This window comes from Aotus nancymaae, unplaced genomic scaffold, assembly GCF_030222135.1.
Source record: "Aotus nancymaae isolate 86718 unplaced genomic scaffold, 86718_ANA_hifiasm-v0.15.2.pri h1tg000049l, whole genome shotgun sequence".
Classification (NCBI taxonomy): Eukaryota; Metazoa; Chordata; class Mammalia; order Primates; family Aotidae; genus Aotus; species Aotus nancymaae.
Genome location: NW_026988463.1, coordinates 28,828,352 through 28,900,440, shown reverse-complemented (window position 1 = coordinate 28,900,440; position 72,089 = coordinate 28,828,352). Strand labels below are relative to the sequence as shown.

General features: G+C 39.2%; 1 protein-coding gene and 2 pseudogenes across 1 annotated transcript; all 3 read left to right on the top strand.

The window, feature by feature from the left end:
* Window positions 1–17,601: 17,601 nt before the first annotated feature.
* On the top strand, window positions 17,602–23,320 carry LOC105729311 (protein arginine N-methyltransferase 1-like; annotated as a pseudogene).
* A 912-nt stretch (window positions 23,321–24,232) lies between these two features.
* Window positions 24,233–25,260, top strand: LOC105729312 (riboflavin kinase-like; annotated as a pseudogene).
* Window positions 25,261–30,455: 5,195 nt separating this feature from the next.
* LOC105729256 (zinc finger protein 724-like) lies at window positions 30,456–69,736 on the top strand. Its single transcript, XM_021676237.2, has 4 exons — window positions 30,456–30,619; window positions 47,538–47,664; window positions 48,812–48,907; window positions 66,841–69,736. Exons 1-4 carry the CDS (start codon window positions 30,617–30,619, stop codon window positions 68,394–68,396), a joined length of 1,782 nt encoding a protein of 593 aa, XP_021531912.2. The 5' UTR covers window positions 30,456–30,616; the 3' UTR covers window positions 68,397–69,736.
* The last annotated feature ends 2,353 nt before the right edge of the window (window positions 69,737–72,089 follow it).

Below are 72,089 nucleotides of genomic sequence, written 5' to 3'. Positions count from 1 at the left end.
AAATATTTTTATACTACACAAATGGACATCTCTCTGGGGAAAATGACATGAGATATACCTCAACTAATGCCCAAAACCCCTGCCACACACAGATCCTATCAGAAGATCATGGGTGTGTGCAGTGGACTCAGTGGGGAGAAAGCCTCTTTAGGGAGGGCCATATCTACAACTCAAGTGTTAATGTTTTCTACCAGAGCTATTCAGAAGCTGCTGCTAGACAGAATGGTATGGGGCACCCAGGTAAACAGGAAGGAAAGGATAAAAGCAAACATGAGTTTATTCAACATGGATCATACTCTCTTAGGAACTTAGGGCACAAAGGTATAGCACTACTTTTCTAGAAATGCTTTCTAGCATGATGGTGTTCATATTATAAATGACACATGCTTTTGATCTTTTTTCTCTCACTACGTCACTTATACACAATTTTTTTATCTCTGTGAGAGTAAAAAAAAATGCTTGTTGGTGGAGATAAATCTGCATTTGAAGCATTGATTATGTAATAGAGCATTATCACTCTACTAATCCCCAAAACAATGGGTAGATGCTCAAATGAGAGTACAATATGGGAGAGTGGGTTTCTTATGAAGTCCTTTCTTCTTCTTTCTTTCTTGCTGGTGCAGCTGTCTTTCTATTACAAAAGCTTTAAGCATCAGAGACTCACTTTGCAAGCCAACCAGTACTTTTTAGGACATGGGCATGTGACCCAATCATGGCCAATGAGACATACTGGAAAGTTTCTGCAAGGGCATTTTTGGGATTGACTTTTCTTCTGGATAAATCTTCACTCCCCTGCTGCTGCACTGGACATTGTCATTGAGAATCCTGTATCAAAGCTCTCAGACACTCAGTGCAAGTTAAGAAAATCCTTACAAAATTGACCCAGAAGCTTGACATAGTTGAGCCATTAAAACAACACTGGACTCTTTGATGTTGGAAAAAACAAACCTCTATTATCTTAGACACTGCAAGTCAAATATTCTGTTACTTGCAGCAGGAAAATTCTAATTTTACAACCAAAACTGAAGAGCACAAACACTTCCTAAAACTTAGATTTCTAGAAACCTCAGACTTTCAGAAAATATCTATACACCTAGCAATATACTGGCTAGGCCTATCTGTGGAAATACAGAAGCCATATAACACACCTCACACCATTTTCCCCAAGAAAATGTTTGGAGCAATTGAAATATGTAGAGTTGATTCTAAAACTGCAATTTATAAGGAAACATTAAAATGCAGTCTCACTCTTTCACCCAGGCTGCAGTGAAGGAGCATAATCTCAATCCACTGCATCCTCAAACTCCCTGGCTGAAGTGATCCTCCCAGCTCAGCCTCCTGATTAGGAGGGACTACAGGTATGGAACTCCACACCTGGTTAATTTTTCTATTTTTAGAAGAGGTGAGGTTTCACCATGTTTCCCAGGATGGTTTCAAACTCCTGGACTCAAGCAATCTGCCAGCCTTGGCCTTGTAAATTGCTGGAATTATAGGTGTGAGCCACTATAACTGGCCAAATCATTTTAAAATACTGTATTACTCTATGAAATCTAAATGTTCAAAAGGCCAGCCTTAACATTTATAAAAATGTTGCAACTGCACTTTAATGCCAATAATGTAAATCATATTCACTGCAGATTTGCTTAAAACCAAGCAGATGAGAGTTGTAATCCTGCAGGTGTCCCTCTGCTTTCCTGACTTTCCTTAGTGGCCTCTCTTTCATCAACTCTCAGAGCAACCAGTCTTAGCATTTCACAGAAAGTCACTCAATCTCTCTAAAATAGTTTCAAAATAGTCATTAAGAAATAAAAATTTTTGCCAGGCGTGGTGGCTCAGGCCTGTAATCCCAGCACTTTGGGAGGCTAAGGTGAGTGGATCACCTGAGGTCAGGAGTTCAAGACCAGCCTGACCAATATGGTGAAACCCCATCTTTAAAAAAAAAAAAAAAGAAAGAAAAATTTTCACAAGGTTATCCAACTAATCTTTTAAGGTTTTTCTTGAAGAAGACAAAAGTGCCACCATCAGCCATGGTGGTTTATGCCTATAATCCTAGCATTTTGGGAGGCCAAGGCTGAAGGATGACATGAGGCCAGGAGTTCAAGACCAGGCTGGGCAATGTAAAGAGACCATCTTTCTATTATAAAATCATTAAATTTTGTGAAATGCCACTATTTCACATATTTAGATTCCTTTGTCACTATTGCTCAATGGAAAGGTCTGTCTTGGTCTAGCAGAATTCCATAGAATTTTATTTTATTTGGTAAAGTGGGAAATACTGGGATCTGGTAGCCCATTCATCTAATTCCTAAAATAATATCACTCATGCTACACTTGAATTAATAACTTTTCAAATAAGTTGAAAGCCAACAACAACAACAAAAACACTTAACACTAAAATTGAAAGTGATTTCAACTTTGTTTCTCATTAAGAAAACAGGTCAAGGCCAGGCTCACACTTGTAATCCCAGCACTTTGGGAAACTGATGCAGGTAGATCACCAGAGGTCAGGAGTTTGAGACCAGCCTGGCTAACATGGTGAAACAACCCCGCTTCTACTAAAAATACAAAAAAAATTAGCTGTGCATGATGGTAGGTGCCTATAATCTCAGCTATTCGGGAGGCTGAGGCAGGAGAATCAATTTAACACAAGAGGTGGAGGTTGCAGTGAGCCAATTGCGCTACTGCAGTCCAGCCTGGGTGACAGTCAGATTCTGCCTCAAAAAAAAGAAAGAAAGAAAGAAAGAAAGCTCTAGTGGCCACAGAAGTGAGTTGCTTTGACGATGGGATATGATATCAGAATTTCAGGAGTAATAGAAACAGCAGGAATTAAAGCAGACAGATGGCAGAGATGTTTGCTGGAACCCTCAAGCCCTAAAAAAGAGTCTTGAATGTGTTATCATCAATTTTGAACACTTTAGTGACCATAGCTTTCAGTCTGTGAGGAAAAGCTCTGCTGGCCTTGGAGACTGATGTGACACACTGTCTGCTCTGGGAAATTCAGGAGCGCTAAATTGGAATAGCCTAGGTAAGGTTGGCCAATCTTTTGGCTTCCCTGGGCCACATTCAAAGATGAAGAATTGCCTTGGTCCATGCATAAAATACACTAACACTAATGATAGCTGATGAGCTAAAAAAGAAAATTTGCAAAAAAATCTCATAATATTTTAAGAAAGTTTACACATTTGTATTGGGCTGCACTTACAGCTGTTCTGGGACACATGTGGTCCATAGATTGAGGGTTGCACAAGCGTGGCCTAGGGTTTCTTGGTGAGATGAAAGCTGTGATGGGGTATTCAAGCCCAAACCATCATTTTTTCACAATAGTTTTGGAGAGTAACCCATTCACATTTTTGGCGTGGTTGTTCAGACATCACAAGAAAAGAGCCTCTAAGAAAGCACCAGACTCTGGGGCAACAGCACAGGTCACGCCTTCAACCTCCAGTCCCCTACAAGGTACAAGGAGAAAGTAATCTTGCTTCCTGTGGCCACCATGACACCTTTATTAGAGCTCATGGATCATGGAGTGACTCAGGCCCTGTCTGACTCCTTCTTATAATATGCATTTTCACAGCCAGTGACACTGGCTACTTCCCTAGGGAGCACTGATGCATTTCTAATAACAGGATGAAAATCAATGCCAGACCATGGAGAGAAGCAACTTCTCAAATGCTGGTGCCTTGCAGATGTGGTCTGAATCTAATTTTTTTAAGAGACAGGGTCCTGTTCTGTCACCCAGGCTGGAGTGCAGTGGTGCAATCTTGGCTCACTGCAGCCTTAACCTCCTGGGCTCAAGCAAGAATTCTACCACCTCAACCTCCTGAGTAGCTGGGACCAAAGGCATGTGTCAACACAGCTGGCTGATTTTTAAAACAAATTATGTGTAGAGATGGGGTCTTGCTAACATAACAAGGCTGTTGAACTCCCAGCCTCAAGCAATCCACACACCTTGGCCTGCCAAATTGTCAGAATTACAGTCATGAGTCATGTAAGTGAGTCATGCACACAGCCTTGGTCTGAATCCATAACTCACTGTCTTAGTTGTGACTTCAGGAAGCTTCATATTTGCCATGTTAGAGTTTTCATGGCCATCTGGTTTAATGATGATTAAACTGCTGATGAAGTTGCTTCATAGCAGTCCTTAAGTTACCACGATGAGACATTAGTAATTGAGGGCCTCAAAAATGTTGTCCCAAATAAGAATAAGACAACAGAGCCTCTGATCAAAAAGATTCTCCCAGATTCATTTAAATACAGAAGTTGGTCTTGTGTGATAGCTCATGCCTGCAATCCTAGCATTTTGGGAGGTGAAGGTGGGAAAATTGTTTGAGCCCAGGAGGTCAAGCCCAGCCTGGGCAAAGCAGTGAGACTCCATCTCTACAAAATATTTAAAAATTTGCCAGGCAAGATGGAGCATGCTTGTAGTCCCAGCTACTTAGGTGGCTGAGGTGGGAGGATACTTTAAGCCTGGAAGATGGAGGCTGCAGTGAGTTGTGACTGTACTCCTGTGCTCCAGCCTGGGTGACAGAGTGAGACCCTGTCTTCTGTTATTTTACAGAAGTACCAGCCTAATGGCAGTGCTTAAAGGACAGGGTCAACTCAGGCCTTTCTTTGTCACCATGAAAAGCTCATGGGGGTGGTGGGAAAAAGTAGATACTGAAGTCATCTTTTTCTGAAGTTATCACCTGTTTGTTCCAAAAAAGGTTAAAATGAGTCATCCCTCTCCTGGTGCTTTCTCCCCCAAACTCCTTCACAGCTTTTTCTAAGATTCCAGAGCAGAAAAAATAGCGGAGTTATCATGGTCACAAATGAACTGATGGTCACAAATGTATGATTATCAACATGAGATCATTTATATTTTAAAGTATGATTTATCAAAATGAGTAAAACATGCATACACAGGTCAACAGAGGTTGCCATAGAGATGGTTAGTCACATTGAGCCGTTTTATTGTTTGTAATTGCTTGAAAGCACATTCATTGTAATTCTCATCTTCCCAGAATACTAAAACATACATGCACATACACAGGCTAGGTAGAGTGAGTGTCACATTCCTATAAAATTTAAGTGATGCTCTTATTTTATTTGTGCTTTTGGAACCATGAAAACTCTCTGTTGTTGCAAAAGAGAGATGCAAAAACTATCTGTTTAGAGGATTATTCAACTTATTACTTTTATAACTGTAGAGAATGATGTTAAGGCCAGAATGGAAGTTAGGAGGTGTGGCCCTAACTTAACTTCTAATTCATAATCCTAATTAAGACTGAGACCTTTTCATAGTTAACTATGAGTATGCTCAATGTTAGAAATACGTTATGTTCTACTTCTTGCCACAATGTAAACTTTAATATTAATTTTTAAATTAGCATAATAAAGTTCACTCCTTTGAGAATAATCTCTATGTGCAAAGGCCACACATAATCCCACATTTGCCTTCTTTGTACTGGTTCTTTTATTTATTTATTTATTTATTTTAGAGAAAGAGTCTTGCTTTGTTGCCCAGGCTGGAGTGCAGTGGTGCAATCGGGGCTCACTGAAATCTCTGCCCCCAGGGTTCAAATAATTCTCTTGCCTCAGCCTCCTGAGTAGCTGTGTATGCCACCATGATGGCTAATATTTGTATTTTAGTAGAGATGAGATTTCACCATGTTGGCCAGACTGGTCTCAAACTCCTGACTTCAGGTGATCCACTTACTTAGGCCTCCCAAAGTGCTGGGATTACAGGCATGAACCACTATGCCCAGCCTTGGTTCTATTCTTTTTCACATAACCTTAGTTTGTTAAGAAACATCCCACATAAACAACTTTATCTTCATAAAGATATTCCATAGTTTATTCCCATAGTCAGATTTAAATTCACCAAATGTCTACTTGCTGTGTTCTGTTGCTGATTACACAAAGAAGGCAGGCACTCTTAAATTTCCAGCTCTAAAGCATTCACATTAATGCATTTTGCTACTGACAGGTCTAGTTTGAAATGGATTTTTAGGGTGAAGGAGTGATTATAAAAGACCAGATTTCTTTTTCTTTTTTTTTTTTTTCTTTGAGACAGAGTCTCCCTCTGTCACCCAGGCTGGAGTGCAGTGGCACAATCTTAGCTCACTGCAACCTCTGCCTCCTGGTTCAAGCAATTCTCCTGTCTCAGCCTCCTCAGTAGCTGGGACTACAGGTACAGGCCACCACACTCAGCTAATTTTTGTATTTTTAGTAGAGATGGAGTTTCACCATGTTGGCCAGGCTGGTCTTGAACTCCTGACCTCAGGTGATCCACCCACCTCAGCCTCCCAAAGTGCTGGTATTACAGGTGTGAACCACAGCGCTCAGTCTCAGATTTCTTATTATAGGTAATGAAAAAGGAAGCTGTTATTTGCTTAGCTAAATTATTATTTTTCATTATGAGTGCCTTATAAAATTAAACAGCGTGGGCTTAAAGTTGCTTTACACTGTGCAAAACTCATGTTTTTATTTTAATTGGTTAATAAAATTAATTAGAAAAAAATTTTAAGTGTTAAAATTCAGGCAAAATATATTTGTAACAATAATAATCATATATTTTGAAAAGTATGAATAGTCTGAACATTTTATTAAATTACACATGAACTCATAGTGAGACATGAACTGAAAGATACAGATCATCTGTCTTCATTAATAGTTTGTTCTTCTTAGAGATCCCTGGGATCACTCCTTAAAGCAGGGTATTAATATTCACATTTTCAATAATATCTTGGGCTGTTGCTAATAAGCCACATTTTAAATAAACATATCAGTTACTGAGAGTTCAACAAAAACAGATTCCTTTTTCTTTCTTATTCTATAATTGTTCATGCTTCTATCCATATTTACGGACTACCCACAGGCTCAATGTTGTCCATAAGCCTGTTTGTTCAGTCAACATAATGTCTACAATTTTAGAGTTATTTTTCTCTCCAACAAAGAACAGGCAGTCTCCAGTTTATCATGTCTCTCACCTCCCTCAAGATTAATCCAAATCTCATTTCACTAGTTTCTGCAACATGTAAAAAATAAGGAGAAGTGCTAGAGTAGCAAGTGAGAGGGGGTGAAATCATCATATGATGTGCCCAAAACTGAGAAAGTCATGTGCCTTTATTTTAATCATAGGAGAACAGCAAGTGAGCAACCCTACCTAAACAGGAATTGAACAGAATGAGAATCAGTCTAGTACCTAAAAATATAGATTGGTGTACTAGTGAGGTAGTCAGTGGTTGTTGGGTTTAGAAATAACTGAGGAAAGAATAGAAATCCTGAATGAAAAAAATAGCATGTGCAAAAGTCCTGGGGCAATAGAGAAATGCTGAGATTGGCATAACTGAAAAAATAGTAAGCAGAAAAAGAGTGTAGCCTGAACTCAGAGACTTCAGGGGACTCTGGTGAGAAAAAAGCTGGAGCAATGGACAGGAGAGTAAGATGGAATAACTACAGCATAGATAAAGCTCACCTCCTAATATTGTTAGTAAGATAAATATTTACATCAACGTGGTATTTATATTTGCATTTTAAAATCATTACAGAAAGTTTCCAAGGGTACAAAAGTAGACAGAATAGTACCTATAATGAACCTCTGTGTACCCTTCACCCAGCTGTAACATAATTTTGCTTCCTCCAGATTCATCTTCTTTACCCCTCATATTGTTTTGAAGAAAACCTTAGAAATCACATGATCTTATCTATAGAATATTTGTTTTTAAGGTAACTTCCTACTGTTTTGGGGAAAAAAAGTTTAAAATTAAATGTAAAGGTGGAGTGTGGTGGTTCTCACCAGAGAGATGGCAAAGCACAAGGATTTCCAAATGGGCTTTTCCTCTACAGCTCAGCACCTCTGGTTCTCTCATAGGGCCAGGCGAAAGGAGGAAAGGTTCCTCTCCCTCTAAACAACACTGGCAGCAGCTTCCACTGCTACTTACCTAAGGACCTCAGACCTTTATTTCAAACAGAATTTTACTTGTCATGAATGGAGATGCAGTTCACATAATGACAGGGGAATCCTTGGGTCTTCAGCTCTGTGCCCTCAGTTTCTTAGATTTAATTCCAAATTCTGTGCTTTTACATACTGGTAGTTTTGTTTACAGTTTTCTGCCTAAGGAGGTCTAATCCTTTTACAAAACAAAATTAATGCAAAATAGAAACAGAAATAGTAATGAGTCAGCTTGTGCTTTAAGAAATGTTTACTTTCCACTTAAAAAATATATATTAGTTTTACATAGTCCTGTTTGCCCATTTAGCGACCACTAACTTTAGACTGGAGCTTGGTAAATGTTTCAACTTAAAATCCAAATGCTGTTTTAACAATGAACAAACTGGCTGGGCATGGTGGTTCACACCTATAATCCCAGCACTTTGGGAGACCGAGGCAGGAGGATCACCTGAGGTCAGGAGTTCAAGACCAGCATGTCCAATATGGTGAAACCCTGTCTCTATTAAAATTACAAAAATTAGCCAGGCATGGGGTGGCATGCACCTGTAATCCCAGCTACTTTGGAGGGTGAGGCAGCAGAATCACTTGAACCTAGGAGGTAGAGGTTGCAGTGAGACAAGATCATGCCACTGCACTCCAGCCTGGGCAATGGATCGAGACTCTGTCTCAAAAAGAAAAAAAAAAGAACTAACAAACTAAACCATGTAAGTGATGAAGGCTGGGTGTCACAAAAGAGCATTCAAGGTTTATATAATATTCTGGGTCTTTCCAAAATAGGAATTGTACCTACAAAAAAAAAAAAAGGTAAGCTTAGGTATCATCATTCTTATCTAGAAAAACATTTTCTCTCTCTGAGACAAATAAAACTACATGGTATGATCAAGTAATGCAAATCACTTAAATAGGAACCAACAGTCCTGGCATTTTGGTTGATAAAATACCTTCCTAAAAAAGTCTTTTACTTTGGCAAGAAAGTTAATATTTTAATTTCATAAGTAGATTAATAGTTTCAACATACATCAAATTAGACAATACCTTTTTTTTTTTTTTTTTTTTTTTGAGACGGAGTTTCACTCGTTACCCAGGCTGGAGTGCAATGGCACGATCTCGGCTCACCGCAACCTCCGCCTCCTGGGTTCAGGCAATTCTCCTGCCTCAGCCTCCTGAGTAGCTGGGATTACAGGCACGCGCCACCATGCCCAGCTAATTTTTTGTATTAGTAGAGACGGGGTTTCACCATGTTGACCAGGATGGTCTCGATCTCTTGACCTCGTGATCCACCCGCCTCGGCCTCCCAAAGTGCTGGGATTACAGGCTTGAGCCACCGCGCCCGGCCTAGACAATACCTTTTTAAAAATTGCATATTAATTAGACACAGAGTAGAAGTTGTCCTAAGAATAATTTTAAATCACAAAAGAAATTTAAACTATAAAACTGAGTTTTCTAGTTATTATTTGAATACCAAAAGCAAAAAGACTATAAAATGCACTAATTAATTACTTGAAAAATATCATTTTTAAGCCATAAAATAATTCATTTTTTAGAAATTTCTCAAGAGAAGCTTCAGAGAAATTAACTTTCAAGGACTTTCTTTGAGATATGCCATCCAGTATGTTAGCCACTAGCCTTATGCAGCGATTTGAATTTAAATTTATTAAAATTAATAATATACGGCTGGGCGCAGTGGCTCAAGCCTGTAATCCCAGGACTTTGGGAGGCCGAGGCGGGTGGATCATGAGGTCAAGAGATCGAGACCATCCTGGTCAACATTGTGAAACCCCGTCTCTACTAATACAAAAAAATTAGCTGGACATGGTGGCGCATGCCTGTAATCCCAGCTACTCAGGAGGCTGAGGCAGAAGAATTGCCTGAACCCAGGAGGCAGAGGTTGCGGTGAGCCGAGATCGTGCCATTACACTCTAGCCTGGGTAATGAGAGCGAAACTCCGTCTCAAAAAAAAAAAAAAAATTAATAATATACAAAACTCAAGTCCTCAGTCTCAACAGACACATGTGGCTAGTGGTTATCATACTGGACAGTACATATACATATCCTTTTATCATCAAACAACATTTTAGTAAATAATGTTGCTTTAGAAGACAAAATTAACAAAAATTCATGCTGAAAACATTATAAAATTAGCCATGGTATTCTCAATGAGATTTTTAAAAATAACAACACATGCATATACTCCTGAGAAGTATAACTTAAAGGTCACTTTTTTGTTTGTTTAATAGTCAACAAAAATTACTATAGATAATCCAAAATTTTTTCTTTTAAACACCAAATCAGAGCCAATAAAAGAAAATATAAACTATTCTTTCCTGAAATATGATTAATTCACAGGAAATCTGAACCAAAAAAGGTTACAAAACTAATATTTTCCTCCATCTCCCTCCCCTTTGGTCTATTTCAAACTGTGATAGTTGCAAGGGATAAGTTAAAAAGAATTTCCTAAAACAAATATTTTATTAATAGTCCCCATAGAACTTCCAACTTTTTATAACTTTATTTTCACAAAGGCACATGCATGTTTCTTCTAAGTTTATAAGAATGCCCAATTTTTTATTGGAATAGATTCTATTAACTGCTGCAAAATTATGTCCAAAAAATTGCCTTCCATTAGGTCTTTCTTCTGAGGAAACTTACCTTTAAAAAATAAATGTATGTTTTTCCAAAGATGTACTTGCAAGATGAACTGATACCATTTAAACAATAAAATAGGGGCCGGGCACGGTGGCTCAAGCCTGTAATCCCAGCACTTTGGGAGGCCGAGGCGGGTGGATCACAAGGTCAAGAGATCGAGACCATCCTGGTCAACATGGTGAAACCCCGTCTCTGCTAATACAAAAAATTAGCTGGGCATGGTGGCGCGTGCCTGTAATCCCAGCTACTCAGGAGGCTGAGGCAGGAGAATTGCCTGAACCCAGGAGGCGGAGGTTGCGGTGAGCTGAGATCGCGCCATTGCACTCCAGCCTGGGTAACAAGAGCGAAACTCCGCCTCAAAAAAAAAAAAAAAAAAAAAAAAAAAAACAATAAAATAACAGCTTATGGGTTCAAAGTTTGGTTTATAAATCTGAGGCCTGAACTAATAATTTTATAAAATCACCAATTTGGATTGGCTGGGAAGGTGGGTAAGGAAATGTCCATTTTACCTCCAGTGGATTGGTGTGTGCAGGCAGTAGTCATATCAATGAGCAGCAACGTGGTGAGTTTATCACGAGATAATCATACCCCTAGAGGATGAGAAGCACTCAACTGAACCTTATGCCTCACAACACACTTGAGGTGTCACTGTCTCATGATAACCATACTCCCTGTCAAGTTTTATTAACTAGGGGTTATGAAGGTGATAAGACTAAAAGAAACTGAGTGAATGGCACATAAAATGAATGATAACCAGCTTAAATCTGGTGGCTGAAGGAAATGTGATGAACAAACACATACAGTGAGTTACATGTTATTTTAGAGAAATTTGTTAATAATAAATGAGGAAAAACCCCACATGCACTCCCAGATTATTTGAATTGCATTTTCCAGGAGACATGCGGAGTATGATCAACAATGTAAATTGTGTTTTTGTTGGGGTCCGTGAGATCGGCACGTTTGCCGGGGATCTCTTGACCAGCAAGAGGGTCCTAATACCTGGAAGAGAGAGTGCATGGAAGAAAAGAGAGATAGACAAAAATGGATCTGGAGGTCTGATAAGAGCTATGCTCAGATCAGCGATTTATTCTTTGTGCACAGTTGCTTATATACGTTTTTTCATACAGTGACTGACGTAGGTCCCATTACAAAAGTTTTATCAGGAGGGAACAGAAAATTACAAAGTAAGTATGGGAGGGGGTAGAATACAGGTTAAGCTAAAGATCACTAAACCCAAAACAAACAAAAGATTCTAATCCTATTAAGATTTTTATCCTCTTATCAATGACTACAGTTACAGTAAATAACATCAAGGCGAGCGATAATTTGAGGGGTAGCATTTTTCTAGTAACATGTGAGCGATTACAGGATTTAGTGAATGCAGGTAGACAGAGTCATAAAACTAGCCCAGAATGGGAACTTCAAGAGACAATAGTCTCATAGATAGTCACGCAGGCCTCACCCAGACATGCCATTAGCTCAGTGGATCAAGAATAGGCTTCTGCAAACTCAGGCCTCTATCACTTCCTTCTTTTTTCCTCAGCTCAACTGCCCTCAGCGTGGGGAGAATATGTCCAAGCTCTAACTCCGTCATGGCGGAGACACGGAGGGGTCTCTACGCTGGTGGAGCGATCTCCATATGTTTTCATACAGGATTTAAAATGTTCAAGAAATTAATGATAACATAAAATTGAACTTTGACCTAAGACAGCCAGCTTATGCATGAGAGTGATTCATTGAAATCCAGCCATAGGATTTAAGTATTAAATCTGCAAGGGAGCTGATCAATAACACCCATACCGTGTTCGATTTTAACAAAGTAACCTGAAACCAGAGATAAAAATAACGTGATAAGCTGGGCCCGGTGGCTCACGCCTATAATCCAAGCACTTTGGGAAGCCGAGGCAGGTGGATCACGAGGTCAAGAGATCGAGACCATCCTGGTCAACAAGGTGACACCCCGTCTCTACTAAAAATACCAGAATTAGCTGAGCATGGTGGCGCGTGCCTGTAATCCCAGCTACTCGGGAGGCTGAGGCAGGAGAATTGCTTGAATCCAGGAGGCGGAGGTTGCAGTGAGCTGAGATCGCGCCATTGCACTCCAGTCTTGGTAACAACAGCGAAACCCCATCTCAAGAAAACAAAACAAAACAAAACAAAACGGGTTATACCCTTTACTATTGTTACTCTATTACACTTTAAAATAATCGAGCATAAAAAGAAAAGAACAACAACAACAAAAACAAAAACATAGCATCAAAATGCTTTAAAAGGCCATGCCCTGTAAGGGTAACAGAGAGAAAGAATAGACCCAAAGTCAGGTAAGCAAGTTTTATTAACCTGCTGAACTGCTCCGTAACAATCAGAGGAGGCAGCCCTGAGCTTACAAAATGAGGGGTTTATAAGGGGTGGGGGGCATAAGGGGGTCTTGGGACTGAGGAAATTTATCTGCTGGTAACAGGCACAGAGATAGTTCATTAACTTGTAACAGACACACAATACATTATCCTGTGACTTTTGTGGCAGCAGTCTTTTTTTAAAAAAGAGAAACAAGGAGTTTTTTTTACAAGTATGTGTCAAACAGAAATTTACAAGTATGGATAACCAACATATGTTTTCCTTGTCCTCCCTCAAGCTGCCCGAATGGCTGCAATCAGGCTTTGCTTAATTGCAGCACGTCCGGCAGCCATGATATGGCTCCTAGGTAGGGATTTAGGAATGCAGCTGCAGAGCAATCAGAGTGGGGGAAGGGGTCAGCCTGTGCAGAGGGGGTTTTCTTGTCTCTAACATGAATATGTAACTTAAGTTATTTTGTTCTCATATTGTGAACAACTGCCATATTTGTGGAAAGAATATAGCTTCAGATATGGTGCACTTTGTGGGTAACCCGCCTTCTGGGAGCTGAGGAAGGAAAGCCAAGCAGACCAGCGGCACAATTATTGTCTGAATAATATCTTAGTTTATAGGATCACTACTCAGTTATATCCTTTTATGCAATTCTTTATATATAATCATATATTAGTTTATAGTCATAACAATTAGTGCCTGAAGAATAATTTACTACTCAGCTATATATATATATATATATATATATATCTTAGTTGTTAGAGAAATTTCTAGAACAGACATGGTACAGAGCATAAATTCATAAATTAAGGGAAAAACAGCTATGTATATATAATCATATCTTGTTTATAGTCAGAGGAATGTCTAGAGCAGACATGGTGCAGAGCCCGATTTAAGGGAAAAACACTTATACCAGGACAAGAATTTATGGCCCAGGTGGCAGCTTTCAGTATCATAAAGATACCCACTCTATGTCAGGCTTGGAGCAAGAGTCATTCCTCCTGAAGAGGAGTTTCAGTACCTTGCCTCCAGTTCGTGTGGAAGGCTGCCCTCAGACCGGCAATCCCATGAGCATCCGAGAGCTTGAAACCCCTCTGGTATAATCCCGCCCAGGTGGCTGGATATCTTTTCAGCCCTGCTGTTATGTACTGACTCAAAGCATCCTCCTATAGAAATCACTGGAAGCTGCCAGCAGGTGGCTGTAGACCTTGTCAGATCTGCTGCTGCTGTACTGACTCAAAGCATCCTCCTATAGAATTCCTTAAAAGTAGCCTGCCCCCAAATAAGAGATATTACACACTGCACCCTCTTCTCTGCGCACAGCCCACCTCCTTGCCTCGGTGACCTAATGGGGGTGGACCCTTTGCTTATCACACACATGATTGTCTTGACCCTATCACTGTTCTTAAGATGACCTCACTCACTACCCTGCCCCCTAACCTATACCCAATAAATACAGATGCTCCTGGACTTTCAGGGCCTCGCCTGTCTCTGCTTGTAAGTGGTGAGGTCTCCCGAGCCCAGCTGTCTTTTCCAGTTCTTCAATCTTATCTCTTTATTTCTTGGATCCTGTGCCTCAGCACAGCAATAGGGGACACCCCACGACCCTGTAGGGCTCGACCCTACAGCCCTTGAAGCTGCTTCCCAATTCACTGTGAAACATCAATTATCTTTATCAAATAACAGTATCCCATCTCACTCCATTAACAGATAGAGTGTTATTTCAGCTGGACTGCAGTCCTATCTGTCTATCAGGGCTGGCCCAGGTGGCAGAGCATCAGTGAAAGGCTGTGAAATAATCAGTAATCATCATCAAATTGTGGTCAAGATTGTGAAGATGGAAGTTTTTGATGAAACCTCACCTTTTATTTCCCCCAAGCGGTTCTGGATGTCCAAAGACCCACTAAAATACTTAGGCTAAAGTGGAAGGCAAACCTGATGCTATCAAATACCATCTGGTGGGAAGACTCAAAACGATTATGAACATTTTTACTGTAAACTTGATCCACAACTTAGACAAAGAGAATTCAAACCCTGACTTACTGTGGCTGTTAAATCCCTGTAAGTAAAGGTCGACTTTGAAAGAACAATGCTTGTGTAAGAATAGATTAAACCTACTGAAAAGGCGGCTTTGGGTCGGCGTTTTATGATTCCGTGCACAGGGGAAAGGGCTCCAAGCTGGAGACTTGGGGTTGAAGGTCCCCAGCCGCACGTGGGGCCTCCGTGCGCTCTGGATCCAGGAGTTGTTTGAGGTGTGCGCTCCCTAGCTTTCAAGGGCCTTCCACATCCAGCCTAGTGAAGGGTGTCATTCCCCTCCCATGTGAAGAAAGGCTGGGATCGCTTCCGGCCAAGCCCCCAGGTATCGACGAGGTGGTGGGTTGGGAGGGGGTGTGCGATTCCGATGGCCCAGAGGGTTCCACCTGCGGGAAGGGATCCCAGTGGGGTGCAGAGGGGGATCGACCCTCTGTCTGAGGCCCTGTGCCCTCCTCCCGGGGATTCGTGCACCCGCCCTCGGGTGCGATTTACCTGGGGACCTCCAGAATGTAGGGGGTCTCTTGGGAGATACAGTAATTCTCAACCCTTTGTAACCTCCTTCCAAGCTCCAGGAACATCTGTTGGGACATCAGCCCCGGTTTTGTGCACTCTGGGATTGGGACTGGAGGAAGGCAAAGAATGGGTCCCCCTAACCCCCTTTCCTGTCCCAAGATTCTCCCTCACCCAGGGCTTTAGGAGTTAGGGGATGGGGCATGGCCCTGTGACGTCCGTCTGGGTGGCGGTGGGGCCTCTAGGTGGAGATTTTCCCATCAATAGGTGCCGTGGGGCTCCCCCTTGTGGACATTTCTGGGTGAGTGGGAGCGAAGTCTCTTTCAGGGGGCCTGTCCAGAGGCCGACCTCAGGTCGGATTTCTCTCCTGGAGACAGAAGGAGGAGGATATGTCTGCTGGTGAAGAGTTGTGGTGGGAAATGCGCAGCTGTGAGCTTTACTCTCTATTAAAATGTTTTATCCGCCCCCCGGCTTTTGTGAGGGCTGGAGATGACCTCCCCATTCCTCTTCCTGAAGCGCTGTGTGGGGATCCTGAGCCTGGGGGTCCTGAGGCTGGATGGCTGAAATGGTTTCCAGTGAGGTTTGGTTCTTGTGCAGGCATGTGGGGGAGGTTTCCATCTTGAGTTTCATGCCCTCTTGGGCTGGGATGGTTTGGTGGTTATCAGTGATTCTGAGAAATGGGCCCCCATGGAAAAACCCCCCTCACCACTTTTCTTCTTATAGATGTCCCCGCTAGCTTGGGAGAATTGAGGGGAGGGTGCTTGCAGTAGGCTATGGCCTGTGACATGGCCCTTCTTGGAGCCTTGGAAAGTGTTCACACCTGGAAGAGATATAATCTGATGGGGCCTCTCTCCTTCCACCCTTTACTTTGTGGCATTGGCTGGAGGGGCAGGTCAGCTCTCAGGATGCCACCATTGAGGGTTAGCTTCCAGGGTCACTGCCATGGCTTCCCACCCCCTTGACTGTCTCCTGCACCAGGGGCTCTATGGGTGGAGGAAATATCTTCCCCAGAGGTGTCCTCAGGCTTGGCTCACCTGGGGGTCTGCAGGACCTGGGATGAGTGGCCAAATGGGGGCAATTGGGTGACTCCCCAAGCCATTTTCTGGAGTCTTCTCATTCTTAGAGGGTCCAGGAGCTGCCCATCCTCCCTGGGACTCTAACTTCCTAGACAGAGGGTCATAAGGGAGGGGGTTGGTTATAGGTAGTTTTGTTTGGGGCTCCTGAAGTGAAGGCAGGAGCTGGGGGCTGGGATATTAGCTGTGGGGAGTGCCTGTGTGCCACACCTTTTTTCTGGAATCCTCTCAGACAATGTGGAGGGAGCAGATGCCTTGTGGACATACCCTGCCAGTGCTCCTCCCTCCTGCTATTCATAACAGCCTAGGATAAGGGCGTGTGTGCCAGGAAGTGTCTCCTAATCTAGGGAAGATTAGGTGATGGGAGGTGTGGTGACAGCTGGTGGTGGTGGGTGTCAATTCCCCTTGCCTGGATGGGGAGATATGTGGTCTGCTGCCTGGCCAGAGAGGGGAAACATGGCAGGAGGCCACCATCTCTACAGCCACAGCTAGGATAGGAGACCCCCTTTCTTCTCCCCTCACTTTTCCCATTCCTTTCTTAAACCCCCCACCACCTCATTACTTGCCCCCTTTGCCACCAGTCCCCACCAAGGAAAAGGAAAATTGCTGGAAACCCACCCTCCACCAGAGCCCAGGTCCTGCCGCCCAGCCCTCCCACAGCCACTCCCAGTAGCTAATCCTTTCTCCCTGTTACTTTCTCCTCCAATTTTGTAGCCACCTTGACTAATGGGGTGAGCCTCCAGCCACCTTTTGAAAAAGTAAATATGTTTTGACCCCTCCCCACCCCGACCTTCACATCAATATGTCTTGTCACACATCTGGCCCTTTCTCAAGGTCTAATCATACACCACTCGCTTCAAATCAGTTTACCCCCAGCCCCCAGACACTTAGGACCAACCCCTCCAGGTTCAAGGCCCCGCTGGCCTCCCCCAGTATTGAGGTTACTTCCCTAACTCCACCTCCAGCCTTCCTTTGACCTTCCCTGTGTCTGCCCCCATTTTTCTTCTCCTTCGCTCCCCGGCATTGGGCTGAGTGGTAGAGCAGGACAGAGAGACTGAAGAGATGGTTGGCGTGTCTGAGGTATGGGGTACTCCCCTGCATGGTGCTTTGGGGGGTCCTGGAAGTGGAAAATGGGGTTGTTAGATTTTGGGGCTCCTGTGGGGGCAAGATGGTAGGCAGGGGTTGGAGGGTTTTCATAGTACAATTTGGGGGTTTCTTTACTATTCTTCAGGAATAAGTAGGAACCTGGAGGTTTAAGAGGCTGTGGGAGGGCGATATAAGCCCTGCCGTCTTAGAGGAACTATTCAGTTCATACAAAAAGAAAAAGAGGCTGTGGGGGGGCCCCCAGGTCTGACTCATGCTCCCATCGGCCCCCTCCCAGGTTTCCCGTGGATAGGAGAAAAGCAGTGAGCCCAATGCTGAGGACAGGACGCCCAAAGATTACTGCCTAGACTCCTATGGCCACTTCAGCATCCACGAGGTGAGTGAGGACACCTTCCCAGAGGGGTGAAACATAATTTCCCACTCACGCGCACTGCTTCCCCCCACAGCAGGGCGCCCCTGTGCCCTTCTGCTGAGCAACTCCCATAGTCCCCTTTCAAAGCCTTTGCCTTGGAGACTGAAATTAGCCTCAAGCTCTGCAGGGGCCCCTCGGGAAGGCTAGGGTGAGAGCGCGCATGCGTGCCTGGGGCCTTAGCTGGAGGTCAGGCAGGGCCCGCTGGTCTCTTCCGCCCTCTAGAGACCAGCGGTGGAGCTGCGCCCCAGCTGCTCTGGGCCTGACAGCTTCTGGACCCTTGTGACAGCTTCTGGACCCTTGTGACAGAAGACACTGAGATCCCAGAATGCCGATGTGGTGGCATTCTAAGGGATTTTCTTCTTCCCCTGAGACTGTTGTCATAAAATTGTAGCAAAAATATACATAAATTACTATTTTTTTTTTATTTTTAGAGACAGGGTCTTGCTCTGTCGCCCAGGCTGAAGTGCAGTGATGCAATCACCACTCACTGTAGCCTTGATCTCCCAGGCTTAGGTGATTTTCCCACCTCAGCCTCCGGAGTATCTGGGATCACAGGTGTGCACTGCCACGCCCAGCTAATTTTCTTATTTTTTGTAGACATAGAGTCTTGCTTTTTTGCCCAGGCTGGTCTCAAGTTCCTTGGCCTCCTGAAGTGCTGGGATTACAGGCATGAGCCACCACCCCTGGCCTGAGGACTTTGAAAAACCAGGGTTTGCTGGTTCTTAGGTAGCAATGGTAGCATCTGGCTTAGATGAGACTTTAGTTCATCTAGTCTACTTTTACAAATAGGGAAACTGAGGTGCAGGGAAGGAAGTGAGAGGGCTTAGAGCTGTCCCTGGCCCTCTGACAGGTCAGGACACCCTGTTATACAGCTGGGGATGTGGGGCCCCTCACGGAGTCTCTGTGCCCATCTTTCCTCAGGAGATGCTGAAGGACAAGGTTCGCACCATCACATACCACAACTCCATGTTTCACAACCAGCACCTCTTCAAGGACAAGGTGGTTCTGGATGTAGGCTCAGGCACAGGCATCCTCAGCATGTTTGCTGCCAAGGCCGAGGCCCACAGGGTCATCGACATGAGTCTCCAGAGTGGCTAAGGGGGTCTGAACCTGGGAGACATAGACAGAGACCATAGGAGCTCAGGGATTGGATGGAGGAGTTTGGGGGCTGAGGATGGGAGTGTGAGGGAGCTCACCCTCACTTCTTCCTGGGCCCTCAGATCCAGCATTTCTGTATCTCTGATTATGTTGTAACGATGTCAAAGCCAACAAGTTAGACCACAGTAAGCCCAGAAAGAGGATGAGTTTGTGGGAGTGGGGTGGACACTGCCCTGCTTCTCCAGGGACCCTGTAGAGTTGAGGAGTCTACAGATGGGCCACAGATTCAGTGGCTCCTCTCCTATTGTGTTCTGGGCTGCCAGCAGCCTGAGTATTTCAGTGTCAAAGTCCTAAGCTTAGCACCTCAGTCTTAAAATTAGGGTGAGAACCACTCTCTAGTGCCTTGAATGAGTAATAGAATCCCATGGTTGGCCACTGAGGGCCTGACCCCTCTGAGTTTAACCAACACTAACTTCCAGAGAAGTCTGCACCTACAAGCACATATATGTGTAAGTGAGTTTGCATTCACGTGCATAATTTTCACACCAGTCACATTTCATACCAGTCTCTTGCCTTCAGCTTCTCTCACTTGTGTGTCATGTAGTTTCACACTGTCCAGGCTGTTGAAGCATCACACTCTTTTCCACTACCGCCATCGTAGGGACATCCCCCAGCTTTTTAAACCAGTCTTCTGTTGATGGGTGTTTAAGCTGCTCTGAAATTTTCTTTCTTTTTCTTTTTTTATTTGTTTCTGAGTCAGGGTCTGGCTCTATTGCCCAGTCTGGAGTGTAGTGAGTGGTGCAATGATGGTTCATGGGCACCTCTGCCTCCTGAGCTCAGGTCATCCTCCCACCTCAGCCTCCTGAGTAGCTGGGACAGTAGGCCTGTACCAACATACCTAACTTTTTTTTTTTTGGAGGTGATGTTTTGCCATGTTGCCCAGGGTGGCCTTGAATTTCTGGGCTCAAGCAGAGATCCTCCCACTTTGGCCTTCCAAAGAGCCAGGATTACAGGCATGAGCCTCTGCACCCAGCCTGATCTGAGATTTTCATCCTTTGCACATAATGTCATTTCATACACAAACTAATTTATTTGTGAGGTCAATTTATAAAAGGAGATTGCTTGGGCCAAAAGGCTAGTTAGTGGCCGGGCTCAGTGGCTCACACCTGTAATCCCAGCACTTTGGGAGGCTGAGACTGGAGAATTGCTTCCACTCACAATTTTGAGACAAATCTGCATAATATAGTGAAGTATGAGTTAGTAAGTTTGGTAGCTCTTGCTAAATTGCCCCAGCGAGGTTGGCAGTGTAGGGAACTTGTGAATGTGGTAGATTTCCCTCTGGGAACTGAAATGATTTTATTACAGAGACTATTGTAATGAACCCGGAAGTCCTCATCACTCAACTTTGAATATTCTCTCCATTTGAAGCAAATTTCTACTGTAATGCAATTTCCCTGGTAAATCTGTCTCTGTGTGTCATATCTAATACACAAGGCTGTTTTGAGAACATGACCATGCTGTTACTTAGTATATCAAGTCCACCCAATTAAAGACAAAATCTTAACATCACCTGATACCCAGTCCACATAAATTGTCTGCTCCTGTCTCAAAAATACCTAGAGTAATGGATGAATTTGAAAACAGTGTTAAGAGGGTTCATGGCTTCAGCTCATCAAGTTCTTTATGATCTCTAAATCCAGGCTTCCTGGGGGGGGCCTCCTGGCTCTAGACCCTGGGAAAGGTGAAGGGCAGGGCTCCTGGGGGCTGACCTGGCTGCCCTTGTCCACTCTGCAGTGGTGACCATCATAAGGGGAAGGTGGAGCAGGTGGAGATCCTGGTGCAGAAGGTGGACCTCATCATCGGTGAGTGGATGGGCTATCACCCCTTTCACTTGTCCATGCTCAACACCGTGCTTTATGCTGGGGATAAGTGGCTGGTGAGGCCCCCAGTGGAATGGGTGCAGCTCACATGCATTGAGGTCCAGGCAGAAGGTGAAACCATGCTCATTTTTCCCCACAGACAGGACTTAATATGGAGGCTTGGCTGCAAGGTGTCAGAAGGCCACAGCCCAAGCCAGGTGTAACAGGCACTGGAGCTGGATGCTGGCAGGGAGATGGTGTGGTGTTGGGGGTTTGTCAGGACAGGAAAACCATAGCAGGGCAATGGTCTAGGTGCTGGGGTTCAGCAGGCTTCTCTGGGAGGGGTGACTGACAGCTGAATGAACAATGGAAAGGAGGCACTCAGATCTGGGAAGAGAAGCATTTTGGGTGGAGGGACGGCCAGGGCAGGCCTGTACTTGCTGCGTGTGGAGCCATGGAAGGGCTAGTGTGGAAGAAGGGTCTAGAATGGCAATAAAAGTTGGAGTAGAGGTGAGGGGTGGTAGGGGGTGTGCAGATTTTGTGGGCCTTATGGGACCCATGCAACTTTTCTTTTTCTCTCAGAGCAGCCAGGGAGGGTCTCAGAATCCCCAGAACTTCTGAAGGACAGGAGCTGACTGAGGTGCTTCTGGGTGTCCTCTGGCAGCCCTGTGGCAAATAGACCAGAGGGTGTGTGTGAGTGCAGCTACGATGTGATGGTGGCTCAGACCAGAGTAGGAGGACACATTGTCAAGACTCCGGGCAATGTTGCCAGGCCCCACCCTTCCTGCTCTCACCCTGCCCCTCTGCAGGCACCCGATGGCCTCATCTTCCACACCAAGCCACACTGTATATGAGGGCCATCGAGGACCAGCAGTCCAAAGTCTACAAGATCCACTGTGAGGGCAGCCTGGGGAGCTACTGGGCTGGGCCTTGAGTGGGCTGCTGCAGGCTCACCCTCCTCCCTGCCTGCCTCCTGTGGGTGGGAGGACTTGTATGCCTTCAACATGTCTTGCATCAAAGATGTGGCCATCAAAGACCCCTAGTGGACATGGTGGACCCTAATTAGCATAAAGGTGAGGGAGTGGGCATGGCCAGGTGTCCTCAGGGTTGAAACCAAAGAGAGGCCAAACTTTGGAGGCCAGAACATTGGCCTGAGGTCTCAGAGCCTGACCTGTCAGCCAGAGGTTGTGCTAGAGGACCAGAAAAGCCACTTTGTCCTTTAAATACCTTTGTGAGTTCTGCCTTGTGACAGCCATGCCTGGCACTTGGCACTGGGCTCCAGGAATGATGGTGAGCAAGGCAGGCTGGCCCTGTCCCAGGGGCACATCCTCTGGAGGACACATCAAAGCCGGCAGCTCAAAGCCTGCAGCATGTGCACTGAAAGACACAACCCCAGGGCAGTGGGCTAGGCCACAGGCACACGGGCCACTGCAAAACAGCATGGGGACAGGCTGGGCTCAGAGCTGCACCTGTGGTGCCAGCTACTCAGGAGGCTGAGGTGGGAGGATCACTTGAACCTGGAAGTTCAAGGCTGCATTGAGCTGTGATCCCCCCAGTGCACTCCAGCATGGGCAACAGTTTTTGTTTGTTTGTTTCTCTTTGTTTTCTTTTGGAGACCTGTTTTTTAAAAAAAGAATGGTGACAGTGAGTATTTATTGAGCTGGAGCTGGGGGGTTGAGGTTTGGTATCGGGGGCAGAGGAAGTTGTTGAGTGGCAGAGAAGAGACTGGCAGGGCAGGAACCCCACCCAAGCCACCCTCCTGAGAACACAGGGAGCTGGCACAGGGTTTTATGTTGGCATTTGGGTCAATGTTTGAGGTCATCACATTGGTAGACTTTTCAAGAAGAGGTTGGGGACAGGACAAAGCAGGCTACCTGCATTTGAGTGAAGTCTGGCCAGATGGGGGGGGAGGAGTGGGCACTGGACAGAGTTAGGGTGGAGCTGCCAGGTTTGGGTATGGGAAAGAAGGCAACAAGGAACACAGGTTTGAACCTGGGTGGTTTGTTGGGAGTGGGACAGGCAGGAGGAGAAATGAATAAGGAGCCGAGGTCAGGAACCAGTGAGTGAGGACCAGCAGTAAGGGGACAGCAAAGTAATGGGCCCTCCAGGGGCTGGAGAGCTGGGGGAGGAGAAAATGAAGTGGGGATGGGGCCACATCTTGGAGCTTTCCCACTTCTGTCCTGCAGGAGGGGAACATATACACCATCAAGGTGGAAGACTGGACCTTCACCTCCCCCTTCTGCCTGCAGGTGAAGCGCACAATGACTACGTGCATGCCCTGGTGGCCTACTTCAACATCCAGTCATAGGACTGATAGCAGGTGAGCTTCCCTGGTGGGTCACGTCCTCCACCAGAGATTTCAATGGAATGATCCCATTCAACCCACTACAACCTCATGGGGCTCTGTTATTATCCTTGTCTTGCTAAGGTGGAAAGTCTCCATTGTGCGGAGTGTTGAAATCAGAATTTGCACACAAGCCACAGCCCTGAATCATTCACATCCCAGGACCCTCTTTTCCTTCTCTGACTCTGTGCCCTCACTCTTCACTCTCTCTAGATTTCAGTCTAACCCTGATCCACAGGCTCTGATCCTCCTCGGGCTCCATCTTTCCTCCTCCCTCTAGGACTCTGTCTCCCCTCATTCCTGTGCTCCTCTGTCTGAGTCTCTGTCCCCTTCTCTGGGTGTCTGTCACCCTCTGCTCTCTGGTTTCTTGCCATCCCATCTCTGATCTCACTAGGCTGATGCAGATGCTGCTGTGGTGGGGGGTCCCCTCCTCATAGGGCTCTGCCAACTTTCCCATCCAGGAGGGCATCCTGGCCATTTCACCCATGGACTTGAGCTCGTCCTTGGAATGAGATCTTTCTCAGAAGCTGCTACAAGTCTGGAACTCATGTCCTTGCCCTCTTCGTGTGCATTTCCAAATCTTCCTATTTCACTCAGGGATGTGGGGTGATGGTTGCCCTTCCTGTGTTTGTCAAAAAAAAAAAGTATTTAACTGTTCTTTCACTTGAGAACTAAAGTCCTAAGTAGAGAAGATTTGGTTCAGAGATCTCTGCAGTTTACAAATTTAGGAGGATATATATTTGGAGCACCTACAAGAGCCTTTTACCCAGACATGTAATGTATTTGAGTATATCTGTAAATGTGATTCCAGCAACTTGTGTTTTTTTCCTCCTATTGCGCAATCGTGTTATTCCAGCTAATCATGTGTTGACCGTCATGGAGTCTTTCCAGTGAGTTCCGGAGAAAGGTACTGTCTAACCTCAACTGCATCTAGGACACTACCCTCTTCTTGTTTTTCTCCTCCTGTTGCTCCTTTCAAGTCTTTTTTGATTGTCTCTCATCAACCTATAGACAGTGGCTTGTCACACATTCACCCTGATTTTTTTTTTTTTTTTTTTTGAGACAGTGTCTTGCACTGTTGTCTAGGCTGAAATACAGTGGTGACACCATGACTCACGACAGCCTCTACCTCCTGGGCTCAAGTGATCCTCCAACATCAGACTCTCTTTTAGCTAGGAATAAAGGCACCACTACACCTAGCTAATTAAAAAAATGTAGAGAGACGCAGCTCCGCAGTTGCTGGGCGGCTTTTGTTGGGTCTGAGGCGTCAGGGACCCACCGCGGTGTGTCGCTGGCTTCGCCCGGCCCCTGGTGCACCCCGCAGCAGGCAGAGCTCACACTCCTGCCCCCCAGCTGGACCCGGGTCCAGGCACCGCGTCGACGGCAGCTGGGCAGGACGCACGGACCGGGCTGCAACCCGTGCCCGGAGCGGACTGCATTATGGACATCTGCCTTACTTCTGCCGAGGCCAAGTGGTGCATGGCTTCGGCCGCGGCTCCAAGCAGCTGGGCATCCCCACAACTAATTTTCCTGAGCAAGTGGTAGATAATCTTCCAGCTGATATATTCACTGGCATTAATTATGGTTGGGCCAGTGTTGGAAGTGGAGATGTCCATAAGATGGTGGTGAGCATAGGCTGGAACCCATACTACAAGAATACGAAGTCCATGGAAACACATGTCATACATACCTTCAAAGAGGACTTCTATGGCGATATCCTCAATGTGGCCGTTGTTGGCTACCTCAGACCAGAAAAGAACTTTGATTCTTTAGAGTCACTTATTTCAGCAATTCAAGGTGATACTGAGGAAGCTAAGAAACGACTAGATTTCCCAGAGCATTTGAAAATCAAAGAAGACAATTTCTTCCAGGTTTCCAAAAGCAAAACAATGAATGGCCACTGATGAAAAATTTTCTTATTTATTCATTCACTCTTTTCTAGTGTTTCTGTGTTTATTAATGTCCAGCCTCATCTTGGTTATGTTTTAAAAATCAAACACTTTCCTACAGTTGTGAATTAAATAGTACAATGTAGTTACCACATCATGCTTTGACTGTTAAATGAAGCCCATCATGTCATAGCACTAAAAAGATTCATTTAAAAATCAAGATTTACAAAATATGTATTGATTAAAAGGTACCACTAGAAAGGTATCACTTGTGTATAAGTATGGGTAAAAAGGCAAGTCACTAGTTTGAGATGAAAAATGAAATTTTCAGGGTAAAATACCAGCATGTATGTACTTGTATAGTGCATACTTCTAAACAAAGAAGGCTTATAAAAGTGAATGCATTAAGGCCAAGTGCAGTGGTTTGCACCTGTAATCCCAGCACTTTGGGAGCTGAGGTGGGAGGATTGCTTGAGCTCAGGAGTTCAAGACCAGTCTGGGCAACATAGCGAGACCCCATCTCTATTTAAAAAAAAAAAAAGGGAATGCATTACATAGAAAATTGATAGTTTATCATAAACCTACAGGGAAGAAACCCAGACTTTGTATTTGTAATTTTGTGCATTAATATATTACAAACATGGAGATGTTTGTAAAATTTTGTTTTAGTCATTTTCTTTGAAGTCACATCATTGTACCATCTTCATTTTGTATAGAGCTGCTTCAATTCTAAGTCCTCTGGACTTCCTCTGTTTTTTGTTATTGAAGACGGTAAAATAAGTGTTTTCAAGTCTATATGCCTCCTTTTTGTTGGATAATGCTTCTTCTTTTTAAGGGTAAATATTCTTATTCTTCAACATTTTTCTTTGGTTCTTTTTTCCTTTTTTAGGAAAAACAAAACAGACTTCATCTTTAGATTTTCTCAAGATCTAAGTGAACACATATTCTTTTACATGTACCAGTTTCTTAAAGAACACAAAATGTTTCCCTCCCTAGCAAAACTATTTAAGAGCCAATTAAACTATGAAATAGTTAGAAAGTTATTTATTTTTAATATTTAAGGCCTTGAAATTAATTTTGTTCCAAGGCAAATCTAAACTGGTGGAGTTGTATATGCGCAATATAATTTAATGCTAGACTAAAAAGTACTTATCGCTTGAGGGAAAAGCATAAAGTTTTAGTTAAATAGTCTTCATACTGTGGATTTTTCCTCCAACTAACTAATATGTGGGAAATTAAGATTACAGATTCCTTTGGGCCCCCTCAAACAGTACATTGCATCATCGTTCACTGTAGCAACAGATATGGTGGTGACTGGGGGATAGAGATAGAAACATAGAGGGTAATTTTAAAGTTAATTTATGATGAATCATTTTTCCCTAATCTGCATAAATGAATTAGAACTGATTTTAATAGAAATACTTTATTTTGTGCAAAAAGTATTCAGAAAAACATCTAAAGCTGTTGGAGAGGAGGGACTCATAAATACAGTTGGATTGTGTTTTACGTTTCATTTCTTTATAAAAATGTATCAAAAACACAGTTTTTAATGTTAGAAATCCTATACTTGAAAGAAACCTCAGTTATCAGTGGCTTTCTGAAACAAAGTTAATAACAAACATGGGAAATGTGAAAATGTTTGTGTTTTGTCTGACTAGCTTGCTACTAAATGCTCTCTTTCGGTGTGTGAAAGGTCATTGATATGTTATCGTCCCTTTACATCTTGTTAAATAGCCATTGCTTCTGAGAACCAGATAGTGTGGTGTTTGAGGGGTTGTGTCTATATTTTTCAAAACTTTTATAAGAAGTTACAGTAGTACCATTTTGATTAGTCTGAATGTTTTCAGGCCTTGAAATAAATTCTGACTAAGTGAAAAAAAATGTAGGAACGGGCTCTTGTAACCTTTGTTTTTTCAAAGGTTACTGAACTGTACCTTGATTTTAAAAAGGCCTCTGCTTGAGACTTAGAGATGGTTAGTGGCATCTAATGTCATCCTGTGTCTTGAAATATCATGAGTTTGGCATAAAAAATGAGGAGATTCAATTATTTAATTTAAAAGAGCAATACTAATTTGCAAGGATGAGAAGTGGAATGCCTTTCCTGTTTTTTCTCTCTCATTGGGTTCTATTCACATCAAGTGGACATAAATTGAAACAAAATGAGCTGAGAAACAACTAGATTCAAATTAGTGGCAAGTTTGTTGTTCGGGGTTCTGTACAGATCTGTCATACAGATCAACCCACTAACGCTACACTATGTACCACCCTACCCTCTGAAGCCACCTTTGCAAAAGCTTTAATTTAAAAATCCTCATTTTAGGCTGGGCACAGTGGCTCATGCCTGTAATCCCAGCACTTTGGGAGGACAAGGTGGGTGGATCACCTGAGGTCGAGAGTTTGAGATCAACCTTACCAACATGGAGAAACCCCGTCTCTACTGAAAACACAAAAATTGGCTGGGTGTGGTGGCACATGTCTGTAATTCCAGATACTCAGGAGGCTGAGGCAGGAGAATCACTTGAATCTGGAAAGCGGGAGGTTACAGTGAGTCTAGTCACACCATTGCACTCCAGCCTGGGCAACAAAAGCGATACTCCATCTCAAAGAAAAAAAAAAAAAAACCCTAATTTTATAATGGTTTGATATTTTTAAAAGCACACATTTGGAAAACTATGTATCCCTCAAACATAAAATCTACTATTAACATTTTAGAAAACATGAAAACTAAATCCATAAACTAAAACAAAGGAATGAACATTTCAAAATGCTTTTGAAGAGTGTTGGTAGTTTAATAATATGACAGTTTAAAAGAAAGATCCTTTTCTCTTTCTTTTTTAAAATTGCAAAATTCACTGCTATAAGTTGTCAAATACTAAATCCTTCAAAGTTGTGACATACTAATCATTTGAACGTATTGCAGTCAGTGGCATAGTAGACATTTTCATGAAGTTGAACACATACTAATAAGGAGAAATTAGCTCTATTTTAATCCCCAAAGTTTAAATTTATTGAAAGTAAGATCTGTTAAAGAAAATTTTGTTCTAATGAAAATGCTATACAACTTTACTAAAAAGCAACAACAATATTAACCCAGCTTGTGACCTATCTGTTCTATAAAACTGTCCAACACAAGCATTAATTGCTGTTTTATTACCTTGATGGCCTCTCCTACAGTAATAGTAGTTAAAATACGTTAAAATATTTAAACTATCTTAAATAATTAAATAAATTATCTTTATACTGTTGGTAGGGTATACATTTTATTCACCCTACCAACAGAATAAAGCTTCTTTCTTAGGATATCTGAGCTGCTTTTGAAATGCTATAATTTCCATCAACACTTAGGGTACAAATTATTGTACCATATTAATGCTAATTGTGGATTAGGAAATATATGGGAAATAATAAAAATTAAAATAATATAATATTAATAAAATATATGAAGACTCCAATATAAAATAAAAAGCTACACATTCAAGGAAGCCCATTTTTTTATTAAACCTTCAATTAAAAAAAAATCTTTCAGGGTAACTAATGGACGGTTTTACTCAATTTCATGTAACTTGATATAGAGAAGTTAAAATGTGTCTTGGAAGACATTTTGACAGTGGGAAATTAGAAACATACTAAAATACAATCAGAAACTTTAAACCCCCAAATCCTCCCCATTTGCTGTAATATCTAGCATAGTAACAAATCACAGCATAATCCTTGCAAAATGTTTTAAAATTTAATTTTGAAGATACATGTTATGACAACATGTCAAGTCTAATGTTAATACAAAATATTCTCTTCAGTATCCCAATATTTTAAAAGGATAACATTTTATATTAATCATGTTAAATTTCTTGTTGACAATATATGCAAATCTAGCCCTGGCTTTTTTAAAACAGTAAAAATTTAACTGTGTGTATAATCTTGATATAGAGGTAGCTATTAAAACAACACAGGACAGAATTTTAAAATTGCTACAACATTTTACCCTATATGGAATAAACGCTCTCCAGAAACATTGTGGTGTTCTAAAGCTGCATCAGTTAGCTCCCAGAGCTGAGTAGCAATAAGACAACGTGTATTATTATGCGTGTCATGGAGGCTGTGTAAAAATCAAGAGTCATAGGCAGTCAGCAGCAACAGATCAATAATGTCCCCAGAGACACTGTGTAGATAATCAAGGCCCAAGGTTTTCTCAGCACTGCACAAAGCAGAAGAGCAAAATAATACAGTCAGGGAAGGACGCTGCCCAGCTCCACTTCCCACAGTACACTATGGCTGCTCTAGAAAAAATACCCCCAAAATGCAAATAAAGCAAACTGGTTGTGCAACTGGCACCCAACTAACCTTTTAATGCAACCACAAATTAATCCTTCAAAGAGGGTTCCAAAAAAATCCAAACACTATTCAATAAAAAGTCTGCCTAGAAATGAAACCACAGAAAAGTTTTATTTTAAAAATGCTGCATAAGGCCAGGTACTGTGGCACATGCCTGTAATCCCAGCACTTTCAAAGGCTGAGTAGGGGAGATCACCTGAAGTCAGGAGTTCGAGGCCAGCCTGGTCAACATGGTGAAACTGTCTCTACTAAAAATACAAAAAAAAAAAAAAAAAAAACAGCCAGGCAGGCTGAGGTAAGAGAATCGCTTCAACCCGGGAGGCAGAGGTTGCAGTGAGCAGAGATTATGCCACTGCACTCAGCCTGGGTGAAAGAGTGAGACTCAGCCTCAAAAAAATAAAAATAAAATAAAAAAGTTTGGCTAATAGAAATTGTAAAATTCACATTTGGCTCACATTTTATTTCAGAGGATTACCTCCTTTTTAAAATCTCAGGCTCCCTGCTCAAAGGACCAGAAGCCAGGAAGGTCATAAAATCTGAAATTGTTAAATAATTGTTATTAGATTCTTTCCATTTGTGAATAGCCTTATAATATATTATTTATAAACGCATATCACTTTTTACACAAGGTTAAATGCAAATACTCTCCTGGTTGGTCCTGGCTGAGCTCAGGGAGAAAGCCCTGCCTGAAAAAGTTGCAGTCTGGGCCGTCACTCTTTCTTCATTTAACCCAGTGTCTGGTCAAATCATCTGTCATTCAGGGACTAAAGGGGGCGGGCCTTAAGTGTTACCTAGTCAGAGACTCTAAACTAGGAACCGTCCAATAAGACACGCAGATGAAAAGTACCGGACGGCTTCCGGGATTTGGCGGGTTCTTTGTCTTTTCCTGCAGCCAGAGGCCGGGGTCTTGTTTTCGCTGCTCTGTGTCCTCCGCTGCTCTGTGTCCTCCGCTCCTGGAGATACAGTCTGTGTGGTCCTGTGACCTTCAGGTATTGAAAGATCCACAGCTGAGACGCCAGGAGCCGCTGGAAACCTCGAAATGGTGAGAATGCGGGATCCGACATCTAGAGAGTGTGAAGGGGCTGGTTGAAAGTGGTGGGAAGTGGCTATAGCGGGACTCAGGCCCCCAGCAGTCAGCTCCAAAATCTGAGGCTGCGAGTTCGCCTTGGCGCAGCTCGACCTTTAGTCCCCTTCAGCCATAAGATGGCGGCTGGGCGGACAGGCGGGACCCCAGGCATCCTGCTTCTTGCCTGAGCAGTGACTGTGCCCCGGCCTGGAGCCCCCTTTGGGCAACTCTGCACCCACCGCGCTGTGTCTCTCCTGGATTGTGCAGGGACCACGAGAGGGTCGCCAGGGGAGAATCCTGACTTGGAGTGCGGGTTTGAGGAATCTGAAGAGCTTTTGGTCCCTCTTTTATAAAAAATTGATTGGAGTCATCACAAAAATATTAAATAATTTATTCAAACAGTGATTCAAAAATTGTAGAGCACCCAGCTATGGTTTCTAATTTGTGGTCCATGCGACAGGGTTTACGAGAAGACTTTAGGCCGGGCGCTGTGGCTCACGCCTGTAATCCCAGCACTTTGGGAGGCCGAGGCGGGTGGATCACGAGGTCAAGAGATCGAGACCATCCTAGTCAACATGGTGAAACCCCATCTCTACTAAAAATACAAAAAATTAGCTGGGCATGGTGGCGCATGCCTGTAATCCCAGCTATTCAGGAGGCTGAGGCAGGAGAATTGCCTGAACCCAGGAGGCAGAGGTTGCGGTGAGCTGAGATCGCGCCATTGCACTCCAGCCTGGGTAACGAGAGCGAAACTCCATCCCAAGAAAAAAAAAAAAAAGAAGACTTTTTATAAGGTGCATGATTAAGATAAACCCACATTCATTAATCAGTTAGGTAGTTTCTTAATTTCCACTCTGAGTTTCCAAATTTCCTGGTTATGCAATCAGGTTAATTGACAGTTTATAATTGGTTAAGTCTGAATTTTTTTCTCCCAATGTAGTAATTTACCACCCCCCCAAAAAATGCACTTGAGTTAGATTTTATTTTTAAGTGAAAAACCAGACTAGAGCCGCGTCAGTCTCATTGCCAGCCACTTAGTTATTTTCTCACACCACAGGAAAGTGATTTTCCCCTGCGTTTTTCACATACAGCGCAAGCAACCTCTTAAGTCTACCTTCCACTCCCACCCTGCATTCCTTCATCCTAACTCTGGCTTGCAGTAAAATACTACATTTCCAGTTCTTTTTAACATTTCCAAATGCCAATTTCCCCTCCCTAATTCACATTATCAGCTCCTTGTCCTTTAGTGTACATTTTAGATGAGGTATTTTCATTAGTCATTAAAAAAAAAAAAAAAGATGTAATCTCACTTTGTCACCCATGCTGGAGTGCAGTGGAGTGATCTTGGTTCACTGCAGACTTTGCTTCCCCGGTTCAAGCGATTCTCCTGCCTCAGTCTCTTGAACAGCTGGGATTACAGGTGCGCACCATCAAACCTGGCTAACTTTTGTATTTTTAGTAGAGCCAGATTTTCACCATGTTAGCCAGTCTGGTCTCAAACTCGTGACCTCAAGTGATCTGCCCTCCTTGGCCTCCCAAAGTTCTGTGATTGCAGGAGTGAATTACTGCACATGGCCATTAGTTAATCATTTTTTGACAAAGCGTTGGATGGGACTTTTACAAAGATGTGTTTTCTCATTGAAAAATATTGTCCCTGAGAATAAAGAATAAACCCCTGACACTGTATTGTTTTAAAAAAAAAAAAAAATTTTCTTTTCTTTTTATCTTCCCTAGGAGCAGAGGTCTTATCAGAATGTTTTTGGGTCAAAGATTCCCTTAGAAAATTTTGGGGTCATTTGTCCTCAGTCACCCTGTTCTTGGGTTTCAGTACTGTTTTGGGATAAATGAAGATACCCCCAAGGTTATGTTGCTGGAGTGTCTAGTGAATACCAGCTCCCAGGTTATTTTTTCTCATAGGACAACCTGAGGTATGGAGTGTAGCCTCTCAAGGAAGCAGATGGATGTGGTGGGGCTGACAGTCATCTCCTGGTGTACTCTGTTTTTTGAAAAGCTAACCCCTTGAGACATTAAAACTGTCTTCACCCGACCCAGCTTCGATTTCTTGGAGACACATTGCTGGTCAGCCAATCAGATGCTGGTATTGAGGATAAAACATAGAAATAATTTCTGACTGCTGGATTTTTTTAAGGGTACAGAAAAATAGTGAAATAAATATAGTTAAAGAAAAATATTGAAAAATTTGTGAAAGAAAAAAATGTCATCCCAAAAGTCAGAAACAACCTGACCCCAGTGAGATGGTGTAACAACTTGCAAAGGAAAACGCATCTGGAGCACTCACTGGGGCATGAGTAGTCATACATAGTCTCCTGAGCAGGTGGTTATTGAGCACTTAAGTGAGAGGATGGGGTGGAGAGTCAAGTGATTGAATAGCCTTAATTGACACATGAGTAAGGCAGATTTGTTTTTTAATCACCACTGCCACTCTCTGGGCTTGTCACCTTTTTTAAAAGATTTGTTCACTTACTTGGACATCAGTTTTTAATTGTAAGTTGCATTTTATTAGTAGGACTTGAAAGGAAAATAAAAAACAAGATTTGCAAAGGGTGTAGAAGAGGTGGGTTTCAGAAACAAAAAATAATATCTAATCATAAATTTGTTAAAAATTCTCATTTACATTTTTCTTCCCCAACGTGAGTTTTGAAATTTTCTCAGGTGAGTTTCTTATGGCTTGGTGATTTCAAGCAGAATTTTAAGGGTTAGCTTTCAGAATGCTAGCTATGAAGGAAAAGAATAGGAAAAATCTCTCTTCCATTTTGGCTGTAGAAAATGAATACCTTTCCACAAGAAAATGTGGTGGATAACTGGTGAGTTACATAGATTCATGAAAACATTAGGTCCTCTTCTTGCAAGATACAATTGTGACAGTGACTATCTCTCTTCTCTATCCCGTTATCTTGATTTCTGAGTTTCATGCTAAATTTTATTAGATGAAACTTGGTACCCCCTAGAAGTGTTTTCATGTGACTAATTGTTTACTACATAATTTTAATTAAAATTATCCAATAATACATTTATTGTTTGAAATCAATAGATACTTTTGCTTTTCTTATCGAGGTATGAAATGTAGACACCTTAAAATTTCTTCATCTTATGTTAATACTGTGTTTGAGTAATTTTCTGGATTGTACACACACTTAGTTTCAAAAGCCATGTGAATTACTCTGAGATGAAAATTAAAACTTGAGCCCAGTGACTCTGAGCCAAGGGTAATACTGAACCTGCACAAAGAGGTTATTAAAGGCCCAATTATTTCTTTCTGAGGAGCTTTGTGTGCAGCTGTCTCAGCTTGCTCACCTCAGCCATGGAAGAAGCCTTTATACTGAGAGAAGCTTCAGATCCCTGGAAAACTGGGGGTCCACGGGCAGATGGAAGGGTACTGGGAGAGTCTTACTGAAGATGAAGTTGTTACTGTTTTGAGGTAGTTTCTAGATTTTGTAAAATATAGCAGTTAGATTTAAGTAAAAAATAAAAATTGAATTCCCAAGGAATATTGCAACAGGAGGAAGTACCAACTATAAGATCCATAAAGATTGCAAAATTTAGGCAGACAAGGGCTTTCTTTCATAGGGAGGAGCAAAGCTGATTAAAAAGAAGGTTCAAGGGGAATGGGAAATGGAGGGTGACTAATCAGATTTTAGGTCAGAGAGTGTTTTACCCTGAAGTCAGCATGTTCTTATGAGGAACATAACATACATTTGCATGTTGGCCCAGACTGAGGGTAGCTCAAAGTCCAGGAGTCTGTGGAAAGGAGATAAACTTGAGTAAAGTTTGATGAAGATGTATTTTATTTTGATCACTGAAGACAAATTTGGCTGATTTTTTTTTTTTTAATGGAAAAAAGAAAATGTGGAGAGCCTGTGTCTGGGTATGTGAAAGGTAAAAAAAGACAATGCCATCTAAGTCATAGTGGGAAGGGTGTTTCTTTCCACTAACTGTTCCTGGAGAACTCATAGGCTGGAGAATTCTATTAATCACAGCTATTCACCTGGATTATCTATGTGGCTCATTCTGCCCATCTTTTTATTTGTTCTATACATTTCTTCCATTTGACTTGTCCTGGGTTGTATCTTTTATAATAAACTGGTAAAAGATACAATGTTTTGCTGAGTTCTGTGACATACACAGTAAGGATAATGTTGTGGGACCGAGTCCTGAATTAGAATCTGTGCTGACTCTGGGTGGTGTCAGAATTAAAATATCAGACAATGAGTTGGTGTTGGAGAATTGCTTGGTGTTCAGCGAACCTTACAGAATTGATTCCAAAAGGAAGATATCACAGAGGCCTGGCCTGGTCTGGCTTGGAGTGGAACTCTGGGTGTCTGGGAATGGGAGGCTCTACTCTCCTGCACACAGGCTGTCACACTGCCCACTGTCTTGTGATTCCAGGTCTTCTCCCAGGGTGACAGATTATTGAAAACTTAGAGGAAGGGAATTCTGATAGCAGACCCCCTTTTCCCACAGCTGCCACCGCAGGATTTCTACCCACTCACCGACATACCCACTAGACATTGCTGTGTCTACAGCACTCCCAGGACTAGACACATTTAGGAATTACACCACAGCATTTTTGATCCTAGCGTTTCTTGCCAAAAACCTACTAAAGTATCTAGAAGTCTCCCGGCATATCCCCACCCCCAGACACTGAATCTGCAGCAGCAACCTGTTTTCTCTGCCAGCCTAGGGTTCTGGACCATCTGTTTATAATCTCATCTGCCTGCATGGACACAGAAATAAACCTGAGTGCGGCTCCACCTGGGCCACTGTCTGTAGCACAAACTGTCTCTTCCACCTACATTACACTCTCTCCCACCCATGGATTTTTTTTCCTTTTAATGTTTATTTTTGATTCAGGGGTTCATGTGCAGGTTTGGTATACAGGTAAAACTGGGTCATGGGCTTTGACATGCTGATTATTTTGTCACTGAGGTACTAGAGCACCAAACAGGTGTTTTTCTCTGATCCTCTTTGTCCTCCCACCCTCCACCCTCCACTAGACTTCAGTATCTCTTCTCTTCTTTGTGTCTATGTTATTATTTAGCTCTCACTTTTAAATAATAACATGCATTTGGCTTTCTGTTTCTGCATTAGTTTTCTAAGGCTAATGGCCTCCAGCTCCATCCAGGTTGATGCAAACAACATGATCTTGCTATTTTTTATGACCACACAGTACTCTATAGTGTTTCTGTACACATTTTGTTTGTATTAAATCTTGTTTTATGTTATTTTACTTTTTTGGAAAAAGGGTCTCACTCTGTGGTACAGGCTGGAGTGCAGAGGCATCATCTTGGTTCACTGCAGCCTCAACCTCCTGGGCTCAGGTAATCTTTCTCCCTCAGCCTCCCAGGTAGCTATAAGTACAGGCACACACCACTATGCACAGCTAATATTTTGTTTTGACTTTTTTGTAGAGGTGGCATTTTGCTTTGTCTTTTAGGCTGGTTTTGAACTCATGGACCCAGGCCATCCACCTGACTCAGCCTTTCAAAGTTCTGGGATTACAGGCAGGAGTCACCATGCCTGTCTATACCACATTTTCTTTATCCAGTCTGGCATTGCTAGGCATTTAGGTTGATTCGATGTCTATGTGTGTTTATTTATTTATTTATTTTCTGAGCTGAAGTTTTACTCTTTTGCCCAAGTTAAAGTGCAATGGTGAGATCTCAGCTCACTGCAGCTTCCACCTTCTGGGTTCAAGTGATTCTCCTGCCTTAGCCTCCCAAGAGTAGCTGGAATTACAGGCACATGCCACCATGCCCAGCTATTTCTTTTATATTTTTAGTAGAAACAGGGTTTCACTATGTTGGCCAGGCTTGTCTTGAATTCCTGACCTCAGGTGACTTGCCCACCAAGGCCTCCCAAAGTGCTGGGATTACAGGCGTGAGCCAACACACCCAGCAGATTCCATGTCTTTGCCGTTTTGAATATTGCCACCATGGTCATGCATGTGCATGTGTCTTTTTGTTTTATTTTATTATTTTATTTTTTTGAGATGGAGTTTCACTCTTCTTGCCCAGGGTGAAGTGCAGTGGTGTGATCTTGGCTCACCGCAACCTCCACCTCCCTAGTTCAAGTGATTCTCCAACCTCAGCTTCCCAAGTAACTGGGATTACAGGCATGCACCACCATGCCCAGCTAGTTTTGTATTTTTAGTAGAAATGGGGTTTCTCTATGTTGTTCACGCTGGTCTTGAACTCCTGACCTCAGGTAATCCTCTCATCTTGGCCTCCAAAGTGCTGGGAATACAGGTGTGAGCCACGGCACCCGACATATGTGTCTTTTTGCAAGAAAAATTTATATTATGAAATTGCTAGATCAAATGATAATTTTGTTTTTAGTTCTATGAGGAATTACTACACTGGTTTTCACAGTGGTTGAACTAAACTCACACCAGCAGTGTATAAGCATTTTCTTTTTTTTACAACCTTGCCAGCGTCTGTTAATTTTTGACTTTTTAATAATAGCCATTCTGACTGGTGTGAAATGGTATCTCATTGTGGTTTTTCCTTTCATTTCTCTAATAATTACTGATGAACATTTTTAAAAATATACCTGTTAGCCGCAGGTATGTCTTCTTTTGAAAAGCATGTGTTCATGTTTTATTGCCTACTTTTTACTGAGGTTGTTTGCTTTTTTTCTTGTAAACTTGGTTAAGTTTTTTATAGATTCTGGATATTAGACCCTTGACAGAAACATAGTTTGCAAATTTTTTTTTTTAATTCTGCAGGTTGTCTGTTTACTCTGTTGATGATTTTCATTTCTATGAAGAAGCTTTTTTGTTTAATTAGGTCCCATTTGTCAATTTTTGCTTTTGTTGCAATTGCTTTGGTACCTTCGTCATGAGATCTTTGCCAGTTTCTGTGTTTAGAATGGTATTTTCTAGATTATCTGTCAGTGTTTTTATTTATTTATTTTTTACAACTTTAAGTTTTACATTTAAGTCTTCAATTTATTTTAAGTATTTTCTTGTATATGGTGTAAGGATGGAATCTAGTTTCAATCTTCTACATAGTACTAGCTAGTTATTTCAGCACCATTTATTAAATAGGGATTTCTTCCTAAATTCTTTTCTTCAGCTTTGTTAAAGTTCAGATAGTTTTAGGTGTGCGACATTATTTCTAGGCCTGTATTGTGTTGCATTGGTCTATCAGTCTGTTTTTTGTTCATTTGTTTGTTTTTTGTTGTATTGTGTTGTGTTGTGTTTCATTTCCAGTACCATGTTGCTTTTGTTACTGTACCCTTGTAGTATTGTTTGAGGTTGGTAATGTAATGCCTTCAGTTATATCCTTTTTGCGTAGGATTGCCTTGGCTATTTCTTTGTTGTTGTTCCATATGAAATCTAAAATAGTTTGTTGTTGTTGTTGTTACTGTTGTTCTGCTAAAAATGGTCTCAGTGGTTTAACAGAAATAGCATTAAATCTGTAAATTTCATTGGGCAGTGTGGCCATCTTAATAATATTGATCTTTTCTATTTATGAGCATAAAATGGTTTTCCATTTCTTTGTGTCATCTCTGACACAAAGTGTTTTATATTTCTTTTTGAAGAGATCTTTCACCTCCCTGGTTAGCTGTATTCCTAGATATTGGGAATGGATTTTTTTTTTTAATTTGGCTTTTGGTTTGGTTGTTGTTGATGTACAGGAATGCTACTGACTTTAGTACATCTATTTTGTATTTTGAAACTCTGCTAAAGATGCTTGTCAGTTTAAAGAGCTTTTCCACTGAGACTGTAGGATTTTCTAAATATAAAATCATGTCATTTGCAAACAGATAGTTTGACTTCCTCTCTTTCTGTTTGAATGTTTATATTTTTTCTCTTGCCTGATTGCTCTGGCTGGAACTTTGAATTCTATGTTAAATAAGAGTGGGGAGAGAAGGCAGTTTTGTCTTCCTCCAGTTTTCAAGGAGAAATACTTTCAGCTTGTTTTCATTCAGCATTTTGGTTTTGGGTTTGTCACTGATAACTCATTATTTTGAAGTATGTACCTTCAATGCATAGTTTGTTGAGGGCTTTTAACATAAAAGATGTTAAATTTTATTGAAAGCTTTTTCTGCCTCTATTGAGATAATTTTGTGTGTTTTATGTTTAGTTCTGTTTATGTGATTTATAGCATTTATTAATTTGTATGTTGAACCAATCTTGCATCCCACGGATAAAACCTACTTGAACACAGTGGATTAGCACTTTGATGTGCAGCTGGATTTGGTTTGCTGGTATTTCATTGAGGATTTTTTTCATCAATGTTTATCAAAATTATTGGCCTCAAGTTTTCTATTTTTGTTTTATCTCTGCCAAGTTTTGGTATCAGAATGATGCTGTTCTTATATAATGACTTGGTGAGGAGTCCCTCTTTCTCAATTTATTTGAAATAGTTATAGTAGAAATGGTACCAGGTCCTCTTTGTATGTTTGGTAGAATTCAGCTGTGAATCTGTCTGGTCCTGGGCTTTTTGTTCTTTTTGGTTGGTAGCCTATTTATTTACAAATGTAGTTTTGGAGCTTGTTATTGGTCTATTCAGGGACTCAATTTTTTTTTTTTTTTTTTTTTGTTAATCTTGGGAGGATGTATTTGTCTAGAAATTTATCCACTGTTTTCTAGATTTTCTAGTTTGTGTGCACAGAGATGTTTACCGTAGACTTCAATGATTATTTATATTTTTGTGGGGTCACTTATAATGACCCTTTTGCCATTTCAAGTTTGAATCTTTGTTCTTCATTAATCTAGCTAGTGATTTATTTAACTACAGTCTCATTGGAAAAGCTCTTTAAACTGACAAACATCTTTAGCAGAGTTTCAAAATACAAAATAGATGTACATTCTTTTATTGATGATATTAAGTTTAAATTGAGATGTTTCTACCTTTTTGATGTGAACATTTAATGGTATAAATTTTCCTTTTGACACTGTCTTAGCTCTGTTGCAGAGATTCTGTTACGTTGTATCTTTATTCTCATTTATTTCAAAGAATTTCTTAGTTCTTGCCTTAATATTTACCCAAAAGTCATTTAAGTGCAGGTTGTTTAATTTCCATATAACTGTATAATAGCAAGTGTTTTTTTAAATGGAATTATATTTTTATTAACCTGTAGTTGGTGTGTGTGGTTGGTATGATTTTTGAGATTTTTGAATTTGCTGAGAATTGTTTTATTTCTGATTGTGTGGTCAGTTTTATTTTTTTTGACACAAAGTTTCAATGTGTCACACAGGCTGGAGTGTATTGGTGTAATGTCAGCTCAGTGCAAACTCTGCCTCCCAAGTTCTAGCGATTCTCCTGTCTCAGCCTCCTGAGTAGCTGAGATTACAGGTGCCCAACATCACACCTGGCTCATTTTTGTATTTTTAGTAAAGACGGTTTCATCATGTCAGGCAGGCTGGTCTCAAACTTTTGACCTCAGGTGATCCACCTGCCTCAGCCTCCCAAACTGCTGGGATTACAGGCTTGAGCCACTGCACCCATCAGTGTGGTCTATTTTAAGAGTATGTGCCACATGGTAATGACAAGAGTGTATATTATCTTGGTTTTAGATGGAGAGTTTTGTAGATGTATATTTGGACTATTTGGTCAAGTGTTGAGTTTAGGTCCTAATATCTTTGTTAATTTTCTGACTCAAAAATCTGTCTAATAGTGTCTATGGGATGTTGCAGGCTACCACTGTTATTGTGTCAGAATCTAAATCTCTTTATAGGACTCTAAGAACTTGCTTTATTCATGTGCAACCATGAACTTTTTATAACACTTTTTCTCCTCTGCTTTTTTAAATATAAACATTCTTCCAAGTGCACCGTGTGCCCAGGGCTATTCCTTAGATGCCTGAATCCAGTGTCTACTAAAATTCAGATGTCCAAGGGTTCAAAAACATGTCCAGAGACCTGGCTGCTTTAGAAGAAAACATAAATGAGAAATAAGTGGCTTTATTCTCCTATCTAAAAATCAAGGAGAATATTTTGCTCATCTCTCTTAAAGCATTTAGATTATATGTAGGTTTGTTCTGTGTTTTTTAGAAAATATATGTAAGTAATTGTAACAGCTAAATGAACCCTTTCTCATTCTTATTGACTCAGGATTGTATTCATTTAGAACCTTAGATTCATTGCTTTTTATTTTTGCTTTGGCAAAGGTTTATGTTTTCTATTTTTAGTTTTTTAAAGTAGACACAGATTGGTTTAGATTAAAGCTCATTGTAAGAGAACACAAAAGTTGAACACAAGGTCAGGATTACATTTAGCATTACAGAATGATAAAGTCAAAAAGATGCTGATTATGTTTGATAGAAAAGTGATTATCCAAGGTAATTATTGAATATTTGCAGGATGAAGTACTTACACTGCAAAAGCAGTTCAGTATATTAACTGAACAGTGGAGTCTGTAGCTGTACTTTGACTTCTGTTTATTACTTTAGAACAATTAGCATAGTTATGTATAGTGTTCCTAAACAACATGCATTTACATAAATTAAGCATTATTTTTTAAAATAGTATGTATATAAAGTCATAATATTATTTACTTTGAATATATATTCTTTTTTTTGAGATGGAGTTTTACTCTTGCTGCCCAGGCCTGACTGCAATGGCATGATCTCAGCTCGCTGCAACCTCCACCTCAAGGATTCAAGTGATTCTTCTGTCTCAACTTGTTAAGTAGCTGGGATTACAGGTGCCTGCCACCATGCCAGGCTAATTTTTTGTATTTTTAGTAGAGACAAAGTTTCACAATGTTGGCCAGGCTGGTCCAGAACACTTGACCTCAGGTGGTCCACCTGCCTTGGCCTTCCAAAGTGCTGGGATTACTGGCATAAGCCACCACTCCTGGACTGAATACATTTCTTAAATAGTTATTGAAATATTGTCATTAATACTTTTGAAATATAAATTGCTTTAATTGAATCATGGTTAAAGACAATTTTTTAAAATCCTACATGCATTGTGACTACTACATTAAAATTATTTATACTTAGATATTTATATCTAGTATCCAGAGCAAATTTGCTACCAAATTGTTACAAGAGATATTAGTCTGACACACTTACTAATTTATCTAGTAGGAATAACTATAGGTAAGTGTAAGTTTAGTGTCTTTTATTTTACTAAATTTGAATGTTGCTATTACAGGACAAACAAGTGGTGTGGCCACCCAAACACTATAATAGGTCTTCAGTTACCTATGGTCCAAGCGCAAATATATTCCACTATATGAACAAAGTCAGTCCAATTTTTCATCAAAATGGTGGAAATTGTCAAATGTATTCTGATATAAATTCCCCATTCAATGGCAGGAGATGAGAGAGCAACAGAGATAAAAGAGACACTTAATAAAATTCTGCTGAGGGTATGACCCCTTTCTTCATAGTGCTTATGTTTCTCATGCTGAGAGTAGCTGTACACTTTGGGTGTTTAGAGATAAATTTCTTTTGGGAAAATATTTTCTGGCTGACTTAGTCTTGTATGTAATCTGAGGTTTTTCTTCAGATGCTTTTAACTTTTTTTTTTCCAATGTAATCTTGCTCAGACTGAGAGCTGTTTTTCCTTTTTAAAGCTTTGGGTGTCTTTCAGAAGCCCTTTTAGTATCTCATGGCATCTGTGAATGAGGTACATGGTCACAGTGAGAGCTCTTGGATCTGTCTCTATCTAGACTCATGCCAGAAATCCAGCAGTATTTTTTCTATGACACTGTTATAAATAGAAACTGAGGCTGAAATGCTGCTCCTGTTCCTATTATTTCAAAGCTACAGTTCTACCCAGGAGGACTGCAGGATCTCCTCCTACAGCTCAGGCTTCAGTCTCTAATGTGGCACTGGAATGCTGCTTTGGCAACTGATGTTCACATATGATGTGAGATGTCACTGTAAGCTCTGTGCTGTGAGCTGTGTTCTGTGTTGGATTGTAGGAATCAAGAGAGGACACTAGCCACCAGGAGTGGGCAAGCAGGAGGGCCATAGCCTAGTGCTCAGGGAGTAGAGAGCCATTGCTTTAAAATGTAAAAAGCCAGAAAGGTAGCACCCTATTCAACCATTTATGTTGGAGAGTGAGCGTCTACCTTCAGCAGACACCTGGCTTCAAATTGCAAAATTGCCTTCTGTCATGAAGATGTGAAAAGTTGATTTTGTCATTGAATATAAGTAATTAGCATACATGGATGGCCACCTTAGTTACCAGGTGAATTTAGAATGAACTATGTGTGACATGGTGCTATAAATTCTACTTGTGGACTAATTATGGTGACCATTTTTCTGTCTTTGCAATCTCTTAAGCAGATTGACTTTGATATATGTCACATTCGAGTTTAATGGTATGATAAAACAGTTTTTTTCTTTTCTATTATGTGGAGTTTCTCTGGGGCTGGAGAAAATTTTTCTCTTAATTATACTTTCCAGATACTGTCTAGAATCATCAGAAATGATATAAACATATAAGGTGCCAACCAAGCTTAACTCTAGCAAGGACTTTCCCCCTCTGCCTTCCAGTAAACTCATAATTGTGCTGCAGAGTGCATGCTGTCCCCTGAATATGCAGGCAGAATTGTGTCTCTGTCTATTTGCTATCTGTAGTCTCCTACAGTCACTTCTAGAGAGGCTAGATCAGATTTTTACAAATTTCACAGGGCAGCAATCAATCATAATACATCTTTCAGTGACTCTTGTGTTTCAGACCTGAAACTGATTCACAGACCATGGGGCCAGCCCAGAAACCCAATCAGAGTAATGACATGTAGACATGAGAATCTTCACTTTCCCCTTCCTCCTCTTGCTAAAATACCCACACATTTCTTCTTACTAAAATGCCCACAAAGGTGCAGGTAACATCTGTTACTATTTCAACAATCCAGGCCCTAAACCTGCAGCTCTAAATTCTGAATCTTGAGATTTTGGGGGACAAAAACCTTTTATTTGAGAAATACAAATTCAGTTGTCAAACTGAGAGAGACATTAAAATGAAAGCACAGTTTTGTCTTTTTTTCACCTTTGAACTACATTCATCTCTTAAAACTGTTTGCTGTTGCCATTAATTAAATGACAATAGCTATAAATTAAACTGCTAATGTCACACTGGACACCATAACCCAAACCCTAAACCTTGACAATGTATATTCAATCAATAATTGTTATTTCTATGAATAAATAAGAATGTTTGTATTAGCCCACTCTCTATCCTTCTATTTTTACCTTTACAAATTCACTGGTAACTACTGCTAATTAAAATGTAGATTCCAGGCAACTTGAATGTTTGCTTTCAAGTTACAATCCTCATGTTTGGCCCAAATACACTGTCTACTCATATTCATGTTGACTCATCTTTTTTCTTTTAGGTAGATATATCACTTAGAATGTACTAGAGCAGCCTGTAAGAGGGGCTTTCTCATTTGATTGTACTCCATTTGCTGTAACATCCAAGAATGCAGAGCCCGGTTGATCCCACCTACAATCTGCACATAAGTTCTGGCCTCTGCCTGGTATTACAAAACAGGGCCAGATGTAGAATTAAAAATGTACTGAAAACCAACAAAAGGCCTTTTCTGCATTGTGAGGTGTCAACATTGACATCTTAAAGTTTCTCTTTGAGAATGTGGCACTTTGAGCTTTTCAGCTTTTATCCAGTGACCTGCTATAATTACATGAAAACCAAATCTGATGGCAAAATGTGCAAGTGTAAAAAGGCATCTTAGGAGTGAGAAACGAAGACCACAGTGTATCCAGAGCATACTCACAACACAACTACCTGTAAAATGTGATTCTGTAGTGCAGTATTCTTCTCTTTCCTCTTACCCAAGAGCTAGCTAGTCAGGACCAGGCGATCCAGGTTCTAAAGCTACACCAGGGCAGTTCTGTTTTCTATTTAGAATAAGCCTGAGTTTCCCCTGCCTGGCTTACCATTGGGCCATCAGCCCAGGCTCACTTGAAGCCCTCTCACAATCACCTCAGTGTTGTTGAGAAATCTGAGGATGTCCAGAGCAGAACTGTGTCAGTCAGACAAGAGCATTTAATTCTCCTAAGTCTCAGTGTAAGAGAAATGAGTCGGCCTGTGTTTGTTCCTCCCCTCATACAAAATATATCTTTAGTATCCAGATGAAAGTTTCCAGTTTCCTGGTAGTTAAGTGAAAAACAAGGTCTGGAGACTCAAACAGATAAAGTATTTTTTATTTTTTATGACCATTCGGAAAATATTTGAAGCAGTTACGGTTTTTACCATCCAGGAAATTTTAGCATAGACTAGTGACAAGATACATTGTTGAATTAAGAATCATATGGTTGGGGCCAAGTGCAGTGGCTCAAACCTGTAATCCCAGCACTTTGGGATGCTGAGGAGGATGGATCAGGTGGTCAGGAGTTCAAGACCAGCCTGGCCAAGATGGTAAAACCCCGTCTCTACTAAAAATACAAAAATTAGCCAGGTGTGGTGGCAGGTGCCTGTAATCCCAGCTACTCAGGAGGTTGAGGCATGGAATTGCTTGAATCTGGGAGGCAGAAGTTTCAGTAAGCTGAGATCACATTGCTGCACTCCAGTCTGGGTGACAGAGCAAGACTCCATCTCAAAAAAGGAAAAAAAAAAAAAAAACAATCATATGGTTGGTGCAATAAATAGATCTGTGCAAATAAAACCTTAGGCTTTACTTGGGCCACTTTATATTTATGTGACTTCTGATGTCATCATCTTAAGAGATATTTAGGGACAGAATAGTTGTTATTACTATTTGTATTTATTTTACCTGGTGAGGAATACTTATTTATCCTCTTAGAAATTACCTTGGAAAATCTTAAGAGATTTGTTTTAATTGCTTATTAGTACATGTTATAAAATTGACAACATGGTGGCTAGAAAATATTAAAATTATACAAACTCTGGCATTGAAGTTTCTCCTAGGTAAACTTAGAAAAAACAGAACTGGAGATGCCCCCCAGAGGCATAGAGCACAGAATTCTACATAGGGTACTCTCCCTGACCCAGTTCCATTCAGATTAACCTTATTTGGGGGCTTCATTTAGATCTGACCCCACCTTGGAGTCTTGCCTCAGAGAATTGATTAGAGAAAATCAGAGTTTTGGGTGGTGAATCCTGGTACCCTTTCTTCTTCCTTCCTTCCTTCCTTCCTTCCTTCCTTCCTTCCTTCCTTCCTTCCTTCCTTCCTTCCCTCCCTCCCTCCCTCCTTCCTGCCTTCCTTTCTTTTCTTTTTTTTGATAGACTCTTGATCTGTAGCCCAGGCTGGAGTGTAGTGGTGTGATCTCAGCTCACTGCAACCTCTGTCTCCCAGATTCAAGAGATTCTTCTGCCTCAGCCTCTCTAGCACTGGTGTACCCACACACAGCTAATTTTTGTATTTTTAGTAGAGATGGGGTTTACTGTGTTGGCCAGGCTGGTCTCAATTTTCTGACCTCATAATCCACCTCTCAAAGTGCTTGGATTGCAGGTGTGAGTCACTGCGCCCGGCTGAATCCTGCTACCTTTCTAGAGCTGTTGTGCACAATTTCCTGAAACACAAAAGGAGATAAATGGAAAAAATCAAGTATGTATGTTGTCTTAATTTTTAAATTTTCTATTATAACCAATGCTTGCAGAGACTTTCCATCTAGCAACTTGTTTTCTATTCCTTCAGATCCAGTAGTTGTTAAAGCAGTAACAAGAAAATAAACATAAATGCAATAATGATTTCTCTAAACTACATTAACCTCTTCTGTATCCTTCTCATCTGACTATATTTAGCTTTTATTCTATACATTTTTAAAACAACCAATGATAGAGAAACAGAAAAGTAAATAAAAATGCTGGGCCCTTTATCTAAATAAGGGGAATTATTAGACACGTAGTGCCAACCCCAGTGTGTTATGAAGATTAAATCTCATAATATGTTATTCCCACACAGTTCTTTGTAACATACTCTTGATCACATAGTACTTGCTTAACAAACATTGCATTAATACCTGTGTACATGCTGTTTTCCAAATGCAGACTTACTACTTTCTGCTAAAGATCCAGCTAATAATATGATATTGTAGGATGGAGATTGATTGTCTTCATTTGTACCAAAAATTATATGTGTTGTGACAAGAGAGCTGAGTGTAAGGGATTCTGTGCTGTGCCTGTTTTTTCTCAAACTAATTCTAATGGTTAGGCTGGGGGGAGCAATGTCAGCACTGACAGTGGACTTGATTAAAATACACACTTATGGACCCTTTGCAAACCTCCGGAATCATATTACCTAGAGTCGGGCCAAAATTACCAAGAGATGTATAAGGTCATTCAAACTTGAGAGGTAATTCTTAGCTAAGTGGTTATCAGCCCAGGCTTCTAATTAGAATTACATGGCCAATTTGCAGAAATCTCTTTACTTGCATTTATGGGTGAGAGAAACTGGGAAAAACAGGTTCTTTCATTTACTGGATGTTTGACAAAATATTCTTCTTAGGCCAAAAACAGTTACATTACTGATGAACTTAATAGAAATTCAGAAATCAGTCTTTATTTCTAATCTTCTGAAAAAAATAATCTGCAAGACAAGATCTCCAGTTCATTGTACACATTGAAATTTGAGGGGTATCTTCTAACTTAACATGTCTTTTCCATGTGAAAAATATGCACAGCTCATTTTATTTCATGCAAATACAGCACATAAAAATGTACATTTGTGTTTCTGCCCTGAATTTTATACTTTGTAATCCAGAAAACTATTATATGTACACTGATGTTGTGGATTATGCCACTCTCTTTACACAGAGTTAGAGAATGCATTAGAATATAGTTCTGTGTTGAGAACTATTTTATAAATCAGTCCTATAAATTAGAAGCACTTCTTTTTACTCTCATTTCATATTGAGTCAAATTAAAAATTCTGCCCATGGCTGCTTGATAAATATATGTGTGTATGTGTGTGTGTGTGTTTATCAGGGACCGTTGACATTTATGGATGTGGCCATAGAATTCTCTCTGGAAGAGTGGCAATGCCTGGACACTGCACAACAGAATTTATACAGAGACGTGATGCTAGAGAACTACAGAAACCTGGTCTTCCTTGGTAAGAATAACTTCAATACGCATTCATAATATACCCTAAAGGTTTTATTCTATTTTATTCGTAAAATGTTTTTGGTAATTTTTGCTTTGTACAAATAAATTTAAGATTCCTGTTTTGTAAAAAATTTTGGAAATTTGTTTAGAGAGGGGTATCTTCAAGATGTTTCATGTTGATCTGAATTTTCCACATTCCTGAGCTGATCTGTATTTTTTACTGTAGATTATTGGTAATGACAGAAAGTCGGTGGCTTAAAGTATTGTTTCCTACACCTTAAAATCTAATTACCACCACCAGTTTTTTTTGTTTGTTTGTTTGTTTGTCTTGTTTTGTTTTTGTGATGGAATCTTTCTCTGTTCTCATGCTGGAGTGCAGTGGTGCAAGCTTGACTCACTGCAGCCTCCACCTCCTGGGTTCAAGCAGTTCTCCTGCCTCAGCCTCCTGAGTAGCTGGGATTACAGGCACATATCATAACCCCCAACTATTTTTTTTTCTTTTTTTGTATTTTTAGTAGAGATGGGATTCCACCATTTTGGCCAGGCTGATCTCTAACTCCTGACCACAGGTGATCTACCTGCCTCAGTCTTTGATATTGCTGGGATTAGAGGTGTAAGCCACTGTGCCTGGCCTTCCTCCACCAGTTTTTGATTCAGTAGTACTAGAAAGTGAAATTAAGAACATATAGATTTAAGCTGGGCATAGTGACTCATGTCTGTAATACCACCACCTTGGGAGGTGAATCACCTGAGGTCAGAAGCTTGAGACCAGCCTGACCAACATGGAGAAACCCCATCTCTACTAAAGTTAAAAAATAATAGCTGTGCATGGTAGTGCATGCCTGTAATCCCAGTTACTCGAGAGGCTGAGGCAGAAGAATTGCTTGAACCCAGGGATTGGAGGTTGCAGTCAGCCGAGATAGTGCCATTGCACTCCAGCCTGGGAAATATGAATAAAACTTCATCTCAAAAACAAAACAAAAAAATGCAAATTAAAAATTTTAAAATATTAAAAATTTTTGTTGTAAATTATTATTTTGGAAGTAATTTACTAAGATACTCTATTCTATCATTCTTATTGAGCAAATTACTAGCTTAAGAATTGGAGAATATGAACAACATTCATGTTACCTTATTTATTTTTAATAAAACAGGTACTGCTTTCTCTAAGCCAGACCTGATCACCTATCTGGAGCAAGGAAAAGAGCCTTGGAATATGAAGAGACATGAGACTGTAGCCAAACCACCAGGTATGTGAGAATGAATGCAACAGATGAGAGGTCCAAAAGTTGAAGCAAAAGTTAGTCCTTAAAATGTGATTTGGGAAGCTGTGTTCCAAAGGAAAGGAAATTGTTTCTGGGATGCCTGAGGACTTTTTTATTTTGCTCTCACACAGAGGTACCTTCTGTCTTATGTTTTTAAATGTTCCAAAGATTCTGCTTTCTCTTTGGTGATCTTTTTTCAAGTTTACAATGAGAGCCCAAAGTCCTCTTCATGAAGTATAAGAGACTGCACAATCTGACTGCTTCTCCATTGTTTTGGGCGATACACACATATCTGCGTAATTGTGAGAAATCTCTATGTTAAATTCTTGTTTTAAATTCTCTTTTAACATCATGCCTGAAATGTGTAAGTGGTGGTTTATGTCCCATCTTTGTTGCTGTTGTTCATTTTTCTACACAATCCATCCACTTTTTATTACTAGAGCCTTGAAATATAGTTTGAAATTATGAAGTATGATGCCTTTCTGCTTTGTTCTTTTTCCTCAAGACTGCTTTGACTATTCAAAGTTTATTGTAGTTTCATGTAAATTTCAGAATTGCATTTTTCATGACTGTGAGAAAAATATCACTGAAATTTTGAAAAGGAGTTCAGAGAATCTATAGATTACTTTGGATAATATGGCACTTTAAAAATATTCTTTCAATCCATAGACATAAAAAATTTAAATTTATTTACGTCTCCTTTAATTTCGATTTGATTTTAATTTTATTATATTTATTATATTGATATCTTGCAAATATTTTTTACACCTGCTTAATTGTTTTCTTAGAAACTTACTGTTTTAATACTATTCCAACCAAATTGTTTTTCTGTTATATCAGAGAGTTTAAGTGTATGGAAATATAACTTATAATTTAATTTTATCTCATTTTTCCAATTTAATGAGTATATTTATTAGTTTAGACAGGTTTTAATGTACTCTTTATAGTTTTTTATATATAAGACTATACAAGCTAGAAACAGCAACTTTTTACTTATTTGTCTTCATTTTCCATGTCTTTAAAAAGCTTTTTGACTAATTCTTCTGCCACATAGTTTCAATGCTGTGTTAAAATAGAAGCATTGACAATGGGCACAATATAGTTTTGCATTGGTGTCTGTGAATTTGAAGGAGCAAATACCTCTTCAAGTTTTTGTAAAATGGTTTTAGAAGGTAAAGATTTTCTTTTGCTATGTCCTCAGGGTGATGGGATGCTCTCTGGGTTTGGTGGAGAAGGTTTGTAGTTTGGTTTGTCACAAGACTTCTGAGTGTACATTAGGGTCCACCTTTAGTTGACTTGTGACAAAGAGCTTGGGTAGTTATAATTTCCAATTTATTTTTAGACAGACTGAATATCCTTCTGGACTTTGATTTCTAGAGCAGACACTAAGGGAGGTGTCTGCAGTGGGCCTTATATCAGGATGTGGATCAGTATGGCTTTCACTGAATACCAGAGGATTCTTCTTTCTTTCTTTTCTTTTGAGATAGAGTCTCACTCTGTCACCCACACTGGAGTTCAGTGGTGCAATCTTGGCTCACTGCAACCTCTGCCTCCCATTTTTAAGCAATTCTCTGCCTCAGCCTCTGAGTAGCTGGGAATACAGGCACCTGCCCCCATGCCTGGCTAATTTTTGTATCTTTAGTAGAGACGGGATTTCACCACCTAGGCCAGGCTGGTCTTGAACTCCTGACCTCATGATCCACCCACCTCAGCCTCCCAAAGTGCTGAGATTACAAGAATAAGCCATGGCACCTGGCCCGAAATAGGATTTTTCTAGGTCACTGTGTGGGTTTCTATGTAGTCATATCTAGCCATGAACTGTGGTCCAGGAAGCTAAAACTGAGTCATTGAACAGCTTCAGAGATCACAGTAAAGGCCAAGGTCTGCCCGCCTGCCTGCAGGTCTATTAATTTGTATCTTCCTCCAGGCCTCTGGAGTGGAAGGCCTCTCCCAGATGGTTTCTGGGAGGAGTTTGGGATGGTTACAGAGTAAGTTCACAATTCTCAGTGAGACCAAGTTGGGTGGACCATTCATTTCCTGGTCTTTAGCCAAGAGCAGAGGTCCTGTAGTTTGCTACCTTAATGAAGGCCTGCCTTCTGAAAGGAACACTCCTCAATTTTGGGCTTTAGCAGAGTTTTACAACTTCCTTCCTGGATCTTAAAGCTCTATTAAAGGCACTTATTTTTGAGATGGGGTCTTGCCACATAAATCAGCCTGGTCTTGAAATACTTTCCTGCAACAATTCTCCAACCTCAATGTACCATGTAGCTGTCATTATAGGGGTGAGCCATGATGTCTGACTCCAGTATGTAGGCATTTTTGTCAGGGATGGCTGACAAATTTTCTTGCTCTGGGGGAATCAGAAAATACAGCACCTGTTATTTTTCCATTTTACTGATGTTACTATCTCTATACATTTCTACTTTCTGTCTTCTATTTCAAATTTGTTTTCAACATTAGATTCAGAAATTTAGGACAATATGTTAAAATATACATGTTATGCATGTGTTACAGAATATTTGAGGTGTCAGTTTTTTTTTCCTGGAAACCCTCTGTGGCCAGTGGCCCCATTGCTTGAGTTCTTGTCCTGCATCCAGGAAGAACAAGGTATGCAGACAAGCGAAGGGTGAAGAAAACAAAGAGGATCTTTTTTTTTTTTTTTTTTTTTTTTTGTGGTGTGTGCCTGTAATCCCAGCTACTCAGGAGGCTGAGGCAGGAGAATTGCCTGAACCCAGGAGGCAGAGGTTGCGGTGAGCCAAGATTGTGCCATTGCACTCCAGCCTGGGTAATAAGAGTGAAACTCCGTCTCAAAAAAAAACAAAAACAAAAACAAAAAAAAACTTGTGGATGTAGTTTCATGTTAGGGGCCACAGTGGGACATTTCCAGCTTGTTCTGGGGTCTGGGTGGGGTGCCGGATTGTTGATGGTGCCCTGAGAGAAATGAATCACAAGAGCAAAAGGAGGTGTCAGCATCTGACTCTTTCTGCTGAGTTTTGTCTGCAAAAACTAATGTGCTCTGAGACTAAGGTTGTGTCTGATAATGTCAAAATGGCAAAGTGAAATATGGAAAATGAAGTCAAACCAGTTATTTGCTTACACAAAGATTTTTTTTTTTTTTTTTTTTTTTTTTTTTTTAGAGAAAGAGAGAGAGAATAGGAAGGAGAAAAAAGGAAGAGAAAGAGAGAGAGAGAATGGGGAGGAGGGAGAAGGAAAAGAAAGAGGGAGAGAGAATGGGAGTATTGCTTTCTTGCCCAGGCTAGAATGCAATTTAGTAATGGGTATTGAAAACCTCTTTTATACTGATAATTATACTTAATGATGTAGTCAGGAAGGAATAAGGGAAGAAGATAACAAACAAACAGCCAACCAATATTTAATTTAAACCTATGAAATGCTATGCGATTACTGAGGAGTGATTTACTTCCAATTATATAGTCACCTTTGGAATAGGTGTGAGGTGGTAATGTATGTTTTGTGTATTTGAAGTGGAGAGTACTATAAATATTTATTAAGTTTACTTGTTCCGGGTCTGAGTTCAAGTTCTGAATATCCTTGTTAATTTTCTATCTCGTTGATCTATAGAATCGTTAGCTCTTCTTGTTGCATTGATTCTTTTGCCATTATGTAATGTCATTCCTCGCCTCTTTTGATCTTTGTTGCTTTAAAGTCTACTTTATCAGAGGTGAGAATTGCATCTCCTGCTTTTTGTTTATTAGTTTATTTTTACTCTCTGTTCAATTGGTAAATCTTCTTCCTTCTCTCTGAGTCTTTGTGTATTGTTTCATGTAAGATGGGCCCGGATGCAGCATACTGATGGGTTTTGGCTTTTTATCCAATTAAAATATATATAAGTTTAATACCAGCATTTGATGCTAGCTGGCTGTTTTGCCCATTAGTTGATGTGAATTTTTTATTGTGTTAAAGTTCTTTGCTTTTTGATATATTTTTGGAAAGGCTGATATTGGTTGTTCCTTTATATGTATAGTGCTTCTTTCAGAAGCTCTTGTAAAGCAGGCCTGGTGGTGGTGAACTCTCTAAGTACTTGTTTGTTCGCAAAAGATTTAATTTTTCCTTCGCACATAAAGCTTAGTTTGGCTGGATAGGAAATTCTGGGTTGAAAGTTCTTTTCTTTAAGGATGTTAAATATTGGTCCCCACTCTTTTCTGGCTTGTAGGGTTTCTGCTGAGAGATCTGCTGTAAGTCTGATAGGTTTCCCTTTATGGGTAACCTGAACTTTCTCTCTAGCTGCCCTTAGTATTTTCTCCTTCATTTCAACCCTAATAAATCTGGCAATTATGTGCCTTGGGGTTGGTCTTCTTGAAGAATATCTTTGTGGTGTTCTCTGTATTACCTGGAGTTGAATATTACCCTGCCTTGCCAGGTTGGGAAAATTTTCCTGAATGATATCCTGAAGAGTATTTTCCAACTTGGATTCATTCTCTTCATCACATTCAGGTACACCTATCAAACGTAAATTAGGTCTTTTCACATAGTCCCATATTTCCTGGAGACTTTGCTCATTCCTTTTCATCCTTTTTTCTGCATTCTTGTCTTCTCGTTTCATTTCACTGAGCTGGTCCTCGACTTCTGATATCCTTCCTTCTGCTTGATCAATTCGACTGTTTAAACTTGTGCATGCTTCGCGAAGTTCTCGTGTTGTGTTTTTCAGCTCCATCAATTCACTTATATTCTTCTCTAAATTGTCCATTCTCATTAACATTTCGTCAAACCTTTTTTCAAGGTTCTTAGTTTCTTTGCATTGGGTTAGAATAAGTTCTTTTAATTCACAGAAGTTTCTTATCACCCACGTTTTGAAACCTGCTTCTGTTATTGGAACACCCGTGTAATCTATTAAGCCTTGTTCCGTTACTGATGAGGAATTGCAATCCCCTGTAGAGGGAGAGGCATTCTGATTTTGAGTATTCTCTACCTTTTTACGCTGGTTTCTTCCCTTCATTATATATTTGTCCGTCTGTCGTCTTTAAAATTACCGACTTTCTAACTGGGTCTCTGACGTCCAACTTGTTGATTCCCTGCGCCGAAGTCTGAGCAATCCACTGAGCCGGCCAAAACAGCGGTGTTAAGATTGATGGTGCTTTTCTGCCCGGGAATATCCGGACTCTGCACCAAGAACTGGCGTGCTAAGGCACCAGCAAAACCGCCACGCCGGCCACAAGAGTCGCCCTGGCGACCCGTGGAGCTCCTCCACTGGGAATCTCGTGGTCTGTGAGCAACTAATATTCGTCTGAAAGTGTGGCGTCCTCTCATTCTTTGCGCTTTCACTGGGAGGTACGTGCCCGAGCTGCTAATCATCAGCCATCTTGGATCTCTGAGGATCTTTATTTAGTGTTAGAAGAGTTCAGAGGGAACCCACAGTGGGTAGCTCCTCTCTGTAGGCAGGTCATCTCATCAAGTGTTTAGCTCTCAGCAGAGAGGAGGCCCTGAGGAGAGGCTTCTCTCTGCAGGTGGGGTGTTCAGAGGTCTCTGAAGGTGTCCGAAGCTGCCAGCAGAGAAGGTAGCTCATCTCTGCAGCTGATCATCACATGGTTTCTGTGTCCTCTGCCCTCTCTGTCTAAGGCTGGGGTTTTTCTGGACCTCAGAGGGGAGTAAGGTCATTACATTTGGTCCATGGGTGGCCATAGGCAGGCTGGGAGGAGGCACCAGAAGTCCCCACTCTGGTCTGTGAGCCCCTAAATGTGGCACTCTACAAGGGACTCACTCTTTTCTGCCAAGAAATCTGTTACCTCCTACTGCCATTTATGACCCCATGGGCTTAGCTCCAACCCTGCTCTGAGATTGGAGTGTGCAGGCACTGGGAGAGGAGAGAGGCCATTAAGCAGGAGCAGACACCTCCAAGCCAGCAGAAATGGGGGAGCACCTTCCCAGGACTCCAAGGCTGGAGGTGGCAGAGATGCCCAGGTCTTCTACATGGGAGGGTGGCTGCAGTTGCACCCAGGGAGCTCCAACCCCACCAACTCAAAAGGGGTAGAGCTCCTGCTTGTCCTTGTGTAGCAGGAGGCCCAGGTCTGTAACTATGAGTCAGGCAGCTGCTGCTGCTGCACTTGGGAGGAAAGATCCTGCCCTCCCCCAGTGAAAAATATGATTGACAAAAGAAATTTAGTCACCTTTGTGATTTATAATAACCTAACACAATAATTTTAATTATTATTGATAACACAAACTCAGACATCAGAATTCCAGGAATCCCATAAAATTTTTGGAACACATATTAACATTTTCACTAAAATATTACCTGAAAAGCAAACACTATCTGATCAACAATCCTAAGTCAAGAAACATGTCAAATAATCCTGCTTACCTCTCCCTTGGATGCCCCGGGGGCCCTCTGTAGCATCCAAAAGCTAGGGGTTAAAAAAGACAATTTGGAAGCTTTAAAGACTCAAAACACTTAGTAGAAATTTAGGTTACTATAAGTCATCTGTTTAAAAGGCACATAGTTTTTTTGTTTTGTTTTTTTAAAGCAAAAAATCGGCAAGAGGGAAGATCCAGTATTTCAAACAATCTGTTTCTTGTCTTTTCCTTCTTTTTTAGATGATTTATTCATAAGTCAAAGAAAAATCTTTTTTCAAGGGAAAGAAAGCCAAATTTCACACTTGCATTAGTCTATTATTGTCAACCCCAACTTTTTAAATGAAACCTTATAGATAATTTCATCCAATATTAACCAGTTTGACCATGAGGTGCGATTCTTATTAAACTTTTATAACCCTTTACAAATTTGTGTTAAAAGTAGGTCAGTGCTTTAAGACACCCTTGGGCTCTTATTCAATGTTCAATTTATGGAAAAACCAAATAATATTTTATTGAATTTAATCAATATGTGGACACATAGATCCTCTTTATAATTTTTACACACTTTCCATAACTTGTTTAAACCTTTAGGTTTATCTTATTTAAAAACAATCCTTTAACTCTCTAAACTAGGCAAAAATTTGCATTTTCACACCTTCTTACAGTCTTTCACTAAAGATATATTTCACTTTCTTTACGCACCTTGCATGCACATCTGTTTTCAGTAGTCTCAATTACATGTTATAATGGCAACTGTTAGCAATCCTTAATTTTGGTGAAATACCTGGTAAGTTATTTCAGTTTTACATACTTAGGTGCAGATCAGGTTTGACTGTTTCTGGCATAGCTAGGGACATGGCATATGTTTCCAGCTCTTACCAATTTGTAAAGCAGGAAAGTCAAACAACTTTAAAAGTCCAAAGAAGCAGTTAGTGACCTTGAAGCATTTAACCAACTGAGTTTCTTACTTGTGTAATTTGAAAAGTATGTCTACATTTTATAGAAATTTCTATTTTTATTTTAGCAATAATTTTAAAGTTAGCTTATTTACTTAAGTTATACTTAAGTCACATGTATTTAAAAATTGCTAGCTGGGTGCATTGGCTCATGCCTTTAATCCCAATACTTTGGGAGGCTGAGGTGGTCAGATCACCTGAGGTCAGAAGCTCAAGATCAGCCTGGCTAAATGTAGTAGAGATGGGGAAACTCCATCTCTACTAAAAATACAAAATTAGCTAGGCATGGTGGCACACCTGTAATCTCAGCTACTTGGGAGGCTGAGACAGGAGAATTGCTTGAACTCAGGAGGTGGAGGTCTCAGTGAGCTGAAATAGCACCACTGCACTCAGGCCTGGGCAACAGAGTGAGAATCTGTCTCCAAAAAATAAATAAATAAGAAATAAAGAAAGAAGAAAGAATTGCTTACACTTACTTACATGAGCACTCTTACTTACAGACCAATTTGGTAGACACAACATTTAACAATAAGTATATAAACAAACACATGTAGACATGTATACACACAAACTAAGATCTAATCGCTTGGAACCCTAGTGATGACACAGCAGTATGATCTCCCTGGTTTTATTTGGTTTGACCCAATAGCTAATCCAATAAAGGCTGTGAACCAAAATTTTGGGTAAGGTAGTTTAAAAGCCCAACTTCTCCAGACTCCAAAGAACTCTGGGACCAAACAGCACCAAAGGAGAGCATCACATGCTAATTATGCCCACTGCTTAGAACCACAGCACAAAAGCCTGTATACATACAATGCCACTTCACTTTCCCATTCAGTGGTAAACTATACATTTCATACAGTTTTGGGGGTGATGCAGCATTGCAAATGTAAGAATTTTTTTTTTTTTGAGATGGAGTTTCACTCTTGTTCCCCAGGCTGGAATGCAATGGTGCAATCTCGGCTCATTGCAACCTCTGCCTCCTGCATTTAAGCAACTCTCCTGCCTCAGCCTCCCAAATAGCTGGGATTACAGGCATGTGCCAGTATGACCAGCTAATTTTTGTACATTTAGTAGAGACGGGGTTTCTCCATGTGGTTGGGCTGTCTCAAACTCCTGACCTTAGGTGATCCACCCACCTTGGCCTCCCAAAGTGTTGGGATTACAGGCATAAGCCACTGTGTCCAGCCTGAGAGACAATTCTAAGTAAGGTTTAGTCCTAGACCTCAGAATCACTGCCAGGTGTGTTGCCTTTTGGGATCCAATCTTAGAGTGTCAGATGTCTCTGACTTTAGGTGGGAACTGGTGTCACTTTATGCTTTCATCCCAGAGGCAATGGTCTACACACTTTCCTGTGCTAACCATCCCACTAGAGTGATAGCCATGAGCTAAAAGGAATCATAGCTTTATTATTTTCAAAGTATTTGATTTAAGTGCTTGAGCCCAAAAGATAGAGACCAGCCTGGTAAATATATAAAGAACCCCTCTCTGCAAAAAAAAAAATTAAAAATAGCCAGGCATGGCTGGGATTGTGGTCCCAGCAACTTGGGAGATTGATGGGGCAGAATTACTTGAGCCTGAAGGTGTCAGGCTACATTGAGCCATAATTGTGCCATTGCACTTCATCTTGGAATCTTGGATGACAGAGTGATATCCTATCTTTTTTTTTTCTTTTTTTGAGATGAAGTTTCTTTTTTGTTGCCCAGGCTGGATTGCAGTTGTGTGATCTTGGCTCACTGCAATCTCTGCCTCCTGGGTTCAAGTGATACCCATGCCTGAGCCTCCTGAGTAGTTGGGTTAACAGGCTTGTACCACCATGCCCAGCTCATTTTGTATTTTTACTAGAGATGGGGTTTCTCCATGTTGATCAGGCTGGTCTTGAACTCCCAACCTCAGGCAATCCACCTGCCTCACCTCCCAGATTGCTGGGATTCCAGGCATGAGCCACTGTACCTGGCCTTACCCTGTCTTTGAAAAACAAACAAACAAACAACAACAACAAAAAAAAAACACTGTACACTTCAGGCCTGTTAAGTATATTCACATTGTTATTCAAAAAACTTTAAGAAATTTTACATTTGTAAAATGAAAACTCAAAACCTGTTAAGTAACAACTGCCCATTTTACCCTCTTTTCAGCCCTTGAGAAACCTTCTTCCCCTTTCTGTTTTTATAAATGTGACTGCTTGACATATCTCATATAAGGGGTATCATATACTATTCATTGTTTTGTTACTGGCTTAGTTTAGGTAATATAATATTCTCAAGGTTTATCTTAAAATCTGAGAAGATTTTTAAATGTGACAAGTTTTTTTGAAGGCTAAATAATATTCCACTGTATGTATATGTTATATTTTGTGGTGTGTATATAAATCAAAAAACAACTGAGTTGCTTCCACCTTTTGGTTTTGTGAATACTGGTTCAATAAACATAGATGATTAAATATATCTTCCAGGTCCTGAGTTGCATAATTTGGATATAGATTCATAACTGGAATTGCTGTATTTGGTGATATTTTCATGTTTAATTATTTGAGAAACATTTATAACATTTTTAAATGATGGTTATATTTTTGTCTTCCACAAACAATCAGCATGTGTTGCATTTATATTGCATCATCAATGGATTTGCTGCTTTTAAAAGATTTATAATGGCCATTCTAATTGGTGTGAGGTTATTTCAGTTTTCATTATAATTTTTATGCATTTCTCTACAAATTACTAATTTTTTAATATCCTCTCAAATGCATCTTTCTGTTTAGTTAAATTATGTGTCCATTTCTAAATCTAGTTATTCAACTGTTTTTAAATTTTGAGTTGTTTATATATTCTGAATATTAACTTCTATCACATGTGATTAGTAAATATTTTGACTCATTTTCTAAAAGGTATTGTCACTCTATTGAATGTTTTCTTTGGTGTACAAAAATATTGAATTATAATATAGCTAAATGTTTCTGTTCTTTTCTTTGTTGGTCCTGCATTTAATGTTATATCTAAGAAAATAGTGCCAAGACCAATGTCATGTCTTTCCCTTATTTTGTTTCTAAGAGATTTGTTATTTTATTGTGTCTAAGTATTTTATTTCAACTATTTTTGTATATGGCTCAAGAAAATGATCCAACTTGATTTTATCAGTATAGATTTTTAGTTTTCAACATTATATTTTGACTATAAAATCAAATTATTACTCAAATTTGATAAAATATTATTTCTCTTTATTGTGTGGTCATGGCAACATGGTGGAAGATTATTAGATCATATACAAAACAGTTTATTTCTGAGCTCTCTATTCTGTTCTTTCATCTGTTTATCTGCCTTTGTGTTAGTACCACATTGTTTTTGTTATTGTAGCTTTTAATATGTTTTCAAATCAGGAAGTATAATGCCTCTTTGTTAATTTTCATGGGTGTTTGGTATAGTTCATAATCAAATTTTAAAATTTCAACCAATATTCTTGTAAAAAGTTGCTATTGGGATACTTATAGAAATTATATTACATTTGTATATCACCATGCGTTGTATTAACATCTTCAAAAATTTAAGTTTTTGACTATTGAGCAAGAATATGTTGAAGAGTGTGTTTTCATTTCATATGGTTTTTGATTTGCCAGTTTTATTTTTGCTATTAATTCCTAGTTACATTCAGTTTTGGTCACAAAGCACATGTGGATTATTTTGGTCTTTGGTATGGTGTGGCTTCTCTTCCCACCCAAATTTCATTTGGAATTGTTCTCCCATAATTTTGACGTTGTAGGAAGGACCTGGTGGGAAATCATTTTAATCAGGGGGGCAGTTTCCCTTGTTCTGTTCTTGTGGTGATGATCAAGTCTCATGAGATCTGATGGTTTATCAGGGTTTCTGCTTTTCCATCTTTCTTATTTTCTCTTGCTGCCACAATGTAAGAAGTACCTTTCATCTCCTGCCATGATTCTGAGGCCTCCCCAGCCATGTGAAACTCTAAGTCCAATTAAACTCCCCCTCCAACCCCGGATAGTTCTTTATCGCAATGTGAAAATGTACCAATACAGTCTTACATTTGTTTGTTGTTTATTATTTGTTGTTGTTGTTGTTACTCTGTTGCCCAGGTCAGAGTACAGTGGTATGATTTTGATTCACTGCAGCCTCAACCTCCCTGGCTCAAGTGATCCTTCCTACCTCAGTCTCCCAAGTAGCTGGGAGTACAGACATGCACTAGCTCATTATTTGATTATGTGCATTGAGAAGATCTCACTATTTTGGCCATGCTGGTCTCAAATTTCTGGCCCCCAGTGATCCTTTTACCTTGGTCTCCCAAAGTGTTGGAATTATAGGCATGAGCCACTGCACTTAGTGAGTATTCTTCAATTTAATAAGATGTGTTATGTGTCCTAACAGACTACACCAAGTACAAGTAAGAATATTATGTATTCCCTTGCTTTTGACTGGAAAGTACAAAACTTTTTTATTTTTATTATATGGTATGGATGGTTTATCATGTGGTACGGATGTCAATGTTCTCCAAATTTTATCCTGCATTATAATCCTCAGTGTTGGATGTGGAACCTGGTGGGAAGTGTTTGGGTCATAGGGGACCAGAGGTGTTTGGGTCTTGGGGTAAGTTTCTCATGAATGGCTTCATACCATCCTCTTGGTAATCATAAGTTTACACTCCATTAATTCAAGTGAGAGCTGGTTCCTTAAAATAACATGGCTACTTCACTCACACTTGCTGTGTCTCTTATCATGTGATATGTCCAGTTACTCTTTGTCTACCAGCATGATTGTAAGCTTCCCGAGACCCTCACCAGAAGCAGATGCTGGCACACACTTCGTGTATAGTCTGCTGACTTGTCAGCCAAATAAACCTTTTTTTCTTTATAAATTATCCACTTTTAGGTATTCCTCTATGTGGAAAGTAATTAATACAGTCTAAAATGTGGTCTCGATTTTTTGTTTTGTGCAAGCTAGGCTTGAATTCCTGGGATCAAGTGTTCAGTCCACCTTGTACACCCAAAGTCCTGGAATTACATTTCTTTTTATTAAGTAGTTTAATTAATTTGTATTTTATTTGATTGCTTTAAAAATGCAGTTAATGGCCAGGTGTGGTGGCTCACACCTGTAATCCCAGCACTTTGCGAGGCCAAGGCAGGTGGATCATGAGGTCAGGAGTTTGAGACCAGCATGTCAAACATGGTGAAACCCAGTATCTATTAAAGAACAAAAAAATTATATGGGTATGGTGGCAGGCACCTGTAACCCCAGCTACTCAAGAGGCTAAGGCAGAAGAATTGCTTTAACCTTGGGTGGCGGAAGTTGCAGTGAGCCAAGATTGCACCATAGCATTCCAGCCTGGGCAACAGAGCGAGACTCCAGTCTGAGCAAGAGAGCAAGTTTCCATCTCAAAAAAAAAGAAAAAGAAAGAAAAAGAAGAAAATGCAGTTAGTATTACCAGTTTTATTCTCACTGTTTTTGTGTTTTTTGTAGATATGTTTTCTCATTTCTGTTTTGCTGCCTTAATTTTTATTTTAATTTTGCAGTGATGTTTTACTTTTTTATTTTGTTTTGCATATTCTTATAAGTATTCCTTTTGTAACCATCTTAAAATATTGAAATTACATAAAACATCTTAAGTTAAAAAAATATATTTTAATCTCATAACTTCAATTGAATACAAAAACTACACTTCTGTATTTTCCAGTGTTTTGTTGATTTTAAAATTATTTTATATTGTATATCTATTAACAGATTTATGCAGACTTGAATTTTGTTTATCATATTCTGTACAACCTTAAGAGTTTTATGCACCATGATTACAATAGTAAAGACTTCTGTATGTGTGTGTATTTACATCTAATAGAGAGCTTTATATATGTATGTGGTTTTATGATGCCGTTCAGTATCATTTTATTTTTTCAACAAATGGACTCATTTTAGCATTTTTTTTTTTCTATGCAGAATTAGGACTATGGTAGTAATGATGAACACTCTCACCTTTTATTTTGGAAGGTATTTGTATGTTCTTTTTGAAGTAAAATAATTTATTAAGTATTAGTGGTAAGAAATTTTTTTACTGCATCGAAATTTGGGAATTTGTTTGACTTTTTTGTTTTCAAGTAACCTCTGTATTACTTTTTTCCTATGTTCTTCTAACATTCCTTTTATGAATATATTCATCTACTTGATGATGTCCAATCAGTTTTTCATTCCATTTTTAGTTTTCTTTCAGAGTTTTGTATTATTGTATTATATATTTTAGGATATGTCATCTCACACCAGTTAATTGTGTTATGATTATAGCCACAATTTATAATTGTATATGACAATGTTTTTATAATTATGGTACATTATTAATCATGTTTAAAATTGTATATGACAATATTTAACTCTTTATAATTTAAGACAGTGTGGAGCAACATCAAATATGAATTAGTCATATTTCTATTGCCAATATAATGATCTCTTTTGTTTTTTTGCCTGGATAAATATTATCCTTGCATTTTTTTTATGACTTGTGTATTTGTTGTGTATGTTTATTGTGAATGATTATTTAACCCTATCTCACTGACTTATCATATATATTTTTTAATTTCAACATCTATCTGTGAATCTATATTATTTTTGTGTGGAAGAAATTTTTTTTTTTTTTTTTTTGACAGAGTCTTGCCCTGTCACCAGGCTGGAGTGCTGTGGTGCAATCTCAGCTCACTGCAACCTCTGCCTCCTAGGTTCAAGCAATTCCCCTGCCTCAGCCTCTGGAGTACCTGGGACTACAAGTGCTGCCACCACACCCAGCTATTTTTTTTGTATTTTAGTAGAGATGGGGTTTCACAATGTTGGCCAGGATGGTCTCAATCTACTGACCTCGTGATCCACCTGCCTCAGCCTCCCAAAGTACTGGGATTACAGGTGTGAGCCATTGCACCTAGCCAAGACAAAATCTTAGATTTGAAGATAATTTAAAAACTATTATATATCTGAATGTATTCTAGTCATTGTTCATTTTTACTTGTCAAAACCACACAACAAAATTTACAATACAATATTATTAAATATTCATTCTAGTCCTGTTAATTACGTTGACATTGTTATGCTACATACTGCTAGATTTTTTATCTTGCAAAGCTAAATCTCAATACACATTACATAACATAAATTTGTCTCATTTCCTGGAACTTTTCAAACACCACTCTTTTCTGTTTCTGAGAGTGCAACTGCTTTCTGTGTCTTATATAATCTCTTTCTTTTTCTGGCTGGCTTATTTTATTTGCATAATGCCATTGAAGTGTATTTTTATAGTTGTTAGAATATTTTCTAGTTTTTGAAAACCAAATAATATTTAATATTTTTATATTTTAAATGATACCTACTGAATGATTTGGTGACAGAAATTTGCATTGCTTCAAGAATGCAATGTGAAATTCCAACAGCATTGCATTAAATTTGTAGATTACATTGAGCAGTATGGACATCTTTACAATATTAGTTATTTCCACCTTTGAACAACAGCATGTTAAACAGTTTGTTGTTTAATTTCTATATATTTGTGAATTTTTTAGTTTTTATTGTTGTTTTAAACTCTCATTCCATTTTGATATTTGTTTTAAATGATATTTGATGATATTAGTTTTAAAATTTTTGCTCTCTTGTGTTATTTGTTAAGACTGTTTTTTGTTGTTGTTGTTTTTTGTCCTAACAGGTGGTCTAGGAAGGAGAATGATGTATGAGTTACTGAGATGAGTATATCCTGATTTTGTAGAGGAGTGTTCTCTATACCTCTCTAAAGAATAATTGTTTTATACTGCCTTCAAGTCCTCCTTTTCTTTACTAATATTCTGTCTTGTTTTATTTTCATTATAGAATGTGGGGTATTGAAATATCCTACTGTACTTATATATGCTCTGTGATTCTTCAGTTTTGTCAATATTTTCTTTATATACTTGGAACATTAATGTGAGATACACACCACACACAGAAACACACACACACACACACATAAATGTACATACAAATGTGTCCAAAGTTCCCAGTGAATGAATCTGTTATTACTTAATATCTTTCTTTGTATCTTTGGAGTTTGGACTTAAAGTAAATTTTTAAAAATATGATAGTTTTTGACTTAAAATATAGCTCGTATATTATTTTGACCTGTTCTACTCTCAGTTGGTTAATATTTGCATGGAACATCTAATATTTTGCCACTTTCGGGTTTTGTTTTGTTTTTTTTCTGTCATGTAATCTGAACTGACTTGTAGAAAGGCAAGTTAGGTGTTGGTTTTTAAAGTATGTTTCATAAGTCTCATTATTGAAAGTATGTCTCTTGGTTGGAAAGTTAACTATATATGTGTGTGTGAATATACATATATATAATTTTCTTAAATAGAAAGACTTACTAATGTTATTTTGTTTTATTTGATTCTTGTATCTTTCTTCCTCATTTCCTCTTTCTATTCTTCCTTTGTGTCTTTTTAATTTCTGTATTAATATGCTTTCACTTTCTTATTTTCTTTCATGTATCTATACAGATATTTTCTTTGTGTTACATTGGGTATTACATAAAACCTCTAAAAGATACAACAATATACTTTAATCTTATTTAAAAATAGCTTCAGTTGCAAGCAAGTATTCCTCATTACATTTGCTCTCATTTGTTATTTATATTACTAATTATATCTTTTTATGTTATACATGTATTAACAGATGTTTATAAAAATTTCTATGCTTTTATAAATTTTAAATAATAATTTAAATTTTCTTGCAATATCATGATAATGCTAAGGAATTCAATATTTTTGTATGTGCATATCTTCTCCAGAACAATGTATTTTCAAATAATTAAGTGTTGCTTTTTGAATCATGTTGTTTTCAGTGAAAGAAATTCATTTTATCATCTTCGACATATAGCACGCATGCTGTGCCAATATACTTTCTCAGAATTTAGTTATTTTGGAAGGTTTTTTTTTAATTTTAATTTTTGTAGAACAGGTTTGCTGTTCATATTATTCTCACTTTACAGTTTTTTTTTTTTTTTTTTTTTTTCTTGAGGACTTTGACTGTAACACAGAGTTTCCTTCTGGCCTGCAAATTTTTTGGCAAATTCACTGGTTTTCTTATAAGACTATGCTTGTAAATTACACATCACTTTTCTCTTGCAGCACCCAAGATTTTCTTTTCATCTATGACTTTTGAAATTGTATTTATATTTGTGTTTGTTATAAATATCTATGTGCATATCCCAGTTTGTTTTATTGAGCTTCTACCATTTTACATTATTTTTTCTTCTAGAATTTTTTGGTTGTTATTTCTTTTAGCTTTTATAATTTTTTGATATTTTAAATATTTTTGTGCTTATTCTAATTTTTAAATTTAATCGTTGTCTGTGTTCCTCTTTCTCACTATCATTTAAATTTTTAAAAATTAGTTTATACATCTCCATTTTTTATGTTTCCTTTCTGAACAGTTTATAAATTTTATATGGGGCTATTTTGCTGTAATATTTTGTATTCATTGTAATTTTTGATTGAGATTTGGACATTTAAAAAAATCTACCTTTCACAGTCTTTGTAATGTAGCTTTTTTCTTCCTGGCATACATTGAAACCTATTGTTTTAGCCAGAGATTCTGGGAATTTCTCAGACATGTTCTTAGGATGTATCTTGTCTGAAAATTTGTGTTTATTTTTAGTTAAAGAAATTTGTTAGTGTTTCTGCTTAATGGCCAGTCCTCATTTGCTACATGTGTTTTCTCTCTGTAGTGCTGCAGTCTCTGTACTGTTGTAGCATCTACCTTAGATCTTAGCAGATTCAAACTGTCATTCCAAAAAATGCTGTTATAGTAGTCTGCTTTCATGCTGCCAAAAAGACATACCCAAGACTATGGAATTTATATAGAAAAAAGATTCAATGGACTTACAGTTCAACATAGCTAAGGAGGGCTCATAATTGTGGCAGAAAATAAAGACAAAGCAAAGTGATATCTTACATAGTGGCAGTCAGAGAAGGGGCATGGGCAGAGGAACTCTCTTTTATAAAAACTCTCAGATTTTGTGAGACTCCTAACTATCACAAGAACAACATGATATACCCATACCCATAATTCAATTACTTCCCACCAGGTTTCTTCCACAACTAGAGAGAGTTATGAAATCTACAATTCAAAATGAGGTTTAAGTGGAAATAGAGAACCAAACCATATTAGCCACCACTTTCTTTAGTATTTAATGCAATGGAAGACAGAAACCAGTTTGTGGAAAGACTCTTAGAAGCTAGAAATAGAAATGTATGTGTCACTATTTTTCTGGGGTTTATTTTATTTATTTATTTGTTTTGGTAAAATTGAAAAACAGAAGTTGGCTGTTTACTTCTAAAGGCACTACATTCTGTTTTGGGAGCAGGAAAAGCTCTGCTGGATAAGTGTAACAATTATTTTTCCATGTGATTCTTTGCATTGTGCTCACCTGGGGTACTGCACACAAGTAACTTATTTATAAATCTTCCACAAATGTGTTATGGTCAGCATGTTTTTATTGAATTGAGATGTCTATAAAGGAAGTAGGGCCGGTGGTGCTTTTCTGTGCCATCTTGCTCATGCAGTTTCTATAATTTTATAGGTTAGAGTATACAAATCTTAGTCTAGCAAGTGAAGTAATTTGTTATTTTAATTTTCCTTTCAGCTATATGTTCTTATTTTGCCCAAGACCTTTGGCCAGAGCAGAATATAAAAAAACCATTTCAAAAAGTGATAATGAGAAGATATGGAAACTGTGGGGCTGAAAATTTACCACTAAGAAAAGACTGTGAAAGTATGGATGATTGTAAAATGCACAAAAGAGTTTATTATAAACTTCACAAATGTTTGACAGCTACCCAGAGGAAAACATTTCTATGTTATAAATATGTAAAAGTCTTTGATATATTTTCATATTCAAATAAATCTAAGATAAGATGTGCTAAAAAGAACGCTTATAAATGTGAAAAATGTGACAAATCATTTTGCATCTTTTTACATCTGATTCAGCATAAAAGAATTCATACTAGAGTGAATTCCTACAAATGCAAAGAATGTTGCAGAACCTTTAACCAATCCTCACACCTTACTAAACATATAATTCATAATGGAGAGAAATCCTACAAATGTAAAATATGTGACAAAGCTTTTAACCTTTCATCAACCCTTACTCGATATAAGAGAATTCATAGCAGAGAGAAACCCTACAAATGTGAAGAATGTGGCAAAGCTTTTAACTTTTCATCAAAGCTTACTCAACATAAGAGAATTCATAGTGGAGAGAAACCCTACAAATGTGAAGAATGTGGCAAAGCTTTTAACCAGTCCTCATACCTTACTGAGCATAAGAGAATTCACACTGGAGAAAAACCCTACAAATGTGAAGAATGTGGCAAAGCTTTTAACCTTTCATCAACCCTTACTCGACATAAGAGAATTCATAGCGGAGAGAAACCCTACAAATGTGAAGAATGTGGCAAAGCTTTTAACTTTTCATCAACGCTTACTCAACATAAGAGAATTCATAGTGGAGAGAAACCCTACAAATGTGAAGAATGTGGCAAAGCTTTTAACCGTTTATCAACCCTAAGTACACATAAGAGAATTCATAGTGGAGAGAAACCCTACAAATGTGAAGACTGTGGTAAAGTTTTTAACCGGTCCTCACACCTTACTCAACATAAGAGAATTCATAGTGGAGAGAAACCCTACAAATGTGAAGAATGTGGCAAAGCTTTTAACTGTTTATCAACCCTAAGTACACATAAGAGAATTCATAGTGGAGAGAAACCCTACAAATGTGAAGAATGTGGCAATGTTTTTGACCGGTCCTCACACCTTACTCAACATAAGAGAATTCATAGTGGAGAGAAACCCTACAAATGTGAAGAATGTGGCAAAGCTTTTAACCTTTCATCAAGCCTTACTACACATAAGAGAATTCATAGTGGAGAGAAACCCTACAAATGTGAAGAATGTGGCAAAGCTTTTAACCGTTCATCAACCCTAAGTACACATAAGAGAATTCATAGTGGAGAGAAACCCTACAAATGTGAAGAATGTGGCAGAGCTTTTTACAAGTCTTCAGGCCTTACTAGACATAAGAGAATTCATACTGGAGAGGACCCCTACAAACATGAAGGATGTAGCAAAGCTTTTAACTGTTCTTCACACCTCACTAAACATGAGAGAATTCATAGTGGAGAGAAACCCTTCAAATGAGAAGAGTGTGACAAAGCTTTTATCCATTTCTCAAACTTTACTAAACATTAGACAATTAATAATGGAGAGAAATCCTGTAAATGTGAACAGTGTGTCAAAGGCATTTGTGTATTCTTAACCTTACTGAACATAAGAATCTGTGTTGAAGAGAAACCCTATACAAATGTGAAGAATGTGGCAAAGGCTTTTGTGAATCCTCAGCAATTAGTAAACATAAAGTAATTCATACTACAGCATGTGGGAAAGCTTTTTAGCAACTCTCAACCCTTACTAACCATAAGCAACTTCATACTGGAGAGAAACCTGATACTTTTGAAAAACTTGGAAAAGTTTTTAACTAGTTCTTACACCTTACAGAACATGAAATAATACATAATGGTTGGAAACTACTAATGTTAAGAATGTGACAAAGCCCTTAGTATATTGTTAACCCTTACTAAACATAAGGTAGTTCATACTCGAGAGAATTCCAGCAAATGTGAAAAATGTGACAAAGACTTTAACAAGCTCTCAACATTTATTACACACAATTCATACTGGAGAGAAATACTACTAGCATAAAGAATGTGTCAAAGCCTTTTACAACACCTCAATTCTTATCAGACATAATTTATATTAGAGAGAAACTCTACAAACCTAAAAGTTGGGACAATGCTTTTCACAATATAAAATAAATCATAATGGTCCTAGACCCCAGAAATGTGAAGAATGTGTCAAAGCTTTTAAATGGTTGTCACTCTTGATTGTTGGCAAGATCATTCACACTGTAGAAAACTACATGTTTGAAAAATGTGACAAAACAATTAACTAGTATTCACATTTTATTGTACGAGAAAGTATTTATACTAGAGAAAAATTCTACAAATATAAAAAACGGTGGAAAAGCCATTGAAACCTGCTCATATCTTACTCAACATTCAAGAGTTTATACTTAATAAAAGCATAGCAAGTGCAATTACTGTCAAAATAGCTTTCAGAAAATATAAGTCGTTAAAGTGAAGAAGAGCATTCATTCTGAAGAGAAACATTACAAAGAGAGTTGTAGTACCATTACTTGTTTCATAGATGTTATTGTACAGATTTTGTATTAGAAAAAAAGCCTGAAGCAGTTTCTCAAAACTTGCTCAACAGCAGGGAATTTATATTATATTGGACAAAAACCTAATAAAAGTAATGAGTTTAACTAAAGTATTGTTCAAAAATGACAGCTAAGAAAACACCGGAGAGTTCATCATAAAATATATGTTTACAGATGCAGTAACTATGAAAACAATATTTGCTTCATCATTAAGTCTATGTCAACATCAATAATTCACAGTAGAAAAAACTAAGACACTGACCCTGCAGGCATTACACTAAATTGGAATGTTGAGTGTAGAAATTATCCAAAACTGAAGTTGTTAGACAAATTATTTCTATAGAATTTTAGCAAAAGAAAATTGGAGAGTTGTAGTTGCATTCAAAGGATACTTTTTTTCATTTAAAAACCTTACAGATTTATTTTTGAAAAGTGAATAATAATTCAACTCACAATTTACTTCAGGTGGCATATTATATTTTTATGGTCATAATAAAAATTATATAGAAGTATAAATAAAATTCATATGTTTCTGTGTCTCAAGTATTTTAAAAAATTGGTTACATATTTTTCTTTGAACATGTGAACTGCCTACCCATACAGACTTTTAGTTTTGATTCACATACAGTTAAATATATACATATTAGTCTAATGAAATATCTTAAGTGTAATAGAATTGTAGAGTAACTTTTTTTGTGTATGAGTTTTACCAATTTTCAGACAAAGAGCAATATTGAAACAAAACAAATTAATACAGTGACTAGTTTACTAGAAAACTAAAAACCTCAAGAATGCTGAATGCAAATCTATACTCTATTTTTTATTCAATTCATTATTGTACAGACCCATACTTTTCCTGTTTCTTATAATTAGTTTTTTGTTTTACAGTATAAGAAGTATTCATTGTAAGCCAGTTAGTAGATAATTTTCGTAAAATGTAGTAGGGCAGACAAAATAATTTTTAGATGTAATTTCCTAATTCATGTTTTTTGTTTGTTTTGTTTTTAGAGCATTTTATTGTTTTCAATTGGAGAAATCGCTATAAGCCTACTCTTCTTTAGTTATTGTTCCTTTAACTTTTTATAATTGGCATAAGTAAATTTATCTGTTAAGCCAGTTTATTCAGGGAATTACTTGGGAGGCTTCATGAATCATGAGGATTTTAGGTTTTTCTTTCTGGGTTTTTTTTTTTTTTTTGAGCTGGAGTCTCAATCTGTTACTCAGACTGAAGGACAGTGGCTCAATTTCAGCTTACTGCAACCTCCAACTCCTAAATTCAAGAAATTCTTGTCTCAACCTCCCAAGTAGCTGGGATTAAAAGTGCCTGCCATGGCACCAATGTAATTTTTGTATTTTTAGTGGAGACAGAGTTTCACAATGTTGGACAGGCTGGTCTTGAACTCCTTACCTAATTGACCCGACCCTCAGCCTTCAGAAGTGCTGGGATTACAGGTGTGAGCCACTATACGCAGTGAGAATGTTTTCATATATAAATGTAGCAAACAAACATGATACTGCTTCTCATGTAACAGATGCTCCATAATAAGCTATAAGTATTTTTGCTGGAGTTAGTTTGCCAGCTCAAGTGAGATATGGAAAATATCAATGGTAAAGAAATAATGTTGCTTCTTCATGTGGAGAGAACATTTTTTCCAGGCTGCAAAGCAGACACTTGCTGAATTTAAAGAGAAATTATGCTTTTTTTTTTTTTTTTCTGATTACCTTCAGTTTTGTTTGTCTTCTTAATGTGTATTTTTAACTATATATGCATCACAGACCTTCTTTTTCTGTGTTATGGCAACAGTTTTCTCACTTTCATTTTTATGTCATGTCATTTCACATGGTACTTTGTAGAATTTGATGAGAAAATTGTTTCTGTTTCTGTTTTTTTTTTTCTCGAGATGGAGTATTTCTCTTTTTGCCCAGGCTGGAGTGCAAGGGCATGATCTCTGCCCATCAAAACCTGTGCCTCCTGTGTTATTCTTCTACCTTAGGCTCCCAAGTAGCTGGGATTGTAAACGTGCCAAAACGCCCAGCTAATTTTGCATTTTTAGTAGAGGTGGGGTCTTTCCATGTTGGTCAGGCTGGTCTCAAACTCCCGAACTCAGGTGATCCACCCATCTTGGTCTCCCAAAGTGGTGAGATTACAGACATGATACACTGTGCCTGGCCTGAAACTTTTAATGCAGTAAAAGTTGGTTTTAACTAGAGAGTTTGCTTGTCAATATAACTTTGACATCAGATAAATGGTATACACTATTCACAGGGGGAGAGAATTAAATTATTTAGCACTTTTTCTGTAAAAGAAAAATTTTAAAAGATTCTTACAGAGTGTGTCAAATGTGAAATATATCTTTATAATTAAATTTCTAACAGTTAATGGTAAAAAAATTTTTAATGTTTCATGATATACTTATGGCACAACTTATGTTTTCATGGAAAATCTCTATATTCAAGTGTGAATGTTACAGATTGCCAAATAATAAAATAACCTCTGTAGATTTTAAATTTGAATTTTTGTATTGATATTATAATTTGAAGGAATTTCTCACTGTTATATATATTTTTGGGGGGTGAAGTTCAGCATACAGTTTCTATATTTAGTCACCTATCTG

What these genes read in the sequence shown, in the direction of transcription:
- LOC105729256 (XM_021676237.2), top strand. An exon ending in CAGAAACCTGGTCTTCCTTG is followed by an intron (nt 47,665 to 48,811) that starts GTAAGAATAACT and finishes TTAATAAAACAG; the next exon opens with GTACTGCTTTCTCTAAGCCA. An exon ending in GACTGTAGCCAAACCACCAG is followed by an intron (nt 48,908 to 66,840) that starts GTATGTGAGAAT and finishes TTTTCCTTTCAG; the next exon opens with CTATATGTTCTTATTTTGCC.